Source organism: Siphateles boraxobius, unplaced genomic scaffold (genome assembly GCF_051911475.1).
Source record: "Siphateles boraxobius isolate OS27281-9 unplaced genomic scaffold, OSU_SipBor_1 1, whole genome shotgun sequence".
NCBI lineage: Eukaryota > Metazoa > Chordata > Actinopteri > Cypriniformes > Leuciscidae > Siphateles > Siphateles boraxobius.
Genome location: NW_027508699.1, coordinates 11,410,686 through 11,482,774, shown reverse-complemented (window position 1 = coordinate 11,482,774; position 72,089 = coordinate 11,410,686). Strand labels below are relative to the sequence as shown.

Here is a 72,089-nt window from a genome sequence, read left to right as displayed (position 1 = left end):
ATGCAGTCATGGCCAAAAGTTTTGGCAGTGACATAAATCATTTGTTTTGCAAAGTTTGCTGCTTCACTGGTTGAGATGTGGATTCACATTGTTTCTAGATTATTGTGCAAAGTGATCAGACACATTTTAAATAATTGCAAACAGCTTTATTGGCAAAAGAAAAAAAAAATCACCTTATGTTGGCCCTGGCACAAAATGAACAGCCAACATTATTAATCATCAGCACATGGGGAAGTGACTTGCCTGGACAAACAGTACTCTCCTCTCGTTCCCATCTCCTCTTCAGTCTCCTAATTCATCGTTCCCCAGTTCCCACATTGAAAAAATTGCAAGACAAAGGAAAGTTACCATTGCTTCTCAGTGACTGTCAATGTGTGTGTGTGGATCTTCACCTGCTTGTCCCCCTGTCTACATTCACTGTCATTGTTGCCTGTTGCTTTCCCTCTGCCAGCTTCACCTTATTGTTCAATAAAGAGTTTGATTGTTTATACAGTACTTACTGATCTCTCCAGTCTGTGTCTTCTGACAAAAGATCAAACCACAAACGACTGCAGCATGAGCATACTTCTCTGCCTGATAGATCTATTGTACTCCCTTACTCAAAATGGCCGTCCAGTTAAGTATGCTCAGGATTTCCTAGAGCTGGCCGCTACAGTTTACCTGGATGATGATATACTTGTTTATTTTCCATGGAGGTTTAGACGAACCTTTTCGTTCTAGAATGACGTGGGATGTGCATAGCTGCAAGTTGGAGCAATACATTCTCTATGCTCTCCTACTCAGCAGAACCACTCCTGAAAGGCTGCTCATTCTTCCTGTGATCCCTGAGTCCAAGCCAAATCAGAGTCCGCTCCAATTCAAACCAATCCAGAGTCTACTCCAGAGTTTGCTCAGATCCATGAGTCTGTCCAGGAATTCACTCCAGTCCAAGAGTCTGCTTCAGTCACCTCTAATCCACGAGTCTGCTCTAGAGCCCGCTCTCTCTGTGAGGTAACTCCAAAATGTGCTCCAGTCCTAGAATCAGTTCAAGAATTTCCCCAGACCAAGACTTCGCTCCAGAGTCTAGTCTAAACCATGAGTCAGCTGATGAGCCCGTTCATGTTCCCGAGCTCTGTCAAGAGTCCACTCCAGCGCCGGCTCCAGCCCCTAGAGCGAGTCTCTTCGCAGAGCTCAGCCCAGTACCCTTCAAGGTTGAAGTGGCCATTCCTGTTCCCCATGCATCTGGGTCCCTCGTCTCGGCACCGTAGGCCAGCCTCGTCTCCTGTCGTCCCTGCTCCTGCGTTGCGGTCATGGTCACCATCATGAGCATCCTCGTCACAGCCATTGCAACCATTACAAAACTCCTGTCTCCTGTGACAAGGCCACGGAGGCCGTCGCAGAGATGCCCGCTCTCCCTGACACAGCCACCAATCACTCAATACACTGCTAAATCACCAATATGGATCATAAATATTTTTAGACCTGGACTAATTTGTTTAGATGTAACAGCCTTTACATCTGTTATGCAAAATTTTTATTTGACAAGCCAGTTTTTTAAATAAATGGGTGCCTTCCACTCCTCCCATGTGTGTCTGTTTTTTACAGTTTGGCAGAAATGATGGGTGGTTCCCAGTGGTTAAATTGGGCCGGGGCTCTCAGGGGCTCAGCCCCGGCACATAAGCCTGCTTGTTTGCAGTCAGTTACCTACTGGAAATTGTCACATAAAATTTGATGAAAGTAATGCTTTTGAAAACATATTTATGACAATAAATGAAAGATTTTTGAAATGGCATGTCTACTTTGTCTCGGCGGAGCTGAGAACAATCGGAACACGGCCGTATTCTTGTTCAGCTGCTTAATCTCATTGTCAGTCGTGCACACGCATCTAGGTGACACGGATAAATGTACACAGCAATATATAATGAATATTCCTGGGAGATCCGTAGTTGCGCGGGATGTGGCCTTGAATGACAAGGTAAGGAAAATAAGACTAAATCAAAATGAAATAACCAAGACTAGGTTGACCATGTGATTTTTCTCGGGAGATGTTTTGAGCATTTTACTTCAGACACCGGATTATCAGCAAACTGCAAGAGAACTGCTAGCTGGCTACTCAAAATAAACTAGCAATATATTCAGTCAGCATGTTTGTATTTGATCTGTGTGAATTACAGACATATAAGACTTGCTAGACCTACATTTAGCTACCAAGAAACCTTTCCACAAGGATAGATTGATTTTATTTGTGTGACTTGTGCATATCTTGATGAGAAATGATGCAGAGTAGGTTGAGTGTGTGTGTGTGTTGTAGTAGTAAAGAGAGAGAATGGGAGAAGGAAGTGTGTGTGAGGTGGACCTGGCCACCACAGACCCAGATCTTCTCAGCTGTTGCTGTTGCTGTCTCTTCATGTGGCATATTATGTTTGGCACATTGTATGGGTCACTATATATCATAACAAGGTAATACAATGTGTAATCAAGTGATGACTGATTAACAGTAATGTAAATGCTAAATGTCCTAATACCTGTTGATATTACAACAATGCAAATGTTGCATGTCGAAATGAATGAATTCCCAGACGTGCATAATTTGATGGGTTCGTTTAATCTTGTTCACTGCTTACGGCATTTATTCACCATACAAAAAACTCCTCTATGCCCGCCCCTCTCTTCTGTAGGATCACTATAACAACATGCCTGCTTGAGCAATACTCACTATCAATTAAGCAGGGTCTTATGCATTTGCACCAACATTGATTTAACACATTTTCTGTATTAACCCCATCATGAATTTAGAATACATACGAACTAAATGAACAATACAAATAAAATAAAGACAAATATGGGGGGGGGGGGGGGGGGGGGGGGGGTCACGCTCTTTCTCTAAACATTAACATTACAGGGAATGTTATTATGAGCCCCACACTCTCCCCTCCAAAAATGAATGCTGTCTCAGCATTCCATAGTTCCCAGAGTCTCTGTTCTCAACACTAGAGCAAATAAGTACATAAGGGAGTCAGTCTCTATACTTGATGCTAATTAGTCTTGAAACCGTCTTTGCATGACATCTATCCCCCATTTCATGTCATCTGCCGAAGTAGACACCACTGGCCACATGATGTCTGAAACATTGCTCCGAAATGCGACGGGCCACGCATCAAGTGCTGAATGGTCGTAACCATCAACATACTCTATGCCCTATACACAGACCCACATATATGCTGTTATGACTGCATCATCATATTTTGCAATCTATGTGCCAATGCCTGTTTACTGGTACTTTATGTGAATTAAATAAAACATATCCCATTAACATCCCATAATCCTATTTCTTTCATTATGAACTTATTAACTGTTTTTTTCTACCTCACATAGCAACTATGATATCAAATGACTCTATGTGTAATAGAGGGCGTGCCTAATGTATCGTCTGTCAGTGTTGTTGGTGGGTGCCTTTGTCTGAAAGGATACTTTCTTTGTGGCAGGTGAGTTGCTGCTGGGCTGATGTCGTCTGCCCCATCGGATGATGTCTCTTGTCCCCCTTCTGCCAACTCATTCTCATCTTCCAATTCATCTGCAGACTTCTCTGAGTATCCATCTTCTTCATCACACATGTCCATGGGTAGTACATCCTCGCACGGTGGGTCTTGGTCCAATTCTCCTTCCATTGCCCTTAATCGGAACTCATTCTCCTCAGCTCTTGGTTAGCTTTTCCTCTCCGCACGCTGCTTTAACAGCAATGTTGTCAAGCCTACCCAGTCACTCTCGTCCTCGGAATCCTCTTCCATTTCAGCATGCACTTGACATGTGTCCTTTTTCCCCTTTGCCACTGACACTTTTGCCCTTGATCGTGTTTTACTCCTTTTTTAGCTGGACATTGTCAACAGGTAGGAAGTCGCAAGGCAGCAAAAATTTTCGGTGTAGGACCCTCTCTTCCCCTGGGCCACGTTCTGGCTTAACCACATACACTGGGCCGTCTTCATACTTCCTTTCTGTCACAACATGCACTCGATCCTCCCAGTATGACCGGAGTTTCACCGGACCACCTCTTTCTCCACGATTTCTTACCAAAACTCTGTTTCCTGGCTGGAGATCTGATCCATATATCTTCTTGTCGTAGCCTTGTTTTGCTCTCCTCTGCTCTTTCTGAACTGTCCTTGATGCCAATTCATATGCCTCTTTCATGCGCTTTCTCCACTTGGCAGCATAATCACTCTGCGACACTCCACTCTCCCTTGGCTTCAGGCCAAACATTACATCAATGGGCAGCCTTAGGTGTCTGCCATAGAGAAGGTAGTATGGGGCATAACCCGTCACTTCACTTCGCGTACAGTTATATGCGTGAACAATCTTGTTTAGAGAGCTCTTCCAATCAGCCTTGGCTTGACTCGGCAGAGATCTCAGCATTGACAGCAATGTTCTGTTAAATCTTTCCACCTGTCCTTTTCCAGCAGGGTGGTATGGAGTCGTGCGGGAGTGTTGGATATCACAGATTTCCTCCATGTGCTCAAATAACTTGTTTTCAAATTCCCTTCCTTGATCGTGGTGGAGTTTAGTGGGGAACCCGTATCTGAGAACAAAGTCGCCAAAGATCTTTTCTGCTGCTGTTTTTGCAGACTTATTTTTGCAAGCGTAAGCTTGGGCAAAGTGTGTAAAGTGGTCCATTAATACCAGGTTGTATTCGTAGCCACCCTTGCAGCCCTCGAGATGCAGAAAATCCACTGATACCAGTTCGAAAGGGTAAGTTGTCACTATATTGACTAATGGTGCTCTTGTCGCTCTATTTGGACGCTTGCGTTTCAGACAGCTACACACCTTGGTGACATAATGTTCCACATTAGCCTGCATGTGTGGCCAATAGAACCTGTCCCGAATGAGGCTGAGTGTGCGCTCAACTCCCTGGTGACCCATCTCCTCATGAAGCTCCTTAAACACCAACTGGCGGTATTTTCTGGGGAGCACTGTTTGGGTGTGTTCTGCTGATTGTCGACACAGTACTCCTTCCTCATCCAAATACAGCCTGTTTCTCTGCCTATATAGAACAGTCAACTCTTTATGACAGTCTCGCCCCACCAACCTCGGCCAACGTTCTGCTAACAGGTATTCCTGCACCTTTCCAAGCACTGGATCCTTTTCTTGGGCTTATCTCAGTTCCTCAGGGGTCACTTTGGTCTCTTGTGTTGCTTCTTGCTCCTGCTCTGCCTCAGAGCAAATTGTATCTCGGGTGATTGGATACGTCCAGGGCTCCTCTTTATCCGGCTTCAGGAGAAGTGCATCCGTGACAGCAGCTATGACTCTTGGGCTGGCCTCCTGCGAACAGGTCTGTATGTAACTCTCCATGTCTAAAGGCATCCTTGACAGTCCATCAGCATACCGGTGTATACGGCCTGGTCTATATTTGATGGTAAAATGGTAGTCATCCAACTCTGCTATCCATCGGTGGGTGGTGGCATTGAGCTTGGCCGTGGACAAAACATATGTCAGCGGGTTGTTGTCCGTATAGACCACAAAGGAGGTTGCGTGATACAGGTATTCACGGAATCGTTCACAGATGGCCCATTTCATAGCCAAGAATTCCAGTTTCCCAGAGTGCAAATGGTAATTCTTCTCTGGAGCTGCTAGGGTCCGTGACCCAAAGCCAATGACCACCAGTTTTCCTTTCTGCCTCTGATATAGTACGGCCCCCAGCCCATCTTGTGATGCATCACATTGTAAGACGAAGGGCTGTTCAAAATAAGGGTAGCCTATGATCGGAGGGTGAAGCAAGAACTCAAGTAGTTGGTTGAGGACATTCTGATCTTGTTCTGTCCAAGCTATAGGCCGACTGGAGTGAAGTTGAGCTGATTTTCTCCCTTTACCCCGATCCTTCTTACTGTTGTCATCTTTACTGCTTGCCCCTTTTCCTGAAGGATTCCCTGTTGACAATAGTTCATAGAGGGGTCTGGCAATTTGGGAAAACTGGGAATGTACGTGCGATAATATGACAGAAACCCCAGCAGTTGTCTCAGATCTCCAACCGTCTTAGGTTTACGGTCCCTTAGTGCTTGCACAGGTGCAACTTCCTTGGGGTCCATTGTGTAGCACCCTTTAGATACTATCTTCCCCAGGAACTTTACCTCAGCCCTGAACAATTCACACTTCTTTGCTGTAAGCTTCACTCCATGACCTTGGTAGCGGCGTAACACTTCCCTAACATCACAGAGATGCTCCTCAAATGTTTTGCTATGTATGAGGTTATCATCTAAGTATGGAAGGCAGGTGTCATCCCTGAGTCCTACTAAACACTCCTCCATACTGTGCTGGAACTCAGCAGGGGCAGAGGACAGCCCAAAGAGGATCCTGACCCATTCATAAAGGCCCCACGGTGTTATGAAAGCTGTGTATGGTCGACTGCCCTCCCCACAAACCCCTGATGATAGGCCTTCCCCTGATCCAGGACCGAGAACCATGTACTTCCACATAAACTGTTTAGCATGTCCTGTACTCGTGGAATAGGGGGACGGTCGGGTATGGATTTACGGTTGAACTCCCGGTCTTCTGAATCCATCCTTTATTCAAAAGGTCTTCCACATATTCTTTCACCTCTTTGTGTAGTGGTTTTGGTACAGAGACATACGTACGCTTTACTTGCGTCTTGTCACTTAATCTGATTTTCATTTGGAGTGACGGGATGCACCCCACATCGTCCTCATCCTTCAGCAGCTGCTTAACTTTTCTCTGTTGCTCCAGGGTGAGATGATCAATTGACACCAGTGGGTCCCACAGTTTTCCATTAGCGTCCTGTTCTGTGTTGTCAATCTCATTTAGATCTTTCACAACACGGCTATTCACGTCCTTACTTTCGGTGACCACTGCTCCTGCCACCACATCCTCTACAATGTCATTCCAGTCTGGCCTGACAGTAGCGGGTGTGGTGTCTGCTAGATAAATGGACCTGGCTTGCTGTACTCGTCCTAGTATAGTACGGGGAGCAAGCATAATGTCCACATTGCTGATGTTGGTAACTGGGATGTGAACTTTTGTCAAGTTTACCTTCTGAAGACTGATTACCATCTTAGTTACATCAAGTCCCTCAGGCCACTGTGGAATAACTTCTGGTTAAAACAGGACTTCCTGCTTTGAAACAAGAGAACCAGCCCTTACTCTACATTTCACCGTTTTTGTCTGTCCGGCAGCGACTACTGTAGTAATCCGTCCAACTTTCACTATTCCTTCTTTTCCAACTTGGTCCTCACTCTGCATCATTCAGATCAATACAACAGCTTTTTTGCAGTCACATGAGAAAGCTTCTTTTACCACTTCAGGAATGATATCAGGGTGCTGCTCCATTCCCTTTGTCACCAGCTGCTGAATAACATTAAAGCCAATGATTGGAGGCTGCCCCACGCCTTGCTCACTGGAGAGAAGAACAGGCACCAGGAGTTCTGCCTGGGCCCCTCTTTTTGTCCCAAGTTGAAATTTCAACTCCACCCATCCAGGGAAGGGTATATCAGTTTGGTTTGCTGCTCGGCCAATGGGTCACCTGTGACCCTGTGTCCCAGAGCGCCTATACACGCACGCATTCTAAGAAACAGTCCACCATACATATAGGACCAATGAGGTTCTCCAATCTTGGGTGTCGTCGTAAAGGTATGTGGTTGGTGTAGGTGGTAGCTCTAGCATGCTCTGTTTTCTCTGTTTGTTCTAACTCCACCTCCAGCTGTTTAATCCTTTGTCGCAGGAGCTCTTGAGTTTTCTCTTGTGGGTCGCAGTAACTCAGAATGGAGGTTGAGTGGTCTGGTCTCATGGAATGAACAGATATTTTTACATCGTTCCTGCCCTCTGCTGGATTCTTTGGTGCTCTACAGCACCGGGCGGCATGGCCCATCTGAAGCAGTGCTGAGCAGTCCGCATCTGAAGCAGTGCTCGCATCGATCCTCTTCACCTTTCACCTGACAAGCTCTGGATCCCTTTCTGTAGTTGGATCTTCCCTTGACTATACGCTCAGGAGGGTTGTTTTGTCCTTTTCGGAGTTCCGCAACTTCCTCTCTCAGGAGTTTAACCATCTCGTATAACTCTGATTCTCTCTGCCCCTCTGCTGCTGGTGTCTCTCTGCATTTCCGCCTGACAATATCACTTGACTGCTCTTGAACCAACACTTTGGCGGTTATTTCATCCTGTCTGCATGGATGAGCCTACATTTCTGGACACAATTTGTGTACTTTTGCCACTTTACTTCCTGTGTTCTTCTTTTGTTTATTTAGTGTCTCTGTTTCATTACCGGTTGCTTCGTTCATTTTGTTTATCAACATTTCATCTGGGATTTTTGAATCATCCAGGTATGCCCTTATCTGAAATTTAATATGATCACTGATCAAACCTGTGCCAACCGAGCATAGAAACTTCTTTTGAATGTGCTCTGTACTAAAATACTCGCCACCTTCTTCACAAGTGCGCAACAGCTTTTCTTTTAGCTCAATGGCTCTGATAAGGAAGGCTTGTGGTGATTCATTGGCACTTTGAGTGATGTTCAACAATTTGTAGTACAGGTCAGTAGAACTGTCCTCCTTGAAATGTCCCTTCAATATTGTTTTCACCTGTGAAAGAGTGAGATCTCTTTTAATTTCCAGCATATTGCGTAGACTCAATCCTGGGCTGATGGCTTTTATCACTGCTTCAATAATTTCTGCTTCACCGTGGCCTCTTCTCAGCCCTTTGTCAACCTGGTGCATCAAATTAGTGAATGACAGTTTATCCTTTTGCCCACTCTCTCCAATCTGACCACAGACTTTGAAATCCCTCCTCACAGTGACTTCAGGGGCCATGCCAATAAATGCTTGCTGTTCTAGAGGCTGTTTTTTTCTATATCAACCTCTTTCACTTTTATTTTTCCCATTTTATCTCTCATCTTCATATTTCCACGCTGCAGTTCAGAGTGATTTTGCTGTGAATCCACCTCATTCACTACACCCTGTTCAATCTGCGAGCTGTCTGTCTCGCTTTTATTGCTGCCGCCATTTTCATCATCCTCGTTCTCCATGAACGAAAACATTGAACACAAATAGTGCTTCGTTACGTCTTCTTCCTCCCTATCAATCGCGGCATCAATCGACTCTGTAATGTTCCTGATAAGTGGTCGCTTAGTGGAGACATTTGCGGTTGGGATTTTGTTACAATCACATACCTCCTTCACTTGGTCGAGCCGCAACAGCCACAGTCTCTCTGTTACACGTTCGGCTAATGCTTCCAGATCCATCTCGCGCTGGTCTGCACCCCTTTACTCGGCCGAGACTCTCCGTTCTTTCGCGCGCTCAGGGTGTTCCCTCTCTTGATGCCCTCGGCTCGCACTTCGTCTCACACTCCAGCTCGCACTTCTTACAAATCCCAGCGGTGCCTCCAAGTTTGTTGCATGTCGAAATGAATGAATTCCCAGACGTGCATAATTTGATGGGTTTGTTTAATCTTGTTCACTGCTTACGGCATTTATTCACCATACAAAAAACTCTGCGGGCGTTCACAGTACTCAACAAAACAAAAAAACTGTTCTTCTGTTTCTCCTCTACGTCCGCCCCTCTCCTCCGTGGGCGCCCTCTCCTGTAGGATCACTATTACAAAATGCCAGCTTGAGCAATACTCACTATCAATTAAGCAGGGTCTTATGCATTTGCACCAACATTGATTTAACACATTTTCTGTATTAACCCCATCATGAATTTAGAATACATACGAACTAAATGAACAATACAAATAAAATAAAGACAAATATGGGGGGGGGGGGTACTCTCTCTCTAAACATTAACATTAACATTACAGGGAATGTTATTATGAGCCCCACACAAAGTATACTCTTAACCTTGCAGTTTTTCCACATATCATGTAATACTCAATTTCTAAATTTCTTTGCACAAAAATCTCCAGAAAGTGATATTTAATGGTTTATTTAAAAAAAAAAAAGGGAGAGCACCCCCACATAATAAATCCCTATTTAACCCCTGGTGGTTCCAAAATATATGGACACATGGCAATAGAAGTGTACGTTGTCAAGATAAAGGGGGGTGGGTCAACTTACCCACTATCTCATCTTACCCCACTCCCCCCACCCTACCCTTTTTAAACACAAAAGCGAATGAAATGCGTACACTGGGTTAAATGTTTCATAGTTTGTTTCACCACAAAATAAGGATTTATGCTCATATTGTTTAAAACTCTTGTCAAACCCAACAAGACTTTATCGTGGATATGGCACCTGCCACTGAAAGAACACAGGACCAAACTAAGAGACTAAAAAACTGAGGGGTTTTATTTTTTAATTCGTGGCTCTCACTTGGGCACTTAATCTCAGCCTTCTCCAGGGGGCCGGTCTCTTAACCACTCTACAGTATGTTGCTGTTAATAAAAAGCATATTCTGAATTTAAAGAAATCAAGTAACAGATTTCAGGCTCAGCATGCTTTTTCATTTCTTTTCTAGTTGCCTCCAAAGATCATTCATGGCTGAAATGAATGGTCATGTTCTGTGAAGTACATGATTGTGTGATACAATCACACCAGATTCCAGATGTTTCAACTGCTGCTGTATCATTATAAAAGCAGATGCACAAAGAGCGTATAAAGGTAAATTAATGTAAGAAATCCTATCTGTTACACTGCAGACTAAGGAATATGCGAGATGTTAATAGTAAAGTGTTCATTTTCAGTCATGCACACGCTGCGGCAGTGACGCTTGCCCTGACAAAGGTTAATAACAACCCATGGAACTACATAGGATATAATTAAAGAACTGGGACATGGCAGTACTCCAGTGCAAAACATTATGAACTAGTATTTCCAATTGTTATCCAGCATGCAGAAGCCAAATTATTTAAGAAACACCCTGAGGCAAAGGCAAAACAATGATGGTCATCAAACAGGTTGTCCTCATCTTTTTGCAGAGCATAACTTACTGTACATCTAGAAAGGAAAAAAACAAACTCCTATCCTTTATCCCGCAGTAGCGGTTAGAACGGGCTGTGAGTCTGTCCAAGACCTATTGCCTTGAGAATTTCAGATGACTATTCCCTCTAGTGACATTGAGTTGTAAATCATTCTTGTGTTACATGTTGACCTCTATTTTGACATAACTGCATTTACATGAAGTTGTTATCTTCAGATAGACACGTCCCTTGGGAAAGTCAGCGGCCGTTCTACAAATGTGGTCAGCGCTGATATGAAGAAGAATATGACTGTGTGTGTGTTGAATACTAAGCAATGCAGCATATGGGCTGTGATTTAATTCAAATCACACATTGTAAGATTAGTTTAATCTTAATAGATTAAAACTCACTGTTGGATTTCATATCAAATACATCCTTAAAATATGTGGTTATATGAGTTAAGTCTGTAAATTAGCTTGTACAACATTGTACATGGACAAAAAATGGATCCATATCAGCTATATCTTTTTAAGAACTGGAAATCCTCTCTTTATTCAATAATATTTTTTTGTGTGCCATTCTGAATTAAATTGTGAACGTCTTTTGAATACTAAAAGGCATTCTATTGATAATGCCTTTTAAATTAAATTCTTGAATTTGCATTGAATTTGAATTGAGTTTCAAACAGGCTGCAAAATTGTTTTGGAAAAAAAGTCTGAAATGTGTCCTTAAACAGAAATTGTGATAGAACAAAAAAAATTATACAGTATATCATGCATTTACTATTGTCACAATCCTCGTCTGCACCTGTCTGTCCTTGTCTGCACTACACTTCCCAGAATCCTCCTTGTCTCCACACCTGAACTCACTCCCTCACTTACCAGCCTGTTCCTCGTTATCATCATCTGTGTCACCTGTCTTCACATCATTATGGTTCATTTGTCTCTGTATTTAGTTTCTTCTGTTCAGTCTGTCTTGGTCGGTTCTCGTCTATGTTAACTGGTGTTTGCATCCGCTCTGTCTGCCTGTACCTGTTTGTTCTTTTGATTTATAGTAAAGTTTATTGTTTATTTGAATTCCTCGTCTCCTCGTGCTTCCTGCCATACACCACCCGTGACAACTATATAGTATGTCATATTTAATAAATTAACAGAATGCTTTACGTGTTTTTTTTTTTTTTTGTAAATGTCAATTCTTCTTCCTGTTTAAATCATCTTCATGAATATATCAATATGGAGCCACTTTCTTCAATTCTGAATTTTGCAAGTATAAATAAATAGGGAAGCTGACCCTGTATCTTTCTGAGCAAGAACAGTGGAAATGTTTTAAGACTTTAAGGTATGTGCATTCACAGAAATTATTTTAAAATATACCCCGAAAAATATTATTTAGAGTAAAAGTTGTATCCTTGGCCTCCCCTATATTTTAGCTTGGATTCAACTGCATTATAATAAACTTTATACATTAGCAATGGTGTGGGTGACTGACTCATATGGCCGTGAGGCATGATTAAACACTGACTGAATGCTGACCCACAAGCAGCCTACGGCGACCGCTTTACTAATACTTTCTAAATATCTTGCCATTAATGCCATGTAGTGCAGACTCTTGATATTTACTCTAACATGTAATGACAATAGCTGACCTTCTACACGACCCTGTTACTCTATATAACCAGAAGCACTGTTTCATTTGGTTGAAATAGTTTTGTATTACAGGATTACGTGTAAAATTACACAGCTCATTTTGTAAGATGGCAGTTCTCTCACCTCAACACATCAGAGGTCAGGAGCCACCGGTGATTTCATGTGCGACAGGCAACGCGCAGAATTCGATTGAAATCCGTTGTATTACACAAGGATGATTCTATTTCAAGGTATTACTTTTTAATACTTCATTTTTTTTCCTCAAGGCTTTGCTGTGTTCATTTTGCCCCTCGAACAGAGTCTGAGTAAGCAAATCGATACGGTAGCACAGCATGTTGTCTGGGGTTTAATTTGCTGTGCAGATGTAAGTAATCGAAGAATCTAAAGAAAACTATTCAAGGTAAAGGACCAAATCCATTCACACTTAAAATAGAAAGACCCTACTGTACTATTCTTCACAAATACCGCAAGCCTACCTGAAAGCATTGCATCAGATCTCGTAACAGATCAGCAATACCGGACATCACTACAAAGAGCATTTAACTTTCAATTTTGAATACTGCACATTGAAATGCTTCAAAGAACTTTTGTCATGTGATGTAACAGAATAGAAAAGGGGTGATTGTGAGTGCTCTTGTGTTTTGCTCCTCTGCCAAATTTAAAATGTTCTAGGTCCTTTGCTGTGGAAATGTGACTCAGGACATAAAAGGGCATGTAGACAAGCAGTGCAGAAACGGTAACCGAGAAACAGTGCGGTGTCAGAGCTTTGATACATATTGTGATGTTTCCGTTCAGCACCACTAATGAGCCAAGTCAAGACAGAGGGCTGGAAAATGATTCCCTCTCCCTTTGATTGTCCAGCGTTAATGAGGACAAAGCTCAAGCGGAAAAGGAGAGTTTTTCATGTTGAGGGAAAGATGTTCACAGACTAACAAACTTCAGTTTTTCCGAAAGCATTGTTAGCTATCTGCGGTCACAAGATTCGTCGTTTTGGCATTTCCTGAAACCAAAGTTCCAACGAAAATTCGCAAACAGCATCACAAACTTGTGTGGCTGGAACTACAGCGCTCAACCTGTGGTTAGAAACACTTTCTTGTCAGTATGACATGTGGATTTGAATACATCACACACTTGACTACAATTAGCAAGCAAACATGCAGTAAATTCTACATCTTTCATTCCATTTAAATATATATAGCCTACATTTCAATCTAAATATTTTTGCACGTCAACAATTAGCAGTGTTTTTGAAGAGCACACATGTGGATAAATGCAACAGGGGGAACTGTGATAAATGAAACGTCAAATAAAGTGAAATGACTGAGAACAAAAAAAAGTGAATGCCATGTTCATTACAACAGCATACGCTCTTTAAAGTTTACGTAGTGGAGGAAGAAGCTGAATGAATGAACCACATGTGTATGGTAGTACAGTGTATGCCAATTACATACTGCATGTTAACATGATTACAAAAAAAGGGTTACTCTTTATTTTGATAGGCCACATTAGATGTTTTACTAACTATAATGTGTACATCAGTGGCATGTTGTGTTTTTTTTTTTTTTTTTTTTTTTTTTTTTGTCCAGTGCAATTTCTTGTATAGTTTTTAAGTTAGGCCGGGACACACCAAGCCGATGCTGACTGTGTTGTCGCCTCTCGTCAGCTGCTTCTCTGCCAAAAAGCTGCGCTTGAACACACCAAAAGAACTAAAGCCGACTGTCAACTGGCATGTGCGTAAATATCTGTCAATATGAGCAGGTATCAATGGTATGAGCAGGTATCAATAGCAGGTGTCTTTTTTCATCATTCAAAAAGGGAAACCGAAACTGGGATTGCAAATATACAAACCGTAAACAAAGCAGCGCTTGCTTACCATTTTGAATATCATTCACGCTGATCACTTTCTTCATTCCAATCGGCTGGTTATTATGAAAATATTTGTGCATTCGAATGCTCAGGTACGATGATGTGCAAGTGATAATATACATCCAGCCATGTTGTTATCACAGAATAAACCCTGACAGGGTGATCAGGACCCAGGTGAAGCAGGTGCATTATTTGTATGCCGCAGTTGACCAATCAGAATCAAGTATTCCACAGAGCTGTGTGATAAAAAAATATATAATAGCCTTCTGTCTGTACCTGCAATGAATAGTCCACTGAAGGCAAGTTGAAGTGAGAACCCAAGTGCAGCTTTATTTCTAAAACATAAAACAAAGCATGACGTGGCATGAACTCAAAAACATAAACAAGAACATGGAGAGGACTTCCCAACAGTGGTTACAAGGAAACAATCAAAAACATGAGGGCTTAAATACACAAGAATAATGACTAGACAAGGGGCACCTGTGAACGATGAAACAATTAACCAAAGACAACGGCTGCAAGAGAACATCCCAATCGAGTGAAGGGATTGCTGAAACTGAAATGGAAGCACACATCTTACCTAATTCAGACTAAAACACATCTATTTAGCCTCACATACTGACTTTATTTGTAGTTGATACTGTCTTAATACCCTGTATTTTCTTTCTCATTTTTTAGGAAAAGCACTTAATAACCATTGCTTATTTCTATACCAAATCTCATACACTTGCAATGAGGCTAAAAATATAAACAACTACCTCCCATATTATACAATAAAAAAATATCCTATATTTTTACAATAAAACTTACGACAAACATGTCTTCTAATATCCTCAGTTGTTGCGTATACCGAGCTGCATCGAACACATTTGTAAATTACTTTCCTTGAACCCATAGTGCGAGTTCACTTTAATACCGCGTGCTTTATATACATGTTGCTGCTGATTGGACTGCAGTTCTGACACATCCACCAAACAAGAGAAAAACGTATCTCAAACCCCATTTCACACCGGTGCACGCCGTTTCCAGGAAACATGACGTTCAACCCGGAAACCGTAGCAAAACGTTGCGCACCGTTTTGAACATGAACATGAACATGCCCAACATGACACATCAGACAAGGGAACACATGGCAGGATCACATGACTTGAACAAGGGATCACATGACATACATGAAAACGTAACGTGATAGTACCGTCTTGACTTCATTGCTAACTTTCACTTTCACTTTTATTAAATTTTATTCTTGTGCACTGACTCGTTCGCTAAGACAATCAAATTTATCTCTCTCACCAACGGACCGACGTCGATTTTTGTGATATTGTAAAAAACGATTTAATAGTGTCCATGATATCATGCTTTTCCCTGTGTCATATGCGGAGCTCCTTATTAACCACATCTCAACCATAAAAAGTGTAAATGTACATTGACCATAATTGTAGCTAGAATATAATTAGATTTTTTTTTTTCATCTGTAAAATGCTTACATTTTAGCTTCTATTTAAGTATGAGTGTACATGTCCAAAAGACATCCAAAAGCCAAACTTTACTTGAAGCCTATAAATAGTAAATACGCAGCTGACCGTAATGATTCACACAGATCTCTTACTAGCCCTGACCACTGTAAAAACTCATTTTCTAGGGTTTTTCATTTGTTATGACAACTTTTTATCTTCTGTCAATCAACTTAGTTAATGAATGTGATTCATATAGCGTAATATTTTGAGTTTCTATTTATTAAACCAATCTCCTTTGTTGTATTAACTCAAATTTTGTATTCCAATGAACTCAAAATTTTAAGGCAACCAGGTAACTTATTTGTTTAAGTTAAACCAACAATCTTTTTTTTACAGTGAAGCCTGCCGTAACTAAGGCTTACTGCATTTATAACAGCATTTGGGGAGGGAATGTGAAGTAATTATTTTTGTTCAACCTTTACTGCTCCTTCACTCATATAGAAGCAGTGAAAGCCAACTATAATCTGCAGCTTAATAATCATGCAGGGCCATTGCATGATTTCATTGTAAGATCAACTGTGCTGGTTAAATCATATACTATACCAATGTCTCAATGGTTAAAGTCTGCTGGTTTCAAAGCATTTTGCTGTAGATGGTTTCCCGATGTTTTTTTTATGTGCCGCTTTTAGACCTGTCACTTTGGGAATGTTGTTTTTTCTCATTAATATGAGAACAATGAACTTTTTTTTTCTGAGAGCTAAGCCTTCTGTGGCTATTATTGTTTCTAAATTGTGCATTTCAATCCTCAAACTTCCATAAAAATTGTTTCATCTCTCAAAAAATAATGCCCATTTCTATCAGTAAGTGTATTTCTCAATTTAAAGTGGAGAAATCTTGACAGACCCCTGGATTATTATAATGGTTCCACATACTAGTAATTTCTTTCTCATTAAAATTACATTTGACGTTTTCACTGCAAATGTCACATCCGTTTGAGATGGATTGTTCTTTCATTTGTAACTAACTGCTCTTAAATTATTATTATTGTTGTTAAAAAAAATCACCTTCATTTTGAATCATTTTTAACACATTCACGCAACATTTCTGTAGCTCAATGGGAACATGATGAGTTCCAAAGAGACACTTGCCTCACTCTGATCTTTTGTCCTCTGCAGAGTTTCTTTAGAAAATGAATAATTAGCATACTATTTCTTTACATTTTTCATGATATTTGGTTTAGTGTCTTTTTCTTTTCTTTTTTTACTGTTATTTCCCTTTCTGAATTTGAGGCACTGCCCTCATTATATTCTCTGAGCAAACAAAAAATCGTAAAGCCAAGACACCAACACAATCTCATGGCAATTCATATTTATATTTTTGGTGAATTTGTATGATCTCATTTGTGTCACTGGTTGATTGAAGCAGAATTTAAATGCAGTAGTTCCAATTTTAATTATAAGAACAAACTCAAATATCTACAAAACAGAATCTTAGGAAAAAAGGATCACGAACAGAACAATCAACTTAACATAACGTAGAACTGACAATGATCTGAAAGACACACAGGGTTTAAATACACAGCAAACAGAGGAACTAATGAGCCTAATTAACGAGACACACCTGAACAGAACTAACTCAATCAGTAACCATAGAGACAAACAGGGAGAAAATGGAAAACTGAACTAATTAAACTAACACTAGAACTAAAATACAAACAGTGTGTTTGTTTTTGTCTGATATTCTTATGCCCCAGTGATGTGTTACGTTAGGAGTGGATCTTCATGCTCTTCATGCTTACTTTAATTTTTTCAAAAATTGTGTTTAAATATAAAGATCCTTACGAAATCACCACCTCGTAAAATAGTTATGTTTCCCATGAGGCTGGGTATAGCAAAAGGCCTTAAAAACAAATAAAACAAGAGAGGTGTGGATGATATTGATCCTATAAATATACAGATATAAAGGACTCTCAATGTATCATGACTCAGCAATAAACCACTGCTTTAAAGGAATACTTCACGCAAAAATATGAAAATGAAAACCTTTATAAACCCACATTTACAGAGCCCAATTCAACATCAATAACATCAGACTTAGTTCTTGTGTGTTGTGTGATGTTACGACACCAACATCAATAAGCCAAGATGTTATTGACGTGTAGGCATATTTGATTTGGGCTCTGTGTAGGCATGGACTGATCAATGATTTGAATTTTTTTGCGAATTAATAACCACTTAAATTTCTGGTCATCAGCAAAAGTGCTTGTATTGCTTCAGAACATTTAGATTAAACCAAAAAGTTGTTTGGATTACCCTTCATGTCCTTTTTGGTGTTTTTGGACCCCACTGATTTCCCAGCTTCATACTGTAGGGACAAAAAAAACTGACAATTCTACAAAGACATCTTAATAAAGTATCAAATAAAGTCATTTGAAACGGTAAGTAAATGGGTTAATAAATGATGACTGAATGTACATTTTTAGGTGAAGTAATTCCTTTAACTGTCTCTACATTCCATTTTACATAATTTTGTCTAGTTAAAATGCAAATTCCTTTAGGACCTAAAGTCGGCATGAAATCAATTTTTCGCTATTGTGACATAAATCGAAGTGAAAAGGCTTCTTAACCCTTGTGTGTTCGGGTCATTTTGACCTGGACAGGATTTTCTTTTTCCCGTAAAATATTAGTTAGTGTTATCGCATTAGACTAATAACATTAGACAGAGAACATTTAGCTGCAAGTGGGAGGGGACTTTTTTTTAAGTTTACAAGGGCACTTGAATTCAAAAAAAAAAAGAATGATGTGCACAGATAAATCATTTATAATAAATACTACAATATTCCATAACAAAATAAGAATATAATACATAATTATTTTTTGGGGGGGAACTTGATTACGATCGGCTCCGCACAGGCATGAGATATATTTTGCACTAACAAAGCAGAGTTTGATAATGTTTTTTTTTTTGTTATTATTTATGAAGTATTGCTGCATAAAATTCTTAACTTGCAAAGACTCTTCAGGAACTCAATTGAATGTCATGCATTCAGCCAAAGTCCTGCAGCGACCCAAACCAAAAAACCTATTTTCTGGAGATAGATAGATACACTCATCTCCACATTCTTTCGTTTGGTTTAAAAGTGGGGGAGGGGGATACTTCCTTCCTTCCATAATGGAGGACATATACCTCTGCGACCGGTTCATCTGTGCCAGCTGTGCTACTGAGGTGCAGGAGATGATTACCACACAAATAAGCTACAGTGCCTGAATCCCTCAGCTCTGCTGGCAGCACGAGGAAAACAACCAAAGAAAGCTGAGCAACAAAGCGTCGGGAAGGAGCAGGGAGTAGAGGGTAAAGTGAGCAACAGAGAGTGAAATGAACAGACATAGGGAATGGGAAACAGGGAAAAGGGGAAGAGTAAAGCAGGGCAAAGGTTTAGGAACATTTCAATTACTGTGTAAACAGTCAACAAAGGCCCGGAACACTAGAAACTATAACAGTCTTTAGCCTCAAGGGAAACTCATTTCCCCTCCTCAACTCTGCTCCTCACAGAAATAATGTCAGAGACACACCGCAAACATTTGATGTTCTGTCTCTGCTGACAGACTTTTATTACATCTGAAATTATCTTCGAAAGCTTGGGGGTAATGAATTGCCTGTAAAGATTAAATGCAAGCAACTTTCCCAAAAGCAGAGGTCACTTTTAAGGTGTTAGTGGAGAAGTGTCTAGAGTATTTTTAATTTCACTTTAATTAATGTTGTAATTGCTTTTGTAATTGGTTGGAGATTTAGGTCACACACAGCTAATAGTTCACTGATTCTACTGAAATTGGATAAAAACATGACCCACAACTTTACCTCCAATTATTTTTAAAAATGCATATTTTCCACATTTCCACATCTGCAATATTTAGTTTAAACGATGACTTTACATGAGCACATTCCATCTGAACCACCTCAAACCATTATTTCTGAGCACTACCGTTGAAAAGTTGGGGTCAGATCAGCAAGGATGCTTTCAAGTGACAGTTAAGTCATTTATAATGTTACCAAATATTTATTTTCTTAATTAAATCCTGTTTTTATATTCATCAAAGAATCCAAGAAAAAAAGTATCATGGTTTTTAAAAAAACATTAGGCAGCACAACGGTTTCAAAATTGATAATAACATCAGATATTTAAGTGCTCTTTCCATATTTCTGTCAGGTCAACAACATACTAATTGGATACTACATTTGATGCAAGTGTGAAAAGCAAAATGTGGCTATTTTGTCAGCTCTATCTGTCAACACTCACATTTTCTGTAGCATCAATTTTCCGACTCATTTATACAAACACTCATGATGCTCTTTCAGTCATGCAGTCATGCTGGAGAACATGAACATCAGCTTTTACACAAACGTGTGGAGTTCCTGCAAATTAAGTGCTGATGTTATTAAAACGAAAGGGGACATACATACAATTTCTGACATTTTTCAATTTGTTATGCTGATAATATAATTTGTAATAAAAGAATTCAGGCCTATTAAATCAGAAAAAAATGCAAAATAGAATAATTCTTACTGGTCTCATTCTTTTGCCATCACTTAAAATATTAATAAATACCAGAAGATATATGGTAACTCTGTATCTAAAGAGCATAACATGTTCGGAAGCAATATAAGCACTAAAATAGGATGATGATATTCCAGCACTTTACAGATATCCCATGCATGATTGATTTAGTCTCTTTGTGAATATGAAACTGTTCTTCTACCTCCTATCTTAACAAACCAAATTTTGAAATTGTAATTAATGCTTTATACTCACAGTGCTGAAAAGTGAAGCCTCTTGAGAGAGTATACTGTGAAGAAGGATGGAATGCATTTGCATGAATGTTTTTGAGCTATTTAAATAGCTGATGCCTCTCAAACCTCAAACTGAACATAAAGACTATGTAACACCTGATACAATAAGCAACATTGGCCAAAGCAGGTGACTTACCTTTTTAAGTTCTGTAACTTGGAGGAAATATAACCACATCAATATAAAAAAAATTTTCAGGGCACATTCTCCAACAACAAAAAAAAGAAATGGATGCGCAGAAGGAGGGGCATGCAGGGAGAGAGGAATAGAAAAAGGGTGGGGGCAAAAGAGTTATGCTTTATATGTATTGCTCAGTGTGAAAGTGTGAAACAAGCATTCATGCTCCATCCCATTTAACAGCTGACGAGAGAGAGAGAGAGAGAGAGAGAGAGAGAGAGAGAGAGAGAGAGAGAGAGAGAGAGAGAGAGAGAGAGCACCTGCTACCCCCGAGAGAACAGAAGGATCTAAAGAAATTTCACTTTTTATTCCTGCGAAAAGCGGTTTCAGTTGAGCATTTTCAGACGTGCGTCAACTTCTTCCATTGCGTGCAAGCGGGGATTTGTGGAGGCACGCGCTACTGCTTTCAACTGATATGAGAAAACAATTTATCGAGATAATTTAGACCTCTTCCGAAAGGATTGATTTCCATTGCCAACAGTTGCTCGGAGGATTTCCAAGTGTTGTTCTGTGTCTCGGATACCCGAAGTGTAACTCATGTCAGGTAGTGCCACTCTTTCCGAAATCTGTGTGATGGTGATGTTAACTTGAGAGCGCGCTTTGAAAACATCTATGATTCTGAGTTGCAGGACACAAAGGGGATTTGAGAGGAGGAAGCATGTATGGCTGAAGGATGTGGGCTCGGAGTGTTGGTCCTAGACCGCCTGACCTGATGCTCTTATGGGAGGGGATGGTGATCTCTCTCCGCTGGGCTTGTGTGCTCGTGTCTCTGGCTGTGTATGTGGGCTCCGTGGAGCCGCTCGGATGGCTGCTGTCGGATAAAGGTCCTTTCCACCGCTCTCAGGAATTCATTGAGTTCACCGAGCGATACCAACACGGCTTCACAACCAGATACAAAATATACAGGTACGACATCTCTGAAATAGCCTACAGTAGCCTAATGTGAAATAATTAATTTTGAGGTAACTCTCATTTGGTTATGTGAACTGTCGCCAAAGTGTATGAAGTCAGGGTCAGATTCTAAACTCATAAGGTTTGCCCTTTAACCCCCTCTTAGTGTATATTTAACCCGGACTTGTGTTTCTGTTCTGAATATCAGCATGACTGATTCGTCGTAAACTCGAGGCCACAGGTAACCAGAATCTTTTGATTCTGTTCACTAAAAAAAAAATTGTTTATCTTCATATCATATTCATATTCAGCTCTATAAATAATTAATTAACATTGATGACTTCAGTTGGTTTGTAGCTAAATTTCTTATTTGCCAGGCAAAATCCTAGTGATGTGAATGCCTGCAATAAATTTGTGTTGGCGCCTGAAAAAAATCTAAGTTTTTTTTTTCATTGATATTCATCCCATCCATAGCCAGTCAATCATTCAAAAAGACACATTGGTATGTCACAAGGGTTCACAAGACGTCAAATCTGTCGTAACACTTCTTTGAAATTTTAAAGTGCCCCTCTCTTGTGCTTTTTCAGATATTACCTACATTTCATATAGTCTCGCATAGCCAGTCCTTCAGATGTATAATAGAAGGACTGCACTATATAGGAGCTTTCATTGGTCAAGGACCTCCTAAGAAGATGTTTGACTGATATGTAATGCAACTAATCACAGTTCATTTTGTTCTGCGTCATGTTTAGAGGCATAAAAATCTAACGTCGATGTCCCTACAATAACAGACCAGCGTGCATTTAATAAATTATTCATTCAATATTGTTGTGCAAGTTTACTTCAACAATGGAGCCTCAAACTTCACATACTTTTGAAAATCCAGCGTTTAGTTTACCTTCGTTTGCACTCATTGTCACAGTTGTAAACAATTCCACGAGGGGGTCACGACGGCTTTGTTTTCATACGGGCCATTAAGAACGCGACACACACGTTCAACCAATCAGATGACGACTTTGAAAATCCTGAAGTGTTTCCAGTTAAGTGTGTCATATGCATCAAACCCTCACCCAACACTTTGTGTGCGTGACGTCTGAGGCTGAGACTTCCTTCCCTGTATTGTGTAATATAGCTGTTTGTGCATGTAGAAGTTTTAAAGATGAAAGTGCACGATAAATGGGTTATTGTCTCCCAAAGTAAATAACAGATTCTGAATTGCCTGAAAAGAGTCATCAGTAATTCCATTCTTACTTCCTGCAAAAACCTACGTAGGTTATGTATAAGACCATTGTGGTAGAAATTACCCAACGCACCTGACTTAAGTTATTCCAGGTGCCACAGACATCTATAAATACTCTACTAGGCGTACTTCGATACCTGTTCGAGTTGACGTCTCGTCCCTTTCTAATGCTACCAATTGGGAATAAGGTCTCTAGTGCTCCACTAAACACTATTACTTGAGAATAGAAGTAAAATAGTGTCTAGCCTGCTGCGCAGCAATAATTAGACTCCATCCGATGCCTTTGTATCTGCTTTAATCACATCGTATCAATCACAGAGAATCCCACCGGCAAAAAGAATTCAACAGTTTATATAGGATAGGTACATAGCAAAGGTAACATGTTACTCCTCACGTCATTTTTGTCTAAAATGATTGATTCTTCATATGTGCAAATTCAGCAAACTCCTCCCTTCTCTGTTACTGGCAAAGCAAATTTAGTTCTACCCAAATCATTGGGGTTATTAGTTCTTTGATTACTCAATGTCATGGGGTTATTATATTTAGATAGCCGTCTAGCCATGTCCCTATGTTTCCATTATTTCATTATTTCAACTTTAGTTTTCTGTTTTCTGCGCTGTGAAAGCAAATACATTTTTTCATATACAGTACTTCCAAATGATGAAGACTGAGGCTTGAATTGAAACAGTAAAACCGACACCATCATTACTGTTTGTATCACTGTGTGTCAAGCAATGGTGGCTAGTGGTTATTAAAATAGACTGTGGTCACAATTCTAGTGGTCGGATCCCCTTCAAAGGATTTTTTTTCTCACCTAAACTGTTTTAAAATGGCTTTTTTGGTCACTTTTTGACAGTAAATTTAAAGAAAATGACATACTGTACAGCAAGACAATGAAAATCCATCTTTCTGTCCGTGTTAAAAGAGTACGTTCAGCCGTTTAATGAAGCCTATTGTCCAACCCTTGGTGTGGAGTCTTTTTTTAATTTTAACTTGTAGCTGTTGGTCTAATGACAGTTTGGGGAATTTGTTTGCGATCAAATATTCAATATATCTACTCTCCATGTTGATACATCAGCGGTAGCAGTTCAAACTAATATCACGTAATTTACGTCTCATCGATGATTGGTTGATATACCAAGGGAGGCTGATCCGATGGATTTGCCTCCCCCTCCCTTTCTCTATTCCCTCAGACTCGCATTAGCACAGTTTTCCAAACGCCTGTCATTTCATTGGCACATTCGGGGAAGAGCGCGGTGGTTATACTTACAGTGGTGAGAATAAAAACAAGAAATACACATTCTGAGATATGAAAATTCTGGGAATTTTATTAACATTAAATCGGTCTTCTCCCATTTTCACCGCAAGATTTTGGGAGGCTGTGCCTCTCTTGCCTCCCAAGATGAGCCGCCACTGGTTTCAAGTGCTGTGGAAGCGTCCGGAGCTGACATTCAGATATGGTAATGGTTTTGTTTCCGACATGCGCTGCAACAGACTGGGCCATCTGACCAATCAGAGCAGAGAAGACTCTCAGAAAGTAACCCCTAAAATCCACTGGATCCGTCTACGGCGCGGAACGTCAGCTGACGGCGCTGACGTTCCGCGCCGTAGACGGATCCAGTGGATTTCAGGGGTAAGGGTTTAGAAAAACCAAATCCTTTATTGAATCGTTTCAGACACTGTGAGAAAAGAGGTGATGCTGCAATATATACCATGAGAAAATGAAAGCGTTTTTTTTTTTTTACATTGGGGGCTTGTAAACCTATTGCAAGAGACCTGTTAAACAAAATCAGGAACTTTTAAAATGGCATAATAGGGGCACTTTAAATCTGGGAAATTTGAGCGTTATGCCAGAAGGGGAAATTATAAGTTTAATTGATCCAATTCATCACAATTACTGTCTGTTCCTCGAACAAAGCTGTTATATAACTTAAGAACAAATGGCACATATATAGAATGGACTACATTTCTAATGTCTTTTATGGTGATTTTTGACATTGTGGTTTTGGAAAACCAGTGCTCAGAGATTAAACAAATCTGGATTAACTAACATTAACAATGAGCAATACATTTTTTATATTGATTCATTTTTTTTTACGTTAGTGGTAAAAACACAAGTGTTCATTGTTAGTTAATTCTAGCTCAGGTACGTTAAATAATAACAGACACAACTTTGGATTTTAATAATGTTTTTGTAAATGTTTAAAATAACATCTAAAATGTATTAATGCTTTAGAAGTATTTATCTTTGTTAGTTCATGTTAGCTAATGCAGTAACTAATGTTAACAAATGGAAACTTTTGTAAAGTGTAGCCTAGAAAATTACATGATTGTCATTCATTTAATTGGAACATTTTAAAGTACCAGAGTGACATTTTGGTACTGCAGGATAAAAGTTTCCTAATGAAAGTGTGTTCTGTGTTTTCGTTCTAAAAGTACTAAATATATTATTAACTCATGGTTAAGTAACTGGGATTTGCTCTCCCCCCACACCAAACCACGCAGGATATTCTGGCCAAAAATTGCCCACTTAAACAAGAACTGTCTGACTTACATGTAAAACAACCGACCACAAATCACCTTTTTACAAGTTGTTCAGAGGCAGGTTTATCAGAAAAACATGTAGACTTTACAATCATACATTCTAATACATGATAATTATTTAACAGATATAACACAGAAAATAACATGGAATGTACAAGTCTGCTTAGCGATTTTCTTTTCTTGTTTAAGTGCCTCAAACAAAAGTCTGAGTTTTTTTCAAAAGATTTGATGCCATAACCTCGCAAACTGATAAATGCTGCGATACGTTCCTCCTCAAAAGTGCCCTGTAGTATGCGAGCATGACTTTGTGGATAAGTGCTTCCCATTTTTTTCTCTCTCATGATACGAAAAAGCAACGTAAACCATTACGCAGTTTGTCGAGTGGTTGCGTGACACCATTCACAATGTTTGCTGATGTATATTTGTTCTCATGTGCTCAGATATTACCTTAAACTAAATTCAGACATAACCAAACAAATCATAAAACATCCCAGCTGAAAAAAAAAAAACGAGTCGATTGCCATAAACTCAGCATAGCGCTCAGAAATCACTAATAAATACCATCTCCAAACAATAAGTAATAATGCATAAACACCTCCACAGCTTTCAGGAAGCACTGCAGCAGAACTCCAGATTATTATTAGCATCATTTTCCTTTTGATCTCATCTTCATTTACACCAATGGTTTCTGCTTCTGATTACAAAATAGCTTGTGGCTTTTGATTACATGTTGCCCTCAGGTCTGCACTGCAGGCTCTCAGAGAGCTCTCCAGTAAAGGAGCGTTTTGCCCTCTCTGGTTTGTCGGTGGTGATCAGTGGCTTAGGTGCTCAATGCAAGTGCTCATCAGGCACCTCATCTGATACTTACACCATCCCTCGTCGGGCTGATTGGTGATAATGACGTCCTCCATTCCCTTCATGATTGTTCTCTGGATAGGGCTCTTCATGTGAGTGATTGGATTGGTTCCCATGAGTTTTAAACTCTGTCACTAGTGCAGAGGGCTGTGGTTTAATTGCTAATCTCCAAAGAGAGATTTCTTCAACCAAGGTTGGGGAACCTCCTGTGTTTTCTCCAGTGTGGAGACTAATAACCTTGTAATGGAGATAGGGAATGCGGGAAATAGGACGAGAGAAAATAATAAATATTGATCTATTGGTGTGGTCTAGCAGAACCTAAGAAGAGGCATGGCTTTTTTGCTTGCTATGCAATTTGTTCACTGCTTGGATAACAGTGACTTCATTTGTATATAAATCATGAGATATATTCCCATGAGGCGAAACTTATTGGATACAAATCTAATTTGCTGTTATTTGACACACCGATATTAAATTATCTTTTACAATACAATATGTGATGCATGAAAAGACTCATACAGATGAGTTTGGGGTCATTATGGTCTCTTATGCTCTGCAAGGATGTATATCTGATATTCTTACAATGTAAAATAACTGTTTTGTATTATTCCTATGATGCAAAGCTGAATTTTCAGCATCATTACTCATCTTCAATGTCACATGATCCTTCAGAAATCTTTATAATATGATGATTTGCTGCTCTCTGATTATTATCAATGTTCAAAACTGCTTAATAGTTTTGTGGAAACCAAAGTTGTGTTTTCAAGATTCTTTGATGAACAGAAAGTTCAAAATAACAGCATTTATAGGAAATATAAAGCTTTTGTAACATGTTTTTAGTGTCATGTTTGATCAACTTAATGCATCCTTGCTGAATGCTGCTCATGATATTATACCTTTTGATCTAAAAGTCAAAGTCGGAATGTGAATGTGCAAAAACAAACAAACTTATATATACAGTATATATTTACATACATTCACATTTCAACTTTGCCTATTTGTACAACCAGTAAAAATTGCATTGGCTACAAGTTTATAAAAAAAGTTATATTTCTTAAAACTATTAAACCCTTTTTTAGGATCTTGCTCATGCTGAATTGCTTGAATTTTTGTCAAGTATAAATGTTAATGCCTTTACAATATAAAATGTCCCTACTTTGAATGCCATTTATCCACCAGTGGGAGCAAATGCTAACAAAACTTGACCCCTTGCATAATTATAATAACTTGCATGTAAACATTAAATGTTCCCATGAGGCAAAAAGTGTTGGGTTACTTAACTGAAAAGGGGGAACGAGATGCTGTGGGAAAGCGCTATTGGAAAATATCTTTGACCGGTTGTGAACACGTGTGGCATCATCAGAGGTTATATAAGCCAAATGCTTGGTGCATTTGTCATACGTGTTCACAACCAGTCGAACAAAGATGTTTTCCCATAGCGCTTTTGCGCAGAATAGATGGTAGCTTTTGAAAGAGAACACACTCTCTGTGAAATTCTTTACTGCACCTCTTACAGATTAAATGTCACGAAGTTGGAATGTGATGCTTTCAATGAGTGTGTCATTTCCACACACAAAGAAAGTTAAGAAGTGTTTCCCCCCCAAAAAGAAAAGTGTAACAATCTCTCTCAATTGTTTGCTAAAGCTTTTAGTGAGGCACGAGTGGGATGCTTTGTTTGAAGATCTGAATGCCAGCTTCAGGGAACGCTACAAATTCTGTCCGACCGGATTAGAACAGAATATTAGATGACTAAACTTTGAAAACATAGCTCTTGCGGCGTAATAATAGATGCCAGCTTATTTAAATGGAGAGAAAGTAGATTCAGTTCTCCATCCAACACTTATTTCATAGTTAAGTGGGTGTACAGTATGCATTTTGGTCGACATCCTTTAGTTGAGGAAGCGATTGCCGTTATCCCGTGTGAGGGCGTAATCAGATAATGGTTCCAAAAGGAAATTAACCAACATTATAACACACTGTGCCACCTTGGTATTTGGTTAGAGCAGTTGAACAAGTACAGCTTTACCTTGAACAACAAGAAGGATTGTTCAAAGTACTAATATGCACAATTCGAAATGCAGAGGCACCAAACATAATTTAAAGGAGGATCTTAAGGGATTACATCCTCAGTGCTTTGTAAAAAATGTGTTCAGATTGTGCACCTGGCTCCCCTCAGAGGCTCTTCAAGCCTTAAACAATGAAATACCACCTACAGTCATGGCTTCACTGTTGAGCCTAAAAGAGCTTTATGGGATAGAAATAGAGCAAACAAACAGATGTGGAGGAGAGCCAGATTAAGCCGAACATGTGAGAGGGTGACATGAATGTGACTGTAATGACTAATGTGAGAGACGTGCAGATTACTCGTACAACATCTCACGTGAATGATTATGAACTCACAGGGAGTTTGGCCGATGGAAGGTCAACAGCCTTGCTGCCGAGAGACAAGAAGGCAATGGGGTAGCCGTGCCCTTTGACCCCGACTTTATCCATAACATCAGACTTCTGGGGAGAAGGCCAAGCCTGCAGAAAATTACTGACACCATCATTAAGAAATACGGGACTCATTTCCTTCTCTCTGCCACTCTGGGAGGTAAGAAAACTCTATTATATGTTAGCTAGTTATTGTCCCTGCGAAATAGATTTTCATTCCTGTCTTGTGCTTGAGTTTGCAAGGTCATCTTTATATAGTCCCAGTAGAGGTTGACATGACATATGCATTATTGAACACTGGGGTTAGTGTTTTCTAATGAATGTGACACATAACTCAAGTTCCTGAATTAATGTAATGGGTCAGACAATTAACTCAAAATTAACCCTGTTTTTCTTTTTTAATTATTATTAAAGCACAGTTCTGGTCTTGATTCATCAGTGCATGCTATTCCTAAGAAAAATACTTGTCTTTGAAACTTTTGTAATTTTGCTGAATCATTGCTCTGCCTCTGAAATGACTTTGGTTTTTGGCTGATGTCACCTAGGCCAGTGGTTTTCAACTAGGGGACCGGGGCCCTCAGCAAACTTCCAATTAGGCTGCAGGATGATGTAAAATAATTTAAATCAAAATATTATTATTATCATATTAAAACAGGCCAATTTAAAATGCTTAAAAAAACAATCAAGATGTAAACTATACATTTACCGATATTGACTCCCCCAGTTTCTGTCAATAATATATTACAGTTAATATTTGTAATTATAGTTAATATTGTTGTAAAATGGGTGGCCTTTTAATATTGCGTTGTACATATGGAGGCCTTTGAGTCAAAAATGTTGAGAACCTCTGACAAAGGCTATTAGTTACCCAAATAGCCATATAGGAAAAGTTTTAGGCTACTGTTATAGGTAATTCAGCCATTCTAAAATTGGCAACACACATTTTAATGTAATGTAATAGAAGTTACATCTATAATAACAACCATAAATGCTCCCTTTACACCTGGCGATACAATGTTTCTTACTTATCATTTTCATAATTTTTAGACTTGTCTACCAAGTTTTTAACACATTGACATACAGTATAACCCTTTTTCATTTTTTGCATTTTCTTTTTTGCAAAATCTCTCAGGAAGTTTGATGTTAGGGGTTTGAAGTAAAGAAAAAGGAGATTACAGGTGTAATTCGGTGAAATAATTCAATAAATAATTGGAAATTGTTGAGTGAGTGCTTGAATGTGAAAATGATTTATGTTTTTTTTTTTCTACCATGACCTCATCACATACTACTTTCATCTCTGCTTGAGGATAATGAAAATGCATTTGCGTTTACACCTTCATTTTCAGTAAATTGATCCAATCCAGAAGATTTCCAAATGCATTAACAATGATCCACAATCATTGTGAATCACAATGATTCACAATCCGTCTTTCATCTGGCTTTTGGATGTGGATATGGATAAGTCTGCTGATTGTGATTCAATCACAGAAAATGCGTATTAATGCCAGGTATGCATGGAACCATAGATTTGACAACAACAACAAAAAAATCACCCTTGACCAGTGGTGGACGAAGTACACAAATTGAGTACTTGAGTAGTTACCAGCATAAAATATTACTCCAGTGAAAGTACTAAGTACTCAATTTCAATTTTACTTGAGTAAAAGTACAAAAGTACTTGATTTTTAATGTACTTAAGTATTAAATGTAAAAAGTACTAATCAAATTTTATATATGTAAATAATTTCTATAATCCTACTGCTAAAAATACCTTGGGGTGGTGGGGTTGCTGGGCCTGACATCATGAATTATTATGAATTGTCAAGTAGCCAACACTAGTCATTAAGGAAAATTGGTGGATGCAGATACACATTATGTATGCAAGTACATCATATTGATCATCAAGAAAAGTATGAATTTATTCTTTGGAATGTAGCAAAGTAAAAGTTCCTTAAAATAAAAATACTCTGGTAAAGTACATATAATTGAAAAATGTACTTAAGTAGTAGCTACAGTAAAGAAGTGAAAACTTTGTTACTGTCCACCACTGCCCTTGGCGTATGTAGAGATGCTCTTGAGTAAATTGACCTCAAAAAGTTCTGGAGGAGTATTTACCAATGTTTGAATGTCTAATCGGTTCCCCTATATATAACTAGGCATCTTCCTTTTTTTATGTTTTTTGTTCTGATGTACAAAAAAACATTATTGCCAAAGTAAAATATATTACTGCCTTGTCAGTTTCCAGAGGCAAGATGAAGAGTGTGGAAAGGTACATCCCTGTTTGTTTTGCTTGTGTTTATCCCTCTTCAAACTCATCTTCAATTGTAGATATACTACAGAGTAGTAGTGCTTTAGTTCTGCACAGTCTTTTATACCTTGCCTACCGAGAGATTGTTTACAGTACGCACCTCTTCAAAAGAGACATTCTCATTCGTCAACATCTCGCTCCATAAATAAACCGCTTTTATACCATGACTGAGGGTGAAAGTGGGGATCCATTGAAGGTCTGGCTAATGCTCCACAGGACACATTTTGACTCCACCATTTTTTCTTAGGCGTTTATTCTCTCCAAACAAACCCACCAGCTGAGTCAATTGATTTTCATTGGATCCCTCTCAGAGATGAAGGATACTCTCATCTGTACCATGCGTGTAATGAGAGCTGACGCATCAGATGGGGAAGAGCTCCATGGCTTTGTGGGCCCCCGATGGGCTGAGGCGAGCCGAGCTCATGCTGTAGATGATTAGGGTTGATTAGTTTCTCCAGCTGAGATGATCATTTCTGTCTGGCTTTTGATCAGGCGAGGAGTCCTTGACCATTTTCGTGGACAAAAGCAAGCTTAGCAGAGGTCAGCAGAATGGCGGTGCCTCCAACGCTACAGCTGGTTCGCTGACCCTCGAAGCCCTCCACCAACTGGCTGCATCCTATTTCATCGACAGAGACAGCACACTCCGGAAGCTCCATCACCTCCAGATCGCCTCCACCGCTATTAAGGTACGACCCCCATGGAACCGACTAGGGTTTGAACTGTGATGGCACTCGATCAGGGCTAAATAAACGCAAAAATCAATTATGCTTCAATGTAGGGCCGGGGCGATACATATACAGTATACATACATAAATTATATATATATATATATATATATATATATATATATATATATATATATATATATATATATATATATATATATATATATATATATATATATATGCGATATTATTGTGAAAACTTTCCTGATTGTATAAAATTAGGGAATATTGTGTATATGACAATAATCTTAAAAGTTTTGCTTACTGTATAAAGACAGTAAGCCAATTTCACTCTCCTTTTTCATCTCACGACCGTCACAGCTATTAGGCGCCTGTTTTCAAACACACTTTGCTCACTTTCTGTTATAACCCATTCACTATTTGAATACAATTTTTGGTAACACTTTATTTTGACCGTCCCTTTTGAACATTGTTGACTTTTTTCACACCTGAAAGTCCGCACCAAGGTCCGAAACAAAGTTCTTGTTTTGATACATTTTATACATTCGGTAATCAACTAAAAAGTATAAATGGAACAATGTTTGATTTGGCTTCATTTTAATTAGTGTTTTTACTAATTGATTGACTTGACATTTTTGGCAGCTAATATGTCAACCTGCTAGTATGTTATCAGCGTCGGGTAATTTACTCTAAAATGTAATTAATTACTAGCTACTAATTACATCTTTAACAGAGTAATTAGATTACTGTACTAATTACTCTCTCTAAAAAGTATTGCATTGCTTGTTACAAATTACTCCCTAAATCCCATCAACCTTCACAGTGGAACAATGCAAGGATAGAAGTGAAACCACTTTTAATTCTTTCCCTTCATAAATACATTAATTGTATAAATGTATAAATTGTATAAATTATTCTTGAACTGACCAAAATATTTAAAGGGAGAAGGTTACATTAAATATTTATGTTTTAACATTAGAAATACAATTTTGGCGTTAAATCCACTATTGTTTTATAGTCTATACAGTATTTAATGCACTTAGATCAGAAGTAACTGTAATTAAATTACAGAAAAATTAAGAGTAATCCCTTACTTTACCTTTTCAAGTGAAAAGTAATTAAATTACAGTAATTAATTAATAATGAGTTGCACCCAACACTGTATGTTTAAAACTTGACTGATCAGCACAGTCAATAATTAAAGACATAACTTCATTTTTAATGTGAAGAAGAGAACCTGCAGTGTCAGTCACATTTTGTAATAGCCTCACAAAACTGCATGTGCCGCACTGGGATATTTAGACCTTTCTGGCAGAACCAATTTTGGACTTCACGCACCCCACCCCCAAAAATGGGAGCCTCAAATTAATTTTTTCTTCTTCTTCCCTTGATCATTTCTTATAGGGGATTTGGGACCAGACATGTTAATGTCTTGCTTATTCCCATGTCACAGGACTCAAGTCTTTTGGTAAAAACTTCCTCTATGATGTAGGTTAGTTTTAATGGACTCTGTTGTAGCAAAACATTATTATTATAAGAGTAATAATATATAAGAGTATTTTTCAGCAAAATGTCCTTGTTCATTAAGCCATACTTATCCTAACGTAATTCTTGGAGGGTTTATCAACAGACCATTTTATCTTAATACCATGTACTATTAAAATGGATAGTTTGTTCATTACTCATTATCCTAGTCAGCAAGGGAGCAATTAAAAAGGAAATCCACTGAACAACATTCAGGCATGCCTTTCTTTCCCTGAATGGCCACTGATTTGGAAATCTCAATGGTTAACTATTAACAGGGATTTGTTTTCCCTCATGCTAAGCCAAACAACCAGTATAGCGTTGTATCAATGATATATATTTAATGTCATGAATTGTTCTGTATTTCTAGCATGTTATAAATGGTGACCGGCCGATCTATCAGTGAAAAAGAAGCCACATGATAGTTGTCTGCTGTTTTTTTCTACATTGTATTTCAGTCTAAAACCTGGCCAAACCTGGGGAAACTTATTCTGTATCGGTTCAATTTATGTTTTTAAACATCACTGACTGCAGTCTCTCTCCTGAATGAAAACTCAGTACAACCAGTGAAGTCGGATTTAGGAACCAATGACTCTTGTGAATTGGTTCTTTTTAATGAATCAAAAATATACCACACAACCAGTATAGTCTGTTTTTTAAATTTATGACTCTTACATTTTGGTTCTTTTAAGCAAATCTTTTAAGTTATTCGCTGGTGTTGTTGCTGCTCATGAGGCTACGGGAGAGCTGACGGGATGTGTGGGATACGGGAGACAACAGCAGCATAGGGGTTCTCATTTGATCCATCTTCCCCTATTAAGATGTTTTGATTTGGACCTTTAGTTGTTTATGTTTGGTTGGACTGATGTCACTTGAACTTGCGACTTACATTTACATGCTGACATGCCGACTAATAATTACACTCATCACTTGACATGTCATGTTTCTTACTTTAGTTAAATAAATCTTATTGTTTATGCAGCGGTTGTGTGGCATCTCCATTACTTTGTTGCGATCTAAGAATAGAATTGTAACGTTCTTTTGATAAAGATTTAGATATTGTTTAGCTCATTTGGTGTATTAGGTGCTCTGTTGGATGATAATCTGAAAAAGAAGTTAATCCTTGTTTATTCGCATTATTTTGGAGATGCACGTAAATCTTTGTTTAGATTATGTTTGGAAATGTCCTGTGAGTTCAAAGGTAGTAGTCATTGAAGGTAAGTGCATTTTTATTAAGGTACAGATGAACCCTTATTAAATTTTCCCCAGTAGGTATTAGCAAAGACTGGCATTGATTTGTTATTTTGCCTTTTTTATTTTTGTGCAGGCTTTTGGGTGAAGCACACCGCTGTGGCTACGGATTGAGCTGTATTGCGCAGTTTCGAAACCATCGGTATATGGTGTTTAATGACGCTTTACTCTTAAAAGCTGCATGAAGATTAGGCATAATACAGTTTAAAGGGTTGATAGGCAGGGTAGAAGGGGAGAAGGTGAATGAGTGTTTTGTCTGTGGCTTACTATGTTTTTAAATGCACTTTAACTTGAGAGAGTAATCAAAAAGTTTAAAGGTTAAAATGACAACATGTTAGTTATAGACAAACATTATGATTTTGTCAATGTTATTTTATATTGATAGATTTTTTGTTTGTTTAGTATTGCTATCTGATAAAAATTTGTAAGGCCACTTGGTGCTTATAAAAAGCAGTTGCCAATTGAGCAAACTTTTCACACTCCTTTAGTGACTTTTTTTCCTTTTTCAAAAAAGCGACTTGCGGTAAATCAACTTTTGGACTACTGGTTAACATTTAGTCAGTCACTATACCATACTCGTTCCATTATCTGAGAAAAAAAAATGTAAATGAGAACAGCTTTATTAGACATTCAGCTATATATTATATTAAAATACAGTATGTGAGCACAAAACAAATGTAAAGTGCCAGCAATTGGCGCATTACATCATCTAGTGAAATTTAATGCCTTTTTGAGCAGGCTTTAGCTACTTTCCATTAAAAATGGCAACTGCTAAAAAGCAATTAAAAAAAGAATCATAAATGGGACAATTAAGGACAAATAACTTACTGATTCCATCCACTCTCATCTCTACTAAACAGTACTGCAGTATTCAGAGAAGATATTTCTCCTTAAAGACTCGTATTGTGTTTGGAAGCCTTAAGTCAGTTTCTTTGCAACTTAAAACTTATCTTACTGGAACCAACGCAGGAGAACCTGGAACGAAGTTCAACGTGAATTTATGTTGGATTCATGCATTCAACCGCAGGCGATACATATGAGAAAACGTCTTCCTCTTGCATACAATTATTACTGCCTCGAAGGTGAGTTCATTATTCAATACGCAGTTATCAGCAGCGTTACCTTGCGCCTGCGGCGTTCGTGATAGACTCCACACTGATCTCATTTGGGCATGCTTTGTTTAAAGTACCCGTGCCAAGTACAGCCTTTAAATATAAATCCGTGCTTAAACCACTGAAGTACTTCAGATATGAATGACCTAAGGTTTGCTTTGAAAAAGTCTCAAGCAGTCATCAGTAAAGCAGGGACTTAATCCAATGCAGCAGTTTGCAATTCAAAGGCCATTTCCAACTCTGTCCTGCCACATTCAGTCATTTGCAATCTCAGTCAGGCAAACTGTTTTGGGGTCTGAGCCCGTTTACTAAGAGGATCCCGGGCTAAGTTGCTATTAATGAGGACAAAGCGCCTGTCGGTGTTAGTCACAACATGCATCACGGTGATGGATCAGCCTGGTTCTTCCATTTAGATTCCTTTCTGCATTGACTAATTCAACTCATTAGTTGCATCTAGCATTAAGTGAGCTCTGAGGCACGAAAACAGATGTATGGAAGATGCATTATAAGGTTAGCCGAGGTGTTAAATGGAGCTAGTTGGATGATTCTTCAGTGTTTCTCTTATGGATGATCAGCTGAGGGAGGACGGTATTCGAAAGGTGTTTGAGAGCATAAATTAGAGGTTTGATTATGATGCACCACAGCTGAATCAATTGGCCTCATTAGTTTTGCTGGGTCTTCAGTATAGTCACAGATGGCATTAGTAACTGACCTCATTGGTACTTTGAACAATTGTCTGTCTTAACACTAATTAATGGAGTTAAATGTGTTCAGAAGAATAATGATTTGTCTGGGAGCAATAATGTTTTTTTTAATGCTTTATGTTATTCATTAATGTTATTGATTAACTTATAAAGTGGTGATTTCTCGCTGTTTGAATTACTTTTTTAATATTAACACAGACAATGAAAGTAGGGGTGAAAAACTCATTCTGGCTTTGTATTAATCAAAGTTGTAAATCCAGTATGTTTGGAAAGAGGCTTTAAACACAGACACATTATTCACAGTTTTTTTTACTATTCAGTAAGGCAGAAGAAAGGCCAAACAACATTAACCTTCACATTATGGTTTCTTGCTCCTAAATTAAACATGATCACAGGACACCATCATCTAGATTCTAGATAACGGAAATCTATTTTCACTACCAAAATGTCTTTAAGTTCACCAGGAAAGATATGTTTTAGCATTGATTTCCCAGTGTTTGGGCAAATTCAGTGTCAATCGGTGCTTTGAAAGAAATATTTCACGTTTAAAAATGAAAATTCTGTCTATATTTACTAACATTTGTCTTTCCAAATGGTCAAAGATGTGACACTTAAATGGGTTTAATATTAATAATAATAATAATAATAATAAAGTAATTTATTAATTTATTCAAAAATGCATTAAAATGCCATGTATACATGCAGTGATTTCTCCATTTCACAGACAAAAATCTAAAACAGGCAATGATATCATGACTCTGAGCCAATGACTTTTTCCCCACCATTGACAGAAACTTCAGTCATTTATGATACAACACTTCACTGCCATTGACGGAAATTTCCGGTTTACCGTGTTTTCTCTGTTATAAGGTAGAGGGCACTATGACACATCTTCTGAAATAATACAGAATCTCCTGATCAAAAGACAAGTGATGTAAAATCTGATTAATTTCCGTGAACTGGTGCTTTTGTACAGTTTGTTTCAATGAACCAGTAAAAATAAAAAAATAAAAAATATCGGTTCTGTGTTTGCGGTCACGGTTTCATTTGCGAATCCTTTATGTCGGATACGACTTGAGTAGCTTACATCTTGGATTTATAAAAGATTCACACCTATAGCACACATTACAGACATTGAGCCACAAACGTGGATATGATCTACGTACATCATAGATCTACAATTGCATAAGGTTTAAATAAAGACAGAATGGCTCTTTCATACCAGCCCCTAATTGGGATGAATTAAACATACCAATTCCCAACACATAAAGAGCCACACATAAATACAAATAGTGAATCCCTTAGCCCATAGACTCGTGTAAAAAACAAAGCTTTGCTACAGGCCTGTCTATAACACTGTACTTAGTTTGTAAACGCACAGAGTGAACCAGACCCTTTTTGTCAGGGAAATTTTCCAAAAAAACTCACCCATCTCTATTCTCTCACCCATCTCTTCCAGAAGAGATCTGAAATGTATTGGACCTGTCTCCACCTTCTTTTTATGTACAAATCATGCACATCAAACAATCCAGGAGATAATGTGGGTTTTTCTTTCAGCAACAGGATATGATTAGGTGTCAGAGCTTCAAGATCCATTGGATCATCAGACGATTTGGTGATTGGTCGATCGTTCAAGATGGCCTCAGCTTCACACAAGACTGTATGGAAAACATCGTCATCAAGCATCTGCTGTTGGAGAACTGTGTGGATTTTCCTCAACATGCGGATGACACGCTCCCATTCCCCACCATAATAGGACCCAGCAGGAGGATTGAAACTCCACTTAATGACCTTCTGGCATAAAACTCCATGAATGTTAGCCTGATTCAATGATAAAAGTGTCTCCCTAAGTTCTCTCTTTGCCCCTATGAAATTTGTACCATTATCTGATAGAAGATGCTCCACTTGCCCTCTTCTACTGACAAATCAGCTCAGAGCATTAATACAGCCATCTGTGTCAAGAGAAGTAGCCAATTCAAGGTGAACTGCTCTGCTGGCCAAGCAGGTGAAGATGACACCATAACGCTTTGCTGTGCCTCTTCCGTTCTTCACCACTATTGGTCCAAAATAGTTAACACCTGTGTTTGTAAATGGCGGCTGGTCTGGCAGAATCCTCTCCTTGGGCAGGTCAGCCATCTTCTGCCTTATCCAGCCATTATATCTTTTACATAAACAACATTCTGTTATGATCCTCCTCACAGCTGAGGTGGCACCTGTGATTCAATACCTCCTTAATGTAGACAACAGGTGGTTACGCCCACTATGGCCAAGCTGTTGATGTAAATCCTTCAGTATGAGGTTTGCCACTTGCTGATCTTTAGTGAGTAGTGGATATTTTGTGTCTTCTGGCAAAGAGCCTCGGGTCAGCAGCCCTTCGACTCTCAAAAGCCCATCATCCAACCATGGGTCCAGCTTATAGATGGTACTCTCTTTGCTCACTATATTCTTTCCAGAAGACAAAGCAGTGATCTCCTCAGGGAATCTTTGCTGTTGGCAGTAGCAGATTATAGCCAGCTCAGCTTCCATACAATCTTCTGCTGACAGGGTTTGTCCTCCTGTTGCACCTTTAAACATCCGACTCTCTTGCACCAAGGCACTCTGCTTGTTTGCATCAGCAATACCTGCCTCTTGCGAGTTCTGAACTTTGAGTGAAATGAAAATGAAAACGCTTGTCCTCATTCATGACATACTTTAGCACAGATGTGCTGTCAGTCCAAAAGACAGATTCTAGCAAGTGGAGCCTCAGCTCTTTCTTTAACATCAGGTCAACATGAACAACAAGCACAGCAGCAGTTAACTCCAAACGGGGAATAGTGATGACCTTTAAAGGTGTTATTCTGGCCTTTCCCATGAGGAAGGGAATATGAATGTCATCGTTGCTATTATGGATTCTAAGGTAAGTGTCTGTGCCATACCCTTGTTCGCTTGAGTCTGAAAAATTATGATGAAATATATTATGATGCAATAAATATATTATGCAAGACCCACAGCTTATGGGCTTAACACATCTCTCAACTTTGAATTCAGACAGTTAATTCAGCTCCTTAAAAAACTTCAACAACCAGTCACGCAAAATGTTGTAAGGCACAGTCTCATCCCATCCGTAATTCCTCCGACATAACTTCTGTAGCATGATCTTAGCAGGTAGCACAACTGGTGGCAAAAACCCAAGTGGATCGTATACTGAGCTGGAAAACCGACAACATCCCACGTCTTGTGCAGAACTTCTCCTGGACCTCCATTTTGAACTTAAATGAGTCAGTTTCTGCACACCACAGCAATCCAAGTGTTCTCTCAACTGGCAGGCTGTCCCTGTCCAGATCCAGCTCCTTCCACTCTTTGGCTCGATGCTCCTCGGGAATGGTTTGCATGACAGTGCGCTTGTTGCTACTCCATTTTGTGAGAGTGAAACCTCCACGCTGACAAACAATGGAAAGATTTTTATCCAAACAAACTGTTTCATCTTCAGATGCCACACTGTTAAGACAATCATCTACATAGAAGTTTTCTTTGAGAGTTTGAACAACCTCTTCTCGGAACTCAGATTGATGATCATCTGCTTGATCATCTGCCTTGGTCGATTAACAGGTCTCGTGATAGTTGGCAAATCCGTAATATCACCAAACAAAGGATACATTAGGATGCCAACCGGTATTTCAATAAATTCCACAATATATTTGAACAAAGCTCTACATTGAGTATTTTCCAGAATGTTATGTGTGACAGTTCACCGTTCTCTGAGCTTGACAGGCAATTTACACATAAAAGCTCTCATATTGCTTGGCATATCCAACTCCTGAAGGTATTACAATTCTTCAGTGACGTTGCAATAACCACGCAGAAAAAGGGCATACGATTGCAAAGCATTGACATTTTCCCCTTTTATTGAGGGCCAAGACAAGGATCTTTCCAGATAAGCTGTGGCAATATTGTACTTATTGCAAAAATGTTCTTGCAATAGCTGTTTTGCCTTAGCATAGCCAAGGTCAGGGATCATGTGTAGGCAACTACATACTAACTCTTTTGTCTGCCCCCTGGTGAACTGTTCCAATAAATATTTACAATCACTACAGCTTGCCTTCTCCTCCACTCCCTTTTTAAATGCTCTGATAAACGAAACATACTGAAAAGGATCTCCATCAAATAAAGGTATATCTCTGGCTGGTAAAGGTGAAAAACGTTGCTGTTGGACAAGAGCCGATGTTATTTAATTTTGACTTTGCATTATAGTGCCAATGTCACCATACTGACTCTCCGTTTGTTGCCGAAGAATCATTTCAGATGCAAAAGGTCTTCGAGGTCGAACTGATGTGTCTCCCAGTGCATGCTGGGAATTCCACCTTTCTGAGTCCATACATTCATGCCAAGGCTGCTTGCAAATTTCCTGATACGGCACAGATGATGTCAAAGAGGGATCCACTGCTAGTACTTTATTTGAAGTTTTGCTATATCCAACAAGTTCAAACTTCTCTGCCATTGGATTTAATATAGTTGCAGATGCTTTCCCCTCTTCCTTTTCCAAATGAGACTTCACTGTCACCCCTTTTCCACCAAAAAAGAACTGGTTAGGAACTGGTGCTGGTTCAAAGTTGGTTCGGAGTTGGTTCAACTTGCGAACCTCCTCAGAACCTGTTTGTTTTTCCACTGACTAGAGCGCCCAGCGAACGACGTCATTACGTCACTGTGTACGTCGCCATACGTCTTAGCTAGAAACGCTTGCAAGCACAACATTACTTTGGGATTATCTCTAACTCGTGTACCAAGAAGGCTTTAAAAACAATTGAAATATGTAAGTCTTTTAATCTTTCCCTTTAATATGTAATCTTTTCTGATTAGTTATGTACCCCTGTCTTGTGTCCTTTTTTTCTTTCCATTTATTTGTTCTATATTGTGACTGTTTTCTTCTTTGCTTACATAATGTTTTCAATTTTAAAAAAAACTTAGAAACGTTTGCGCCAACTTTAAGCATAACAATTACAATGGCGGACTACATTGTGTTTCTGCAAATGTTTCTCCTGGCTTTGCGATCCTATTTTATGGTCAGAAAAGATGTTTAGAATACATCTAAACCCGCCCCCAGCCCCCGACGTTAGCATGACGTGGTAAAAGAATGGTTCTAGTCCAGCAAAGAGTTGGTGCCGCGTTGGAACCAGTTTTCCTGGCCGAGAACCGGTTATTTGCCTGTCGAAACAAAAAGAACTGGTTCGCTCTCAAAATGCTTTGGTGGAAAAGGGGTAAACATGAGAGGCATTTAGAGGCCTTTAGAACTGCAAGTTTAGAATTGGATTCTAAAAGCATTGCTTTCAGTTCCAGCTGCTCCTTCCTCTTAATCATCTGCTCTTGCTCCTCCAAGTCCTGTCTTTCCTTTAAAGCTGCCATACGAGCAAGCAGTGCAGCCTTATTTGCCTTGGCTATAATTTGTGCAGAAGAAACACTACTGCATGCACTCGTTTTACTTGGAGGTCTACTACCAACAATTGAAATACTATCATCTGGATTGACCCCATCAACTTTGTCATTCATGGCCTCATTTGTAGTAATTTCATCATTTTCATTACATGATACCAACATTTTAAATTCACAAATAAAATCATTATTTACAAATCATTTTTGCCTTAAACCATGTGTCATGTTTTTCCTTCTCGCTTTCAGGTAACATGCCCATCAAAGAACCATGAATACCTTTTACTTCATCACACAAATCTAAAAGATCAACAAAAGCACTTTGCACCTCTTTTACATTTCTTTGTTGCATCAGACCTTCTATCTTTTTCCTTAAATTATTAGCTTTAGTTACATTTTGTCACCCTGCAAACTTTCAACCTTTTCTACAAACGCTTTAGGAGTTAATTTCACAACACATTTTTGTTTGTCTATTTGAACATCAGTAAAAAACACCATTGTTCAACTTAAGCGCTTCCATAGACCTGTGCTCAGCTTCAGCCGGCTCCATAATCTACCTAATATTCAAAGCACAATCGAAGCAACAGTGAATCTAGTTTGCAACGTTAGTTATGCTCTTTGACAAACAATGCATTGGATGTATGTCCCCATGTTGTGTGCACACAAAGTTAAATGGCCATTAAACAATAAGTAGCGCTACTATACCTCTTCACGTTGGGCGCCATATGAACAAAGCTCCTCTGCTGACGTTTGTAGAGCAGCTCCAGTGTCTTTCCTCACGCTGGTAGATGGTCCCTGACCCAAAAATAAAAATACGCACATATAATCCACAGATATGTGATGTCCTCCTGTTGTGGCTGCAGCTGATTTCAGCTACAAACGAAATCGATGCAAAGTTCCTCCAACAATCCACTCAATCTCATTCAACAGATGTTGAAACTCCACTGCAAAATTAGGTAAACTCAGTTAAACACAGTTTTTTGACTAAATGTAAGTAACCAAGTCTTTTACTTAAAAGCAGCTGAGGGCTGCTGGGCGGTGCTTGTTAATGGACGCGCACGCTGGGGTTGTTATTCACTGCAATGTACACACAAGTTAATATGCTTACATTGTAGATTTATATTAATGTGACTGGTCTTCATTTATAATAAGTAAAAGTCCAACAAACAGTCAATAGATCCTCAGTTCCAAGTTCTTCACCAGTATAGATTTCCTACTGCACAGTGTGGCATAGCATACCTTAGCATAGCGTAGCGTAGCATTAAAAAAACTGTGTGCACCTTCCCTACAGCAAAAAAAGAAAAAACCTTCCCTACAGCAACACCTGCACCTGAAGGAAGGTTCCTATCTATATTCAGAAACCAATAACCCAAAGAGAGACCTCTAATGGACACACACTTACATAACAAGGTTTAAATAAAGACAGAATGGCTCTTATAATTGGTCTTTGATAAAAACACGATTTTTGTTGCTTTTTGCTCAAAATGTTGCTTTTTTAATGAAACTTGCCCACATTCAAGTGTTGATAAAAAAAATTAAGCTAGAATATATATATATATATATATATATATATATATATATATTTTTTTTTTTAATAAAAGCTTTGTTCTTTCTTTTGATATACTGCATGTTCAGATATTCATACAACAAAATATTCTGGGGGCCATGAAGCTTTTGTGAAAATGATCAGAAAAGCTGGCGGTGGCTGACAACTTTTAAAAAATATATGATGCTTTTTAAAGGGTCATTCCACCGGTGGAGACATGAATATGTATTGAAAGTGGGTCATATATGTAGTAGAATAGTATCATCAATTTCTAATTTGGGACCTTCTTGGCCGATAAAAGGCAGAAAATGACTTTTTAGTGCTTGTGGATTCTAGATAACAATCCCCATAGTGCATTGCAATGCTCAGCTCCGCAGACCACTCCCACTACAGTAGCTAGTTTAACTGCAAGATATCAGTGCGATGAACCTGCCACGTTAGCGTGTTAACAAAATGAAAATAAACTTACTTTACAGAAAGACGACCATTTGACCCTGTAGGCTTTGGCTGACGTTGCCAGTTGAACTTAGGTATTCTAAAGTAGGTCTCCAGGACGCCGCTATTCATATGGGGTGCGAAACTCGGGTGAGCAACAACACACACGTCCGTGTCATCCTCCGATTCCGTAGCACTGCTGGAATTCTCGGCAGCAGACAGACTCTTGTTCTGTGTCCATTGGCGCACAGTGAGAGCACAGGCACCACCAATCTGCTGCAGCTCGAGCCATTGCGGGCTCCTCGTCCGCGGCAGGCAGATCGTCTGAATCGGCTGTGGTGGCAGCAGCTTCACCCGCCTCCGGTTCCTCCATAACCCTCAGCTGCTCGTCGCTTTACTGTGGCTCATAAAGGTAGCCACGAACATCTGTTTCTACCATAACTTCGTCAAAATCCAGATCCTCCATAATGCATCCGCCTGTGTATTCAGTACCTTCGTCCATATTTTCAAAAAGTTTCTCCCAGTGAAATCAAACGCCCTGGCACTGATCTGATTGGTCTGTTAGCACATTAGGTCCAACCCCCTTTGGGCGGGTTTGAAAGGGTGGGAACTAGTGCTTGTAGTCTTCACAGAAATCCCCCCCCCCTTTTACACTTCCTCCTACAATGACGTAAAATGACGATGTTTGCGTCATTGTAGGAGGAAGTGAAAAAGGTAAATAGAGGATTTCTCTCATCTCAGGGGAAAATGAAAGAGTGTTGAACGACCATTCAATAGTATGACTGGATTTCTAACAATGGAAATCTTAATGCAAATGGGTGGAGTGACCCTTTAATGTTTTCCTTTTCCTTTAGTGTGTAATGTTTATGCATGTATAAAATCTGCAAAGTTACAAAGTAGTGTCCCACAAAGGGATTTATTCTTCATTTATCAAACAGACCTGCCTAAAACGCCTCAATCTCGAAGTCTCCCTCAAACGTCACAATGTAAAATATTTGCAAAATGCTCGCCCAAAGGCATACGCAGAGAAAGAAGACGAGGTTTCATGTCACAGATATGCTGTGTCTTGATGTGAAATTTGGCCGTTCAAAAATGGATGAAATTAGGAATCAGACGTTAAGATGTATTTATAAATATGTTCCTGCAGAAAAAGTTTACTTGTGCACAGCACATTTTACAGAGGAGAGTTTCCTGAACCTGGGAGAGTACAACACAGGGTATTTACAAAGACAAATTACCACTGCGAAACAGTGTGAAAAACTTGGATCCGATCAATCGGCTTGATCATCCGCATTTTCAGTGACGGTAAAACAGCTGACATTATTAACTGTGTGTTTACATTTGTTTAACGCCTTGGAAGCTGAAGCTTGTGATTATGGTAAGGTGCTTTCACATTTCTGACACACCCTGGAGGTGTGGCCAATCACAACACACTGGGTCAGCTGACCAATCAGAGCACTCTAAGCTTTTCAGAAGGAGGGTCTTTGTAGAAATCAGCACATTTTAGACAGACTGAATAGAGGAACTGCAATTAAAGCATGTTAACCTATTCCATTACACTCAATATTTTAAAATAGCATCATATGACCTTAAAAATATCAGATAATTTTACCTTTTTATTAGCTTTTTTTATATGAGCATTCAATTAGTTGAGGTTGTAAAATGTCATATAATCCCCCCACACGTAATAATAATAAAATTCACCCTATATTCTGAAGCCATTAAATAGCTTTGCATGAAGAACAGACAAGTAAAATCTTCCCTTCCTCCATATTCACAATTCACAACAAATATTATATTTTTGTCATTTTGCCACGTTCAGAATACGATTTTTCTCATTTATTTGTTTGATGTACAATTACATGCAGAGTGCAACAACAGGCCTATTGTGTGTTTGGCCTTTCCAGGTACAATGAGCTGGCTCGGACCTCAGAGAGAATTTTTCAGGATTTAATGAATCTCCCTCCAGAAGCGTAAGAGCCTGCTGTGGGTGTAATGAAGTTGTGATTTTTCGCTCTCTGTTTCTCTCACACTCCGCTGATTCTTGCCCTTGACTTCATGTCGTTTGAATACTTTTTATAGCTTTTTTTTTTCCATAAATGAGGAACTATCTCAGATTTTACATTATTTTGCTGCATAAAATCCATGGTTTTATGCCACCACAGAATAAAGAGACAAACAGTCCTCTCTGGGCTGCGCAAAGATAATAAAAATGTTAATTAAATACAGTGATGTTAACCTAATTAGTTTCATGATAAATTAGGACCAGATGCAACCAACTCTTGCATCATTACACAAACAGAAGTAGAACTACATAGTTGCCTTTGCTTTTGCAAGTACAAAAAGTGCTGTTTTTTTATTTTATATTTTATTTTTTTATTGTTACTAAACTAAATAATATAATGATTTAAATAATATTTAAAAACAGGAAATAGACAGCGCGAAGTGAATGAGAACTATGGAGAACCTAGAAATATTAGGAGTTTTTTTTACATTTGAAATGAAAACAATGAATTAAAAATTAATGCAATGTATGCTCAGATATAAAATATTGTTGTTTTTTAAAAGTAATTTATTCAAAAGTTTCAATCTTCAGTGTCACATGATCCTTCATAAATAATTTAAATATGCTGATTTGCTGCTCAAGAAACATTTATTGTCAATGCTGAAAACAGTCATGCTAAAAAAAAATGGTGGAAAATGGTTTTTCGGGGTTCTTTGCTGATTAAAAAGATCAAAAGAACAGCATTAATTTGCAATAGAAATCTTTTTATAGTAATACTTTATGGTCCAATTCTCACTTAACTTTTTTATTAGCATTAATATTACTAGGATATTGGCCGTTTATTAGAACACAAGTATTTATTAAAGCACATATTAATGCCTTATTCTGCATGACCATATTATACATCCTTAATCCTACCCAGTACCTAAACTTAACAACTACCTTACAAACTATAACGGACCCTTTCCCAATGCCAAATACGGCATGTTAACAATATTAGCCATTGCAAAAGTATAAGAAATTTGTACAATAGGAAATAAACAGTTAAGTCAAAAGTACAAAAGCTGCTAGTATTGGATTTCAGTTAATTATAAAGTTATGAAACTTAACTTTGCCTTGGTCAAATCAATTTGCTCTGGAAAAAGTTGGCCTAAAAGTTTAATAAGACCAAAGATTGCCCGCTTGATATACCCAAAATGAATAATACCTCACGTTTAAACTATGTAAATAAGAGCCAGCGGCAAATTCCCGGAGGACTGCCGAGAGCTCCATCTCCGAAAACATCTAAACAAATTGTCAAATATTTGCTTATATGTTTACATGGCAGTCGCATATTTGAGATCTAAATAACTACATTCTCGCGTAAAAAACTCTTAAAACTGCATTCCCTGACACAATAACAGTAGTATTTGTAAAATTATGGTGGTTTGCTCGTCCACCATGACACTCTGTGAGAAATGTTGCAAGTGGAGTGAAACAAATGGTTAAATGGTTCCAATGCTGATACTGTGGGAATATCGCACGGCTGGAAAAGGCTCTCAGCCAATCAGATTCAAGAACCAGAAAGAACTGTTGTATAAATTATATATATATATATATATATATATATATATATATATATATATATATATCAAGTTAAAATTGCTAAAAAAAACTAGTAGTTTTTTTTTTTCTTTCACTTTTTCATTTTTTTCATCAGCCAAATAGTGTAAATAGAGTTGATTGTTGAGATGGTTACATTGAAAATCGCTCACCCACTTGTCAGGTGTATTTGATATTCACCAGCTGCTTCAATCAATTTATTACACAAAGCCAATAATTGCCCCCCTCTCTCTCTCTCTCTCTCTCTCTCTCTCTCTCTCTCTCTCTCTCTCTCTCTCTCTCTCTCTCTGTCTCTCTCTCTCTCTCTCTCTCTCTCTCTCTGTCTGTCTCTCTCTCTCTCTCTCTCTCTCTCTCTCTCTCTCTCTCTCTCTCTCTCTCTCTCTCTCTCTCTCCAGGTAACTGAGACCAGGACCGGCCCTTTAGGCTGCAGTAACTATGACAACCTCGACTCTGTCAGCTCCGTTCTGGTTCACAGCCAGGAGAACAAAGTTCAATTGCAAGGTACACAATCCCACACTTCCTCATAAAACACTTCCCCTCATTCTGCTGTTAATTCTAAAGTGTTTTCCCGAGGTTGTGGTTGTGTGATGAGCCATGGTAGCAACATGATCAAAGCGTTGATGAGGCCGTTGTCTAATTAGCCTGCTAATTATACACAAAACTTGAATGTTGATAGTTGACTGTGCTTGCTAATTAGATTAAAGGATTTAGCAACTGACGAGACTGAGGCCCTTTTGACTCTCAGCCATGGAAAAGCAAAGGCATGTGTGGTCGACCTCACACTTCTGTATTTCTCCCTCTAGGACTTCAGGCTATTCTGCCTAGTTATTTAAGTAGCAGCTTTGTTCAGGCTGCCTTAGGCTACATAGGCTGCATTGCTGAAGGCCAGTTTGTGTGCAAAGACAATGACTGCTGGTGCCAATGCAGCAAGGAGTTTCCTCAGTGTAACTGCCCCGAGGCTGATATCCACTCCCAGGAAAGCTACCTGGAGCGCATGAGGGAGGCCTGGAGACAGGAGAACCAGGAATTTCAAGACTCAGGTGCCATAACATCTTGATTATCTCTTTTGCTCTGTGGAGCATTTTTTGTCCCATCAATTCATGAAGTGCTAGTGTCCCCATTAGGGCGCAAGACTGCTTAACCAGCAAGACTCCCTTCCTGGGGAACTTCACCAAAAATTCTCTTCTGTAGGTTTTTTTAAGGAATACTCGCTGACTGTACATTATCCCACTTATTACCTGATAACAGTGTAGTTATTATCAACCAAAGCTATTAAACTATTAAAAAGAATTAAATAAATAATACTAAAATAACACGGAATGGATACTCACACAAATATACAATTTGATTTGATTAATTTAAGTAAAATTATTATTAAATTTACAATCTATTACATGTACATTTATATTAATTATTTATCATTTCTTTTTTATCGGTTATCTTAAAGCTTGCTCTAAGAAAAACATTGTCCGTTACAATATACAAAACATTTGGCCTGTTAGCAACTAGACGAACACTATTACAGTAATAAAAATACGAATAAAATAAATAACTTTTTATAGTAATAAAAAACTCTTGGATGTATTGTAAAGAGTCTATGCCGTAAACTTTACATACTTCACATACTTTTGAAAATCCAGCGTTTAGTTGAGCCTGATAAGTACTCATTATTACAGTTTTAAACATGACAGCATTCTTCTTCCATGAGGGGGTTTGGCTTCACGACAAATTTGTTTCCACGCGGATCGTTAAAGAACGTTACACACACGTTTCCCAGAAATCCTGTAGAATATAACCAATCAGATGTCGATTTAGAAACTCCTGAAGTGTTTCCAATTTTGTGTGCCATATGCATCAGACATTCAGCCAACGGTCTGTGGGCATTACGTCTGAGGCTGAGACTAGTATTTTCCTGAAAATCTTCACAAAAATGCTGTATTAATTCACATTTCCATTTTCATCAGATGAGTTCCAGAGCTTCATGGGTAAATTACCAACACAGAGTGCTCTAAATTCATCAAGAATCCAGCAATTGTGGAGGGCAGACAGTGCTCTACAGCAACGCTACAGGCAGCTAGAAAGCCGTGTTAGCATCCTGCTTTCCAAGACCCGACGAACTGCTAACAAGCTCTTCAGCCTCAGCAAGAGATGCCGCATTCAGCCCAAAATAGTGTCTCTAAGGGAGAGGTAAAATGTATTTACAGGCACATATTATACCCATGAATCCTAATTTTTTGTTGTATAATTATGCAAGCTATGCAAATGAAGCTACATGAAAAGCTGCAAAGTTTTAGCCTATAAGGAATTCAGAATTTTTGTGCATCATTAAACTGAAGAAGTTCCAGATTCATTTTTTTTTAGCTGAAAGTGTATGTTTTTCTATCCCATCCCATTGGGAATCACAAATAAGATCCCTTCAATATCTCAGTTGTTTCTCCTAAACAGTAATGAAAAGGACAACCAATGGAGACTTTTGCTTTAAGGGATAATTCACCCCCAAAAATGGGAGTGAGTAAATCGATATTTGGGGTCCATATGCATCAGAAAGTTTTAAAACCAACAATGGTTTCTTTTGTGTCTATTTCTTATGTAATGTGTTGATGAGGCATTTAAATTAAACATAAGTAAAATCTCGATCAAGTCTATTGAGCTTTGAAAGGGTAAACTCTTAGCAATTTCATATACCTCTGGGATTGTGAAAACACTTTGAATGAGTATTACACTACTGGATTTTGATTTGAAAGCGCAATTGTTTAGCCAAGCCCGATCTCCAAGCGAGTGTAAAAGACTAATGACTAATCTATTGTTTAACCACCCACTACAGCCTCTGAGGCTACTGCTGCACTAATGGATTACTTTTGTCCTACCAGTGCTTTCAAAGGCAGATATTAGCAGAGCTGAAGGTTAGAAACCAATTAGTGCTGTTGCTAAACAAAACTGTCTATTGGCAGTCACCGTTTGTTGCGAATCATTGCCTTATGATCTTGGCAATTATTTGCATACATTACAAGCTATAAAATTGTTTACTCACAATTGTTTTGTTTGTTTACTGTTGGTTTTCCCAGACCCTTGGGCTACTGGCTACAGTTCACCCTGTCCATCCTGTACTGCAGTGAGAATAACCAAGTGGGATTTTACACAGAGAAATTACGGACTTGTGCCTGTCCGTACGAGAACCCCTCGTGCCAGGGTGTTGTCCCATGCGAAGTGGGTGATGGCCACCGTTGCGCTTCCTGCTCCACGGACAACCGCACCCGCTGCTCCAGCTGCAACACAGGTTACGTTCTCAGTCATGGAGTTTGTAAATACGCCGTACCCAACCCCACAGACCACTACCTGGGCTTTGAGACAGACCTACAAGACCTGGAGCTACGCTACCTACTGCAACACCGAGACGGCCGCATCACCACACATGCAATCTTCGTCAGCAACGACGTGCGCCTCAACGTTTGGTTCGACCCATCTTGGAGAAAGAGGATGCTGCTTACGCTAAAGAGTAACAAGTTCAAATCCAACCGTGTCCATATGCTCCTGGGCATCTCACTGCAGATCTGCATGACCAAGAACTCCACCTTAGAGCCTGCGCTGTCCATCTACGTCAACCCTTTTGGCGGTAGCCATTCAGAAAGCTGGACTATGCCCATCAATCAAAACAGCTACCCGGACTGGGAGAAAACCAAACTGGACATTCCTTTGGATTGCTTCAATTGGACCTTGACTTTAGGCAACCGGTGGAAGAGCTTTTTTGAGACTGTTCACTTTTACCTGAGGAGCCGCATTCGGACCGAGTCCTCTCAGGGGAACGATACGGTCTACTTCGAACCTCTAGAAGCTATGGATTCCTCCCAGAACTTTGGATACATGAAGATCAACAGCATGCAGCTGTTTGGTTACAGTATGCACTTTGACCCTGAGGCTATCCAGGACCTGATCCTACAGTTGGACTATCCGTACACTCAGGGATCTCAAGACTCTGCCCTGCTGCAGCTAATGGAGATCCGATACCGGGTCAATAGACTGTCTCCTCCTGGACCACTGCCATTAGATCTGTTCTCCTGCCTACTCCGACATAGGCTCAAACTGTCCAGCTCCGAGGTACAGAGAATACTCACCACACTGCAGACTTTTAGTGCCAAACAGCCGTTCTACAAAGAGTACGAGGCTGCGAAACTTTGTAGTTAGAAAGCAAAGCAATTTATTTTTGCCATTGATGTTTTGCTTTATTCGCTGAGAAGTTAATTTAACTGTTGCTGTTTGATATGAAGTCATTACTGTTCATACACATGGTATATATTTGATGTCTTTGGTTCAAATGGTAGTTCAGATTAAACAAAGTTTTGCACAATTTTATCAATTCTGCCATGTTTGAATTAAATAAAATAGGCAAAAAAAAGACCTAGTTAAAAAATAATCTTACATTTTGTTTTGTTTTTGTTGCTCACTGATTAGGGTTGGCTGGATCCCAACTCTGCAATAGAACATTTTAAGAATGTATTTTTAACAAAAAGTTAACAAAAACTTTCCATTTGCAAATTAGTTAAATTAGTCAATCTAACGAAACTAATAACACATCAATATATGGAAGATTGTTTCCGTCACAGAATAGTCAAAATTATAGATAATAGCAACTTTTTATCTCACAATTCTGGCTTTTTTTCTCAGAATTCAGTGATATAAAGTCACAATTGTGAGTTATGATGTCAGAACTGCGTGATATATAATCCAATTCTGACATTATGACACGCAATTGCAACTTTATATCTTGCAGTTCTGAGATTTTTTTTTTTATTATTACATGGCAGAAACAAGCTTCCATATTAAGGTCATATTTCACATCAAAATAAATAGATAAATACGTACATATAATATACACTACCATTTAAAAGTTTGTGCTTGGTAAGTTTTTTTTTTTGGGGCGGGGGGGATTTAAGCAACTGTTTTCAGCATTGATAATAATAAAATAATATTTCTTGAGCAGCAATTCTAGAATGATTTCTGAAGGATAATGTGACATTGAAGACTGGAGTAATGATGAAAATTCAGCTTTGCATCACATCAATAAATTACATTTAAAAGTATTTAAATAGAAAATAGTTATTTTTAATTGTTATGATGTTTCACAATATTACTGTTTTTATCAAAATGCCTTAAGAGAGCATAAGAGACTTATTTCAAAAACATTAAAACATCTTACCGACACCAAATGATTCTCATTTCATTTTATATATCTCATGATATGACTGTATAGTTTCTGACCCCTACCTTTTGGGGTGAAACGCGACCTGAACATGTTTTGGTCACACTTACACTTCTAGTATATATATATATATATATATATATATATATAAATGAATGAATGAATGAATGTAGGGAATGTATTTTGAATCCAGTCCTGTAAGTTTTGAAAGAGAATTTTGAAGTACACCATTAAAAGTTCTATTGGAACTGACACCAGAGGGGCTGCTATTCCTTCAAATGTGTCATTCCAGTCGAAATACAGATCTACAGCATAATGACATCAGGTGAAGCGAACAAACTAGTAATGGCTTCAGGTGTACACGGATATTCAAATGAATTCATTTGCTGAAAAACATAAATATGTATTGATCTGTCAATGGAGAGCAATTTTCCCATTCCTGAGATTCATTTTAAAATTCACGCCAAAATCAGATTTGCGTTCTGAAACATCAATCACATGGTCATTAATAAACATTATTTCCTGCCTGATTCACATGGCATATTCCAACTCATCCTTCAACATTCCATCACACCTTAGTGTGTGAAGAGGCTCTTAACAACCCCTAAAGACGGACGGCATATGGTCTCCTCCTACTTTCTTTGTGGCAAATTTAGTGCCCTAAATGCACGGTCCTCAAGAGACGAGCGCTGGCACTTATCAGCAGGCGAATAACGATGAGGAGAGTGACCTCCCTCAGTCCTCCACTCCGTCATCACTCCTGGTGTGATGGATGAGCACGGAGGAGATGGAGACATGCGGCGCTCGAAAGGCTGGCACCCTGGACAGAGCCCATTATCAGACATCCTTTTCCACGGCAGCAGGAGTCTGTTCAAAGCATGTGAGCTATTTACCTCGGTTGCTGGGGTTCAGATGAATTTGTTTTTGGTTCTGCGAAACCATCTGCTGCTCCAGAGTGCTGCGTGGTCATGATTGACAGCGGCATTGTGAAGTAAATGTCCCCATGTTTCTATCTCGCAGACAAGCGTGACTCGCCACATAAAGTGACCAGATTGTCAGTGTGGTTCACTATGAGTACAAGCAGAAATTCAACCATAGTGATGGCATGCTAAAATGCTGGAAGAAAACATAAAAGTGCAGGGGTTCGCAAGTCTGATCTGATAGGATCCCAGACATCAGGGAAGAAACAAAACACTGAATGCAAATCATGAAATGCAAAGTGTCTTTTTGTTGATGTCAAAGGCCATGCATCCAATCAAACTCTATGGTATTTGGCCGCGCATTCATCTATCATTTGGTCGAAGCTATAGTCATTTCGGCATATGTCAACTTGGACAGGTGGTGTGACATGCACTTATCATCAGAAACCTTTATTTAAAGAGATAGTTCACCCATGTTCTCACCCTCATGTCGTTCTAAGCTTATATGACTTTCTTTCTTCTGCTGGACACAAAAGAAAATCTTTTTAAGACGGTCCATAACCAAACAAAAATAGGTTCCCATCGACTTTCATTGAGTGGATATGTTTTGTGTTGCAATTTATTGGCTTATTATTTTTATGTAACATAAGGATCAATGGTGAGATGCTCATCTATCAATTTATTCAAAATACATTACAAATGCAATTTATACATTGATTTAGACTTGAATATGTTTTTAATTTCCGTAGTAAAAATTATTTTCGTATTTTAAGTCATGAAGTCAGAAATGTCAGGGTGATATATCTGCCCTGATATAAATAAAAGAAAAAGGCTCATCAAAGGATGAAATTCTTTGAGGAGAAAAAATTGTTCCTAGAAACTACATCACTGCATATTGATATTTGAAGGTCAACAAATCTTAAAAAGTCAGTGTGTGTCAAGATCAATAACTCTTTTAAAGTCAGAAGGAAATGAACAATCGTCTATTTTTTAAATGTATGCTATAGATAGTAGGGTGATATCAGGAAAAATGGGCCATCAGGTAAAATGGGCCATTTAAGGTTTGGGGGTCCCAGCTCCTCTGGAATTTAGAGCCAATGACTGCAAAGGATTTCAAACTGTTGTCATAACTGTGCTTGACAAGTAACAGGTGATTTGATTAGTTTATGGTTGATATGGTGGCCGGGGGAATCATTTCAAATCAAGACTACACCAGAAAGCTGCATGGTAAGTAGCTTGGCATACCAAATCTAACTTAACTATTATAAGGATGATAAATCTATTAAAAAAAAAAAACATGCACATAAAAAAAATATGCATAATATCTGTCTTGATGGCATCAATCAGAAAGAATGTTGTTAGTTTGGTATATGAAAATTTTTTTGAAAAAGTGATGTTTTTCTTGGTGGCCCAATTTACCTTAACCCACTAAGGTAATTATTAATTATTATGTTCTATGTAGTATGAGCACATTTTGGCTTGAAACAGAACCCGTTATAATGAGTTCCCGCACCGCTTACAGGTTAAACCAAATATTAGTCAATAGGGGGGTGCTATTGTGGGTATCCGCGGAAAGTGCGATTTGCCTATGCTATGCTGTACCGACAATTCAGCATCCACCGCTCATCCAGCTCAAAATATCCTGTCATCATGTAATAATAGACGAGAAGCAAATGCAAGTAAACAGTAGATTTAATAAGGATGATGATGATGATGATGCAGTACAGGCAGATGTAGAACGGGTGACACAGGGACTTCGGTGGTCAGGATCCGGTGGTGAAGAGACGATGGTGCGGTGACGGTGAAACAGCAGACGAAATCCAAAGACGAAGACGGAGAACAGGAACTGGAACACAAGGCAGGAACTGGACACTGGAACACCAACACGAACGACATCAAACAACGATCTGACAAGGATGATAGAACAGCGGTAAGTATAAATAGAGTGGTGAGATTGACTGCAGCTGGTGAAGTGAATGAGGATCAGCTGAAGTGGATCAGGTGATGTCATACATTCACGCCCACTACCCACGTGCATTCAAACCACAACATAAACACGAGACGAGAAGGAACAGAGAATGTGTCTACCGTGACAGTACCCCTCCTCCTAAGAACGCCTCCTGGCGTTCCCAGACTCCTTACCCTGTCGATTGTAATCATCGATGAGGGAGTGATCCAGTATGTCTCTAGCAGGCACCCAACTTCTCTCCTCCGGACCGTAACCCTCCCAGTCCACCAAGTACTGGAATCCGCGTCCTCTCCGCCTGGAGTTCAGTATACGATTAACCGAATACGTGGTCTCCCCATCTACGAGTCGCGGTGGGGGAGGAACCGGGACAGGCGGATTAATATGAGAATGAAACACGGGTTTAATTTTAGATACATGGAAGGCGGGATGGATCCTCCTGTACGCGGGAGGCAATTTGAGGCGGACTGCCACCGGGCTAATGATCTTGGTGACAGCAAACGGGCCAATAAATTTGGGAGCAAGTTTGTTAGATACGGAGCGAAGAGGAATGTTCTTGGTTGAAAGCCACACCTTTTGACCAACGACGTATACGGGAGGCTTCGACCTGTGGCGATCGGCCTTAGCCTTAGTGCGCGCCCCCACCTGGAGTAGAGTCTCACGGGCTCTAGTCCAGGTACGGTGACACCTCTGAACAAAGGCGTGAGCGGAGGGGACCGCGACCTCGGATTCCAGACTGGGAAAAATTGGTGGCTGGTAACCTACACTACACTCAAACGGAGATAGGCCCGTAGCCGACACTGGCAACGTGTTGTGGGCGTACTCCACCATGGAGAGTTGTTGACTCCAAGAGGAAGGATTCTTGGAAACCAAACATCGCAACACTCTCTCCAAATCCTGGTTGGCTCTCTCGGTTTGACCATTGCTCTGGGGATGAAACCCTGAGGACAAACTAACCGTCGCCCCCAGTAATCTGCAAAACTCTCGCCAAAATTTGGACACGAACTGGGGTCCCCTGTCGGACACCACGTCAATCGGAAGGCCATGTAAACGAAAAACGTGATCTACGACTGTAACCGCTGTCTCCTTAGCTGAGGGTAATTTGGGTAAGGGGACAAAATGGGCTGCCTTCGAGAATCGGTCCACTACAGTCAAAACGACTGTGTTCCCCTGAGAGGGCGGGAGGGCGGTAATAAAATCTAGTGCGATGTGGGACCAGGGTCTTGAAGGAACCGACAGCGGTTGGAGTAACCCATCTGGAGGTCGATTGGAAGTCTTACCAGTGGCACAAACCGAGCAAGCCAAAACAAAATCGTGAATATCGCGAGCCATAAGTGGCCACCAGAACCGTTGCTTGACCAAAAAGCTAGTACGATTAACTCCTGGATGGCAAGCCACGTTGGAGTTATGACCCCACTGAATAACGTCGGACCGTAATCCCTCCGGCACAAACAATCGGTTCGGTGGGCAACCGGGCGGAGGCGTTACCCCTTCTAAGGCCTTCTTGACCTTCGATTCGACCTCCCATGTGAGTGTGGAAACGAATAGAGTTTCGGGCAAAATACACTCGGGAGTAGACGGGCGTTCGGAAAAATCAAATATACGGGATAGTGAATCGGGTTTGACGTTCTTGGAACCCGGGCGGTATGAAAGAGTAAAATCGAAGCGACCGAAAAATAATGCCCATCGAGCCTGCCTGGAGTTCAATCTTTTGGCGGTTCTGATGTACTCTAGGTTCTTGTGATCAGTCCAGACAATAAAAGGTACCCCCGACCCTTCTAACCAGTGGCGCCATTCCTCCAACGCTAACTTAACTGCCAACAACTCTCTGTTACCAATGTCGTAATTGCGTTCGGCTGGAGATAAACGATGAGACAAAAACGCGCAGGGATGCATCCTGTCGTCTGTGGAAGAGCGTTGGGACAACACTGCGCCTACTCCCACCTCTGATGCGTCGACCTCCACCACGAACTGACGTGAAGAATCAGGGGCGACAAGGATGGGGGCTGAAACAAAGCGGCCCTTTAGTTTGGAGAACACAGCTTCGGCTGTGTCTGACCACCTGAACGTAGTTCTGGGGGAGGTCAAGGCAGTCAGAGGTGCGACTAGTTGGCTAAAATTGCGAATAAAACGCCGGTAGAAATTGGCGAATCCCAGAAACCTCTGCAGGGCCTTGCGGGAATCTGGGCTTGGCCAATCTACCACAGCCTTGATCTTCTCAGGGTCCATCCGCACTCCCTCAGACGAGACGATGTACCCTAAAAACGGGACCGACTGTGCATGGAAATCGCATTTCTCCGCCTTGACAAAAAGCCCATTCTCTAGCAACCTCTGAAGCACTCGTCTGACGTGTTGCACGTGTTCCTGGAGAGAAGAAGAAAAAATCAATATGTCATCCAGGTAGACATATATGAACTGATCGATCATATCTCGCAACACGTCGTTGACCAGTGCCTGGAAAACTGCTGGGGAGTTGGACAGCCCGAAAGGCATGACCAAATATTCAAAGTGCCCCCTGGGGGTGTTAAACGCAGTTTTCCATTCATCCCCCTCCCTGATGCGAACCAAATGATAAGCGTTACGTAAATCCAGTTTTGTGAAGATGGACGCTCCCTGCAACCTCTCGAAGGCTGAAGACATCAACGGCAAAGGATAAGTATTCTTTACCGTGATGTTATTCAGCCCTCGGTAATCAATACAAGGTCGCAGAGAACCGTCCTTCTTCCCCACAAAAAAGAACCCCGCCCCCGCTGGAGAAGAGGAAGGGCGAATGAACTTGGTTGCCAGAGAATCAGAAATATATTTCTCCATAGCCTCCCTTTCTGGAATAGAAAGTGAATATAACTTGCCTTTAGGCGGAGACTTACCTGGCAGTAAATCTATAGCACAGTCATAGGGACGATGCGGAGGGAGAGAAGCAGCACGAGACTTACTGAACACCTCCTTCAGGTCCAGGTACTCCGCGGGCACGTTAGACAGATCCCCTGCTTCCTCCTGAAACACAGAAACAGGCACAGACGAACAGGCAGACACGAGACAAGACTTATGACATTCCTTGCTCCACTCCAGTACTGATCTATGGTGCCAGTCCACTCGGGGGTTGTGACGGATGAGCCAGGGGTGTCCGAGGACGACGGGTGCAAGGGGTGAGTCCATGATGAAGAATGAAATAGTCTCAGAATGGTTGCCGGAAGTGGTGAGGGTGATGTCTTCAGTGCAAAGGGAAATGGTGGGGAGTTCTTGTCCATTGAGTGCGTGAACGGCAATTCTGTGAGTGAGGGGTCTGAGGGGAATCTGAATTTTCTGTGCAAAAGTGTGGTCCATAAAATTACCTTCAGCCCCAGAGTCCAGAAGTGCATGGCAGTCGTGCTGTTGGACTGACCACCTTAGTCTTACCGGAAGGAGTGTGGAGGTAGATGTAATCGATGATGAGGTCTTCCTAGCGGAGATCCCACCCGATAGTAGCCTCAGTTTTACTATCGGGCTTGGCCTTTTACCGGACAGTTGTATGCGTAATGTCCCGCTCCTCCACAATACAGGCAAAGGCCCTGGGATCTCCGCCTCTCCCTCTCCTCCCGGGAAAGCCGAGCTCGACCCACCTGCATGGGCTCGGGATCGTAGACGGGGCTGACCACGTCCCTGCCGCTGGATCGTGGAGGGTCGGTCCCTGCGAAGGTACGGGTGGACGGGGCTCGGCGCTCGACCCTAGACAGCCGAGCGTCCACCCGCAGAGCCAAGTCGACCAACCCGTTGAGAGTGGTGGGTAGATCCAGGGCGTAGATCTCCCTCTGGACGTGGTCAGCCAACCCATGCAGGAACATATCCCACTGCGCCTCCTCGTTCCAGCCGCACTCCGCCGCCAGGGTCCGAAATTCAATAGAGTAGTCCGAAACCGACCTTTCTCCCTGCTGTAGTTCCGCCAGTCTTCGGGCTGCCTCTCTCCCAGAGACAGCCCTGTCGAAAACTTTCCTCATTTCGGCGGCGAGGGTCTGGAACGAGGCGCAGCATGGGTGTTGGTTCTCCCACACCGCCGTTCCCCAAAGCGCAGCCTTCCCCGTCAGCAGAGTGAGAACGAACGCCACCTTCGCTTGTTCCGTGTTGAACGTGCGGGGCTGTAAAGCGAAATGCATCGTACAGCGGGTCAAAAATGCTCTGCAAAAGGTAGTCTCACCGGCATAATGCTCTGGCACTGGAAGACGGGGCTCTGGCTGGGAGGGTCCTTCTGGTGGTATGGGAGGAACGGTCGGTGTGGGCGGCGCAGTGGGACCCTGTAGGCGTTGGATCTGCTGGGTGAGCTCGGACACCTGTGTCACCAAGGCCTGTACTGCGCGTCCCGTGTCGCCGATCTCTCGCTGCTGCGAATCCATCCTCCTGATGCTATGGTGAATGAATTCCTCCATCGATCTCTGTGATGCACTCGCTGCTTCTCTTTCCTGGTCAGATCGTTCTGTCATCATGTAATAATAGACGAGAAGCAAATGCAAGTAAACAGTAGATTTAATAAGGATGATGATGATGATGATGCAGTACAGGCAGATGTAGAACGGGTGACACAGGGACTTCGGTGGTCAGGATCCGGTGGTGAAGAGACGATGGTGCGGTGACGGTGAAACAGCAGACGAAATCCAAAGACGAAGACGGAGAACAGGAACTGGAACACAAGGCAGGAACTGGACACTGGAACACCAACACGAACGACATCAAACAACGATCTGACAAGGATGATAGAACAGCGGTAAGTATAAATAGAGTGGTGAGATTGACTGCAGCTGGTGAAGTGAATGAGGATCAGCTGAAGTGGATCAGGTGATGTCATACATTCACGCCCACTACCCACGTGCATTCAAACCACAACATAAACACGAGACGAGAAGGAACAGAGAATGTGTCTACCGTGACATATCCAGCATTTAAAGCAGACATCTAAAATCAACAGAACTTTGTAACAGTTCTTCCAACAACCACCTGCATGCCAAAAATATAATAAACTGATTTTAAGTGAAAAACCTGATTTAATTTCACCAAATCAACTTGACTACACCAACAAACTGAATTTTATCGGTCAAATCAAGACTGTTGCTGAGGACTGTCGAAAGGAAGGACATTTTCACTCAGGTTTGCACATTAAAAAGAATGGTTAGTACATCTGAGGTATCACATTTGTAAGGTATTGAGTTAAGGTTCAATGTTTGTCATTTGACAACACTGTAGCATACTACTCTGACACATTATTTGTTGCATATTGTATACTATTTTAAACACTATTCTTAAAATTATAGTATGCACTGTGTACTGGGCAGTAAGTTAGTGTGCCATTCTAAACATAGCCCACTGGAGTTGGAGGCACTATAACAGGACATCAATGATGGCTGACACAATTGTACTGTACAATTAAATATGAAGTAATAATATTGATTTTATTGAATTAAATAGTTTTTATCTTAAGACATTTTACTTTTTTATTATGAACACTTTTATTTGAAAATTGGGTCATCTTGATTTCCAAAGTAAAATCTGGGAGCAAATAATTTTAGAACCACTAATCAAGGGCTCAATGGAGATGTGCATTATTCTGATGAAACCTGCTTGAAATATATCAAAACAAGTAAACCTCATATCTTTTGTACAGGAGTAAGAATTTTCTACTTTTCAGACAGTGAAAAGAAAACACAGAGTGAAAAAACTGCGAGTCTCTGAGATTAAGTGGACCACTAAACTGACAGTTCTGAAATTCACAATGACAGTATAAATGCAGATGGACACAGGTTCTGCTGAATAACAACATCAGCAAAGCCCACAGCATAATGAAAGGGAGACTATGGGGATTAGTACTCCAGAAAACTGTACTGAGAAAATAACAAACAAGTATATCAATTAGTCATAAAGATGAAAGACTTCAAAACAGACCTAATATGTTGATATCACAATGCAATCAAATATGCATAGTGATCAGACAGAAAATCTCAGGCAATATTTGCGGTGCAACAAAACAATAATCCCATTCAGGGCTCTCAGATCTGTACTCGCGTTCATGACCAACGGCACTGTTGTTGACTCATTCAAGTCAAAAACATTACTTAATTATTTCACTACATCTAAATGAAAAAACTCTTATTTGAAAAGAAAAGTATAGAAAATATGCATTTTAGCTTTCTATTTCCCTTCTGAGGCGAGCAATGTAGCAGTATAGCAAAAAGATGAAAAAAAAAAAACATCTTACGAAAAGCGTTTCACCAAACAAATTATCTATATTATTTTTATTAATTTTTTTGCAGGTAATATGGTCATCAAAATGTGCTTGCATAAAGTCACAATGAAAACCAAAATACAATTTCATTAAAAAAAGAAATATAATGTCTTTTGATTTTGGGGTGAAATGGTAGCCTGACATCATCTTGAAAGGTTTAGTGAGCTTCGCCCTAACACAGTTTGCATTAAAATGTTATCTATCTCTTATATTCTCTCTAGAGCCTGGTAAAGTACACAAACTCATCCATTAAATATGGAATGTCACAATGATGTGGCATTCATATGTATTTTTGCGGATAGTTTTTGATAAGAGTTTAAAATATCTGGAGATCTGAATCTCAGCCCTTAACATACAGTAAGTACCTCTTAAAAGGCTGTATCTATTTAAAGCATATGGAGGTGAAGGACAGCAAAAATAAAATGTAAAAAGACCAAAAACACTCTTCCACATTGTTTCGAAAGATGCAGCAGTGCTTGCTTTCACATGGAGGTGCTGAAACAATAAATCTATTCAGTGGGCTTTCTCCCAGTTGCTGGGGTTTCAATGCTACATGGGGGCAGGAGATATGGGCTGGTGTTAATGAACAGTTGAGCTATAAGTGAGCTAAAAGCCTGAATGATCAATACAAAGGGAAGGTGCAAAAACAGGAAAGGTGTCTTGCCTGGCTTTTCACCACAAGGTCCCGAGTCAATCTGCCATATCCTTGAATAACAGTATTTCTTAAAGGACTGTCAGCGATGCCCTGCAATTGTCACACAAATAGGAGAAACGAAAATGTAAGAATCAGCAGGCATTCAAGCTCACAAACACATACACGTATGCAGCAGACGGGCTGGGGTGTTTTAGTAGCTCCCTTGCTGTGAACTACATATTCAGTGAGTTCTGGCACATTAATGGGGCACAGTGCAAAACATAATGGCCAAGAATCGGAGTCCTTGAAGTGAAATAGACGAGTACTATTGTTAGGTTTGAATGAACATTTCTCTGGCATTGTATGCTAGTGATGTAGTTTGTCGGGTGAGGTGTGCCCATGATAGATATTGAAAAAATAGCGGAATAACTAATCTTCAACAACCTTGAAGAGGGAAACTGTGGCTAGCACACAACGCAATCTAATAAAAATGAACAAAGAACTGACAGAACTCAGAGTTTAAATACACAGGGAATAATTAGCATAACTATAAACAGGGGTGGAACTAATTACAAACCGTGACAGTGAACGAACTAGAACTAAGGCAAAATAGAGACAATGAAAACAATGAAAAACCTTGTACCCACCCCCCAAAACACAAGAAAAGCACGTCCTCACACATATAACAAAAGTTTATCCTGATGATGGAGGGAGGACAGTGGTTCTGGAAGATGAGGGCTGGCGAAAGGCAGGAAACATGAGGAGATGATGGTGGGAAGAGCCAGGGTGAGACCCGGTGCACAGACAGGATGAAGGCCCACGGGTGGAGCCGATGGATGAAGGAGCCCTGGCGGAAACCTGATGGAGGGGTCGGATGAAGCCAGGGACACAACCTACAGAGGCGGAGCCAGTGGAGATGGAGACCCAGGCGAGCCAAAGAGGTGATGAAACCAAGCGACACCGATTGATCTGGAGGCCGAGGTGGAGCCACAGCGATGAGCGTCCAAGGTTGACTGAGGCGGAGCCAGTGGGACTGTGGACCAAGGTGGAGACAAAGAGAAGCTGGATCCCGGTGGAGCCCGGTGGAGCCGTAAGGACGGCCCCAGGTGGAGCCGAAGGAGGGAGGAGCTGAGGTTAAGTGACAGGTTCGGCGGCTGGAGGCGATCCAGGCTGAGCTGGTGACCGAAGGACCAGAGGCAGATCCACGGAGAAGAGTGTAGTCAACAGAGGGAGAGCCAAGAAACAGAAGGAAGCCAGCGGAGGCGGGGCTAGAAGGACTGGCTGTCTTTGGTAGAGGAGGTTGGAGAGGGAGGCTGGGTGGGACCGTTGGAGACTTGAAGTTAGACGGGACCAGCAGAGACCCTGGTAACTTGGGAGCTGGTCGGGCCAGCAGAGAAGGGAGACTATAGGGATAATCCTCTTCCATATCATCATCATATATTACGGAGACCAATTTCACGTGACCAACTTAAACATGAGTGAAATCTGCGTTGCAAACTTTTTAAAATGAAAATGACTTATGGCACACACGCAAAACTCCAGAATAACCGGATTACTTTTGAAATGACTGTATTCCGCACACAACATTTGATCAGCGCTAACATATTTTTTTCTTGCGTATTGAACTGTAATCGAAAGCTGTATCACACTCGTAAAATCATGTGACCTTTTTACTTCCCAGGTGTGACATCTGATGCATAGATCTCAATTTCTATAATCAAACTAATTTCAAGCATTTAACAAAGGTTTTTAAGGTCATGAGAAACTTTATCAAAGTTTGTACAGACAGATCGGTTTGAAAATCCATCTGCTGCTTTACCATGTATGCATGTGAATTCAGAACAATTGTACAAACTCCCTTAAGAGAATTCAGTCCAGCAGAAGTCTTTCTTTTTTAGAGTGATACAATACTGAAAGAAATGAAAAAACCAAGCAAAAGGCTGTTATTTACGCATTACTCACACCAACAGAGCATTATGCAAATGCTCGCTCACGCCCCATCAAACAGCATATTATTACAACCTCCACTAGAGGAATTATGCAGCTTCCTCTGACTAGAGCAGTTATTATACTCAACAATAACACTGAATAAAACAAAAGATAAAAGACAAGCTTACAATGGACTAAAAAATAAGCATTGCTTTTGAGCAGTGGTCAAAAAACCAAGACAAAACTATATATTTAATAATCTTATTAAAGATAATTTGAAAGGAGTAAAACAGCAGCAGCGTGTTATCTGTTATAAGAGTAGAGTAAAACTGTAGGGGATTTAAATGCTCACCAGCTGTAGCCTCAGGGAATTTTAGTTTATGGAAAACTCATTAAAAAATAACAACACACAAACACCACTACATAAATCAGACATCCACACAATTGCACCAAGGAAACAAGAGGGGACAGATTCGCAATTAAGGAACATGTAAAAAAAATGTCCACGTCAGCATCTGTGCAGTCCACCGAGACACTGGAAGTCATAGCTTTCAAAACCTGGTGATAAATAATCACACAATTTACTGCACCATAGCCGATCGCACTGTGGAAACAAACAATGCAACAAAGTGAGGGATCGAAAGTCATTCGAGCCGAGAGACAGGAACACATTTTCTTTCTATCTTTAACGCTTTGTCTCAAATTTTGGCATACCATTCTTGAATGTATTATTTCCAAATTATCTACAAATGCAAGTAGTCAAAAATCTACAACTTATCCCTAAACTGCAAATTAATGTCAAGTGCAGCATTTTGCTGTTGTTACAACTATACCCCAGGTGGGCGGTAACAGTTTGTAACACTAGAAAACATTTTTATACAATAATTTAAGTAATCAAATTCACTTCAAAATTATTACAATTGTTACAAGGTAAAATAATTCTTAAATTATTTATATTTTAATTGAAATAATATTAAATAAATACAATTTAATTATAATTTTGTGTTATTATTACAAAAAAAAAAAAAAAAAAAAAAACTCTTTTTATTGTTCATGTTACAACTTTCTCCATCTGGTCAGCCATGATATGTGTAGTCTGCCGTAGATTGCTTGTATAATATTTATCTGTTGAATAATAGAGATCCTATTGCTTTAGTTTATACTAGTTTTTATTCTGTTCTATTTATACTGGTATTTCAGCCTAATATTACAAACAAGAAGCAACATGTTTGAAGCCAACGCTTTTAATGTTACTTCCCCATATGCAAAACAGTTTGCAATCTGATTCAAACATGAATCCATCATAAAAGTGGCTGAAAACTCTTGTTTTGCTCCCTTGCTACTTGAAAGCTAAATGTCTGATTGAGAGGCCGGAGGTGTCAGACAGGTCAAGAGCAGCTTGGGCAGGGGGCATGAGGTGCGCTGGGCTCTTGTAGATGAGGGAAATACACTGAACTTTCCATCAAATCAACCCTCAACAAAAGAATCCTCAGGGTTTTAAAGTCTGAACAGCCAATAGATACTTTCTCCGAAAGTGGGCAAAACAACTGGTGCAATATATTCACTATTGAAACCATAAAGTAGTTTTGTGTGAAACCGAAATATTTAATCAGTGGTTATTATAATCTTCTCAGCCAATGAAGCTCTCAAATTGCTTTCAAACTTGGAAGCCTGATCTCCTAAAAAAGTGTACATAGCCTGATCTCCTAAAAAAGTGTACATAGCTTTTACACATACATTTTTGCTCTCTTGGGAAACCGTTCAAATGTACAAAATGTGTACAAAAAAGTGTACTCAGTTTTACAATATATTTTTTTAATCTTTTATCATTTATGATAATTGAATGGTGCATTGGATATGTTTTAAGGCTGTGAATATGTTTTAAGGCTGTGAATGGTGCATTGGATATGTTTTAAGGCTGTGAATCTTTTGGTTGACAGCGAATTGATTCGTTTCACGATTAATAAGATTTCAATTTGATTCAAGAACAATTTTTGCAAATTCTGACTGATTCCATTGGAGACGATTCACATTAAAATTCAATGGGGTTCGATTAACGAATCAGTTCTGCATTTTTTAAGTGCATTCATGGGATTATTTAATAATAACACTTACTATTCTTTTCTATCTATTTATTTACTATTTATTTATTTAAAAAAAAACTGTGCTAGACTAACTGGGACTAGGCAAAGCACTTTCATATTGTTGCCCGATAGTTGGTTTGATTGCTTCTATTGTTCTCCTTATTTTTAAAGGCGCACTGAAGTTCCTTGGAACACACAGCTTTGTATGATACGTTGACATAATTTCCACTGAAACAGGAAGCTAAGGCGGGACTTATTGAATGGCCCCTCCCCCTTTTCAAATAGCCAATAGCGTTTAGTTTACCGCACAGACCGCAAGTCGTACTTGACAGCACCATGGAAGCGAATCCGAGCGCTGATACATTGGATTCAATAGTAGAGGTGTGAATAAATTCTAGCCACTTTATTCTTAACCAACGTACGGTTGGAAAACGGAATAAAACTCGAGTGTTTGAGCAACCGAACACACATCTCCAACCCATATTGCTCCGTGACGTGTCAACGGTCACTTTGGCCTTGTGGTATTTATAGCATAGGGGGCAAGACACTTTAGATTCTAGAGAGCATTTGATTGGACACAGGGGCGTCATGCAAGCCAAAATTCTGGGGGGGCACAATCTGAGACGTTGCAGTTGTTTTCTAACGGGTGATATGGATCATGTTAAGAGGAGTCAGGGAGTTTCTCCCCCTGAAAATTTTTAAATTCTGGCTGCTAAACATACCATTGCAATGCAGTTTGGGAGGGACAGAAATACCTTAACGGAGCTCGCAGCAACCCTCCTCTATCTGAGGACTAAGTTAAATTATCTATTTTGTAAGTTTATGTAAAAGACAGGTTGATGAAAGAATTGTAAGCTCAAATTCAAAAGCTTTTGAAGTCTACTTCATTAAAGTATGTTTACACACACACTTACTGTACACTTAGGCCTACTACACATGACATCAAAAACAGTACCATTGCAGTTTTTATGTTATGATCTTAAATTGGTATGTGACCTAAGAACGATCTTACATTTAAAGGTACATAAAGGTGCTGAGGTCTGGCTTTGTGGTGCTCTAAAATGAAGTTATTTTAATTTTAATATGTGATGAAGGACTTTGAAAGAAGCTTGACAGATTTAAGTGCTGAATAAGGTTAACACTACCCCGTTTATTTGAAAATGGTTAATATTTGACAGAAATGTAAAAAAGTAATCAAATCAAATGTAATAGGCCTATGTAACATTACTTTAGTAAAATCATTGAAATACTGTAGTTACACTGCTCATTATTATATTATTTTAAATAATGAACTTGTAAAGAGTGATTTATGAGCTAACAGAAAAGCTAACTTGTACATTTAACCTATGGCTTATTGGCTTTGTATGGCAGACATTAACGTTAGCCAACTAGTTTACGGTTAGACTAGCTATCGATAAAGCTACACTGACACAACTTAAATTAATGCTCTGAATTCGCAGCTAATATCAAATCCATAACTTTTTGATCAAGTTAAAATTTCCAGGTTAACCACAAATAATCCCACTACCTTTTAATATCATCCGATAACTAATTCAATGCCGATTTGTAGCTTTGCCCACTTACCACTTCAAGACCATCTGTAAAACATTGCCAGCTCAACGTGCGAGACGAGTGAGTTGCTTGAACATACACAGCAAAGATTCTAGAGCGATACGCGCGTAGCGATCTAGATTTGATATACACAAACACCATATTAGGAAAAAGGGGCGGGCTGATGCTGACCGATTTATTACACATCCAGAAGAATACATTTGAGTCGTTATAGGCTCTGGTATTATGGAGCATAATAGGAATAAAGAATAAAGTAGGAAAAATCTGAGGGGGCACGTGCCCCCTCACTTTGAATGGGCATGACGCCACTGATTGGACAGAAGTTGTGATAAGAAGGTGAAATCTGCGGTGACGTCATAAAAATCTGTGATCCATTTTTGCGGAACTGAGAGACTGTAAGTTCTGATTGCTAATATCTCCTAAATGCGAATTTTGTCATTGTTTTCCTCAAGGCTAACATATTCATACTAAATTATTCATAACCTTAAGGCTAACATATTCACACTAAAAGCTAAAAAACTTACATTTTGATTTCAGTGGGCCTTTAAGGCGCTTTGCATCTAAGTGATGTCTGCTAAATGATTCAGTATTAAATACAATTAAGTGCACTTTGTTTACACAAGTGTTGCAAAGACATTTTGAATTAATTAGAGATTTGTTTTTTGAAAAGGGCAGAGTCGTTCTCAAAGGTAGCCTGGGCTCAAAGCCTCGCTGTCTTCAGATGAAAGCGAGAACGCCCTCACCAAGCTCTGGATCAAATGAACGACAACATCGATCATGTCTGCAGCCAGTCTGTTACCGTTAATTCACTTAGAAATGTGGTTGAATGAACCATGGTGTCTGCCAAAGGATAAATCTCCCCCAATACCATCTCAGACAAAATCAGTATTACATCTCATTTAACTGAAATCTTGATGCAAGACACAGGGTTGCATGTTGAAGAATAAACCTAGGGGAGCCATATCGCTTAATGTGTGTAATATGGTCTTTTATCTAAAGTGGATTTTGCCCACACTGATGGAGTTTTGAGATGAAAAGATGTCTCCTTCCGGTTCGGTCCTCATTACTCTTAATTCAGGTGTTCACAAGTCTTCTCCTGGTGCTCTTTCTCGCTCCACATGCACAGTCATTGATATTGAGGGCGGTCCTCTAATAGCACTGTCAGGACGCTTTGAGGCTTTGATGGAGAAATTGAGACAAATTCGTCTTGAGAGACAGCAGTGAGCCATTTTGCCAGTCTCCCAGCACAGCTATTTTTCCTGTGATTTCTTTTCCTAATTAGTAGGCATATTGTAAAACTAACCAAAAGTCCTTTATGTCTGAGTTGTGTTTATTTTTTATAAATTAGTTCAGTCATCTGATTTAATGACATGATTATCTAACGTAACCCTCATAGTTTGTTTCTTCTTGCCTTTATCACCCTAGGCTTGCTTGCTGGCACGGTTCCTTGAAAACTGCTTTGGCATTGTCGCACTGTTAGAAAATCTAGTGAGTTGCCTCCTCACAGGCACACACCTGATGTGGAGACTGTTCCAAAACTGTAGGCAGCATAATTATAAAGCATAATTATGCTGCCTCGACATTACATACCTGATTTTGGTAGGATTCCCAGGCTTACTTCACATGTTCACATATCCACTCCCAGTATACACTGCATCAAGCTCAGTGAGCAAAATGAAAGTGTTGACTATAAATATAACATTGAAAACTGAAAAAATATTTATAAAATAGTTTCACATTATTAACCATGCGAGTAAACCTCACTCCCCTAGCCTCAAGAGGCACTTTAGCGACTGACGCTAGAGACTGATGTCTTTAGGGTCCTTGTTTCGCCATTTCGAGTCCCGCTTGGATCGGGGCGAGTAGGACCTGAGGGGTTACACTATGCACTTTTATTTTTATTAATGTGTTGTGATATATTAGCTTAGCAACATACTAACATACTTACATACATACTTAAATTATTAAAATTATTAGTTTGATTAGCTTTTTACACTAATGCTAACCCTAAAAATAATTAAATGTAAATGACACATACATTAAAAAGTAGTTACCTTAAGCTCATTGCACTTGATTTAACCCTTTCATGCATGAATTATGATACAATCAGTCAGGATTTTTTTTTATACATATTTTTCAAAGAGATTTTCAGATGTCCACCTGAGTGGACAGCATGCGTTTGTGGTTTAAACTGAAGAGACATACTGTATTAAACATAATACAATAATAACACAGCAATATTGTGTGCATTTAACAAACCAATCAATAAAATTTATAAAAATCATGTGAAAACTATAAAATATAAACAAAAAATATAAATGCGAAATATTGCGAAGGCAGTTGAACTTCATACAAGTATCTTTGATATCAGAACATGAGGACATGATTTCATCAGACATCTCTACAACCTGTCAAGGTACAACTGTGGAAACCTCTCAGATGCTCCCTCCAGTGTACCAGAGTATGTCAATTTACCCTTATCAGCTGATAATTCTGATTATGTTCAAGATGGACAAATTTCTAACATAGCTCTCATCTGAGAAAACCTAGCGATCAGGTGTTTTCAATCTCATCTGAAATGAGCAGTGTTGGGGGTAACGCATTACAAGTAACATGCATCACGTAATCAGATTTTTTTTATGTCACGAGTAAAGTAATGTATTACAAGTAACAAGCATTACGTAATCAGATTACTTTTTGATCTAACAAGAAAAGTAATTCATTACAAGTAATGTGCATTACGAAATCAGATTACTTTTTGATCTAACAAGTAATGCATTACAAGCAACATGCATTACGTAAACAGATACAATTTTGATCTAACAAGTAAAATAATGCATTACAAGTAACGTGCATTACGCAATCAGATTACGTTTTTGATTAAATTAGTAAAATAATGCATTACAAGACACGTACATTATGTAATCACATTACTTTTTTGATGTCAATGAAAACTGCATTCTAATAATATAAATACATTTATTTAAAGTAAAAAAAAAGTTACTGCAGATTAAGTATTTTTAAAAACAACATTCACAGTATAAGTATGAATTGCAACTGAAATATAGCCATTGATGCATGAGATTTAACTGTGATATGACTCATTAGATATTGCTTGATGCTACAATATTTTTTTACCTGCAAGAGTCTCCTAGGATAGAAGGAATGGGTGGATATTCCGGAGCAACTTGGCATTTCTGACTGACCATTGGCCATCTTGGTTTGGAGCGGGGAAAAAATCGACAAACAACGGCTTGTAACTTGGTGGCAATGTGTAGGATGATGCAACTATGCCATCAAAACCCGTGCAAACTCAAGAAAATTATTTTTTAATAGCTGTCCACTGTAGTGACCTCTATGTATTAATGTATACAACTTTTGGTTGTATGAATTGATGCATTTAGATTGATACAGTGTAATTAATATTTCTGACTTGAATTAACCATTTAATTTAGATGTTACCAGTAAGCTTGCTATTTTTCAATGTAGACGTGCTGTAGCAGAAGAAGGGCATAAGAGATTTTCATAAACTTGGCTAATTTTGATTATTCTTTTTTTTTAATTAATCAAACTTCTCCATATGATTTAACATATTCCTGTTATGCTCTTTCTTATATTACCTTTCATGCAGAGTGTAATATAGCTATTTGTGAAGGTCTGCAAAATTTCAAAGATCAAAGTGCAAGACAAATAAAGTTACTGTCTCTTAAATGATTCTGAGCTACCTGAAACAACTCATCAGTAATTAATAATAAAAAACCTATGTAGGTTTGTAATAAATTTGCTTAATCCTATGGCCTTAATTGGCCCGCCCGCGAGCAGAATCTACATTGACCCATCCTCAAACACTATAGCTGTGCTGAAGCCTGGAATAGTTTGGTTCATGTTGTCGACATGTCAAGAAGGACTTCCAAAGACTGAGGCTCGAATTGATACGGTAAAGCCGACGCCATCGTTACTGTTCATATCACTGCGTTTACAAGAGCTGAAGAAGCTTCCAGAGCTAAAATTTACATATGGTAATTAGTGTTTGGTTTCCGACATGCACTGTAAGCGGTAGACCAATCAGACTAGTTCGTCTGACCAATCAGAGCTGAGTCGGCTCTCAGAAAGGAGGGGTTTAAAGATAGACTCCTTGAG

General features: G+C 39.5%; 1 protein-coding gene across 1 annotated transcript; it reads left to right on the top strand.

The window, feature by feature from the left end:
- Nucleotides 1-20,784: 20,784 nt before the first annotated feature.
- On the top strand, nucleotides 20,785-52,604 carry brinp3b (bone morphogenetic protein/retinoic acid inducible neural-specific 3b). The gene is made up of 8 exons (XM_077219579.1): nucleotides 20,785-21,405; nucleotides 21,491-21,767; nucleotides 28,794-28,984; nucleotides 31,625-31,818; nucleotides 47,796-47,901; nucleotides 48,204-48,440; nucleotides 49,365-49,587; nucleotides 50,466-52,604. Exons 2-8 carry the CDS (start codon nucleotides 21,535-21,537, stop codon nucleotides 51,580-51,582), a joined length of 2,301 nt encoding a protein of 766 aa, XP_077075694.1. The 5' UTR covers nucleotides 20,785-21,405; nucleotides 21,491-21,534; the 3' UTR covers nucleotides 51,583-52,604.
- Nucleotides 52,605-72,089: the final 19,485 nt, after the last annotated feature.

Bases quoted from the DNA above. Each gene is read 5' to 3' on its own strand.
- brinp3b (XM_077219579.1), top strand. From the start codon at position 21,535: ATGTGGGCTCGGAGTGTTGGTCCTAGACCGCCTGACCTGATGCTCTTA. The intron at 28,985-31,624 runs GTAAGAAAACTC...GCTTTTGATCAG, and splicing joins TCTCTCTGCCACTCTGGGAG to GCGAGGAGTCCTTGACCATT. The intron at 31,819-47,795 runs GTACGACCCCCA...CTCTCTCTCCAG, and splicing joins TCGCCTCCACCGCTATTAAG to GTAACTGAGACCAGGACCGG.